This window comes from Mobula hypostoma, chromosome 14 (assembly GCF_963921235.1).
Source record: "Mobula hypostoma chromosome 14, sMobHyp1.1, whole genome shotgun sequence".
In the NCBI taxonomy this organism is placed as follows: Eukaryota; Metazoa; Chordata; class Chondrichthyes; order Myliobatiformes; family Myliobatidae; genus Mobula; species Mobula hypostoma.
This window is the reverse complement of record NC_086110.1, coordinates 1,675,533-1,736,480: the sequence shown is the minus strand read 5'-3', so window position 1 is coordinate 1,736,480 and position 60,948 is coordinate 1,675,533. Positions and strand designations below refer to the sequence as shown.

General features: G+C 45.1%; 1 long non-coding RNA gene across 1 annotated transcript; it reads right to left on the bottom strand.

Annotated features, from left to right (window-relative positions):
- Window positions 1-1,386: 1,386 nt before the first annotated feature.
- On the bottom strand, window positions 1,387-32,289 carry LOC134356420 (uncharacterized). The gene is made up of 3 exons (XR_010020349.1): window positions 32,167-32,289; window positions 13,277-13,361; window positions 1,387-6,473 (listed from the first exon to the last, which is right to left on the bottom strand). It is a non-coding gene; the product is annotated as an uncharacterized LOC134356420 (long non-coding RNA).
- Between the last annotated feature and the right edge of the window lie 28,659 nt (window positions 32,290-60,948).

The following is a 60,948-nucleotide window of genomic DNA, read 5'->3' as shown; positions in this document are numbered from 1 at the left end:
GTTACGTCTCCATCTAAATGTGCAATGTGCAAAGTGCAATTATAGTAATTTATAATAAATAGAACAGTCAATGTAATATAAAAATACACTCAAATCAGCGTGAGTTAATCAGTCTGATGGCCTGGTGGAAGAAGCTGTCCCGGAGCCTGTTGGTCCTGGCTTTTATGCTGCGGTACCGCTTCCTGGATGGTAGCAGCTGGAATAGATTGTGGTTGGGATGGCTTGGGTCCTCAATGATCCTACACACCTTGTGCAGCTGGATCCTGGATTTCCTGTCAGATTGCCAGCAGGTTGTAAGAGTGGGCTCCCTCACCTCCAACCCTCTGACTCTCACACACCTGTCTTTGTAAATGTCCTGAATCATGAGAAGTTCACAACTACAGATGCACTGGGCTGTCCACACCACTCTCTGCAGAGTCCTGCGATTAAGGGAGGTACAGTTCCCATACCAGGCAGTGATGCAGCCAGTCAGGATGCTCTCAATTGTGCCCCTGTAGAAAATTCTTAGGACCTGGGAGCCCATACCAAACTTCCTCAACTGTCTGAGGTGAAAGAGGCGTCGTTGTGCTATTTTCACCACACAGCTGATATGTACAGACCACGTGAGGTCCTCGGTGATGTGAATGCTGAGGAACTTGAAGCTGTTTACCCTCTCAACCCCAGATCCATTGATGTCTATAGGGGTTAGCCCATCTCCGTTCCTCCTGTAATCCACAACCAGCTCCTTCGTTTTTGCTACATTGAGGGAGAGGTTGTTTTCTTGACACCACTGTGTCAGAGAGATGACTTCTTCCCTGTAGGCCACCTCGATACTGTTTGAAATAAGGCTAATCAATGTAGTGTCGTCAGCAAATTTAATTAGCAGTTTCAAGCTGTGGTTGGTGATACAGTCATGGGTATACAGGGAGTAAAGGAGGGGACCTCATACACAACCCTGGCGGGCTCGTATTGAGAGTCAGAGGGTTGGAGGTGAGGGAGCCCACTCTTACAACCTGCTGGCAATCTGACAGGAAACCCAGGATCCAGCTGCACAAGGCAGGGTCAAGGCCAAGGTCTCTGAGCTTCTTGTCGAGCCTGGATGGAACTATGGTGTTAAACGCTGAACTGTAGTCCAAGAATAGCAATAATAGCAGATGCTATTAATGATTCGAATTGTTAGGTACGTCAATACATACCACAAACCTCAAAGTATTCATCAAAACTATCTATTCCTGCAGATTCCAGAACAAATATGTTCCCTTTTCATCAAACATTCTAGCTATGGTGATGTGGGTACTTTACCTGTGGTTCATCATTCTGACAAGGGATGTGAGTATACAATAGTCATATCCACCACATATAGTTTTAAACGGAGTCATTTATGTGAATATGTCACCATGATGTGAGAAATGACACATCTGACCCTATCCATATTATAGCCGTAGACATAACCATCTCTGTTGATGGCAAAGCTGTGTATTTACCATTCCAGTAGGGCACAGGTCCTCTTCTTGCAGTTAAAGGGGGAACACCTACAGTTATAGGTAACGCGTGTTGCGACTACATAACAACTCTGAAAACATAATTATTCAAGTATTCATTATTTATAGTATTCATATTAATATGTATTATCATAATCTACATTTCTGTTTGCTTAAAGGCAATCATCACCTGAATAACCCAAACTAGTACAAGTCTGCTTGATGAATGCAATCATGATGTAATGATATAAATGCTTTGAAGATGTATTCTCTGATATGATACAACTGAAGTGGTTTTTGATGACTCTATAATGTTGATACTTCGAAATTTTCTGCTTCTGAATTTTCAGATGTAATTATTCTGAATCTGTGATTTAGAATCGAAGGAGGGATTGTTGGAATTGGTTGCGTTTTATGCTTTTAATAAGATATTAGTTATTAATGCAAGACTAAAATTGTAGCTTTTTCTCCTTTCATATATTCACAATATGTAGTGCTGTCTCCACTTACAGATGGAAAACTGATATAGCAGTTACAGAAAGGTTTATCACCTTTTCGTTTTTCATTGGCTAAGTGAAAATTACACACTTGGCACATTATACTCCTGCTGTGACTGTGTATCTTGTAATTGATCCTTGATTTATCTTAGGGATTTGTATAGAAGTGCCGGGTCTGGAAAGATCGCCATATTATTCTTTGTCTATGCTTCTGACTCTTTCGTTCATATGATCATAAACAATCTTAAAGCAACAAGTTTTCACTCATTCCTGGACTCCGAACAGAACCGGATTCCACTTAAGTTACTGGAGAGGATTCTGAGGGTATCATCTTATGAAATTGATTGAGTTATCCACTGAAGTAGCAAAGAAGGTGAATGAAGGCTGGGAAGTAGGCATCAATATGGACTTGGGTACGGCTTTTGTTAAGAGTTTACATTGGTAGATTAGATCTGATCCAGAGACAGCTCGCAAATTACACGCACAATTGGTGTAACTGTAAGAAGCAGATGGTGGTAATGGAAATTTGTTTCTCAGACTGGAGCCCCAAGTTTTGTGCTGTACCACAGGACTCAGTGCTGGGCTCATTATTGATTGTAATCTATAAAAGCAATACGGGTGAGAATATAGAAAGAATGGTTAGTAAAGTTCCAGGTCACAAATAGGAGGTGTTGTATGAAAGAGAAGGCAGTTATCAGGATTTACAGAGGAGTCATGATCAGCTAGGTAAGTGAGTCAAGGAATTGCTCGGCACGTAATCCAGGTACATGCAAGATGTTGCGTTTTGGGAAGTCAAATTCAGATAGGAATTTCACAGTGAATGGCAGGGCTCTGGGGAACTGCTGTAGAAAGTGGAAGAGTGGCCTTGATTTCAGGTACATAATTCCCTGAAAGTGGAGGTGCAGGATTGTGACTAAGGTGCACTGGCCAGACAGGAAACTAAGTGCAGAATATGGGAGTTCATGTTGCAGATATACAAGCATGCAGAAAAGAGTGATTAAGGATTCGACCAATCGGGAAAGGTTGTGAAAATTAGGATTTCTTTTGTCTGAGCATAGGAGTCTGAGTGGCGATCTTATAGAAGTTATAAAATCATGAGGGGCACAGACAGAACGAAGGCACCTTGACTTCTTCCCAGGTTTGGGGAAAAGATGAGAGGAACTAAAGATGACACCAGAGGGCGACTTCTCCCAGCTCTTCAGTGAAACAGTTAAATTCTTCTCATTCTATTGTCTCTGTTTTTCTTTCCAGGGTGGCTAGGGTCTTCTTTAGATCTCTGATGTACACTGGCACCCAGATACTGCAGTTCTGCACAGCGGCACGTTCCCCTTCTTGGAGTTGGCTTTTTGACCGCGTTTTGGAATGTCCAGGTTCGACATGAAGTCGGGTCACTGAGCAGCCCGTTAGATGCAAACTCTCACCAGTGTTGCATACTGGGAGCCAGAACACTGAGGAGAACAAGAGTGGCCGTCGGACAGCTCTGCACTCAATGACCAATTTGCCAATTCTCGAGTCAGGGAACTTGAAATAAAAAAGCAACACTTCAGACTGACAGTAACATTGACATAGTGATTGTTGTCTCTGCTAGCGCTGTGAAAGGAGTGATATCTGTCTCTCTCTTGTTAGTGAGAGACAGAGAGAGCCTGTGGGATGTTGAAAATGTTGGAATAAAGAATTAGTTTTTGATGGACTGTAGACCATGGTCTCTCTTTGGGAGCTTTGCTATTGTTGGCATGTTGGGTGGTGGGAATGCTGACGTTTTATGCTAGAATAATTCAGGGGAGGGGGAGGGAGGAGGGTTGGTGCTGCTTGTACATGGGTCGGGAGGTGCTTTGGGGTTTTTTTCTGTCATTCATCCTTTGGTAGTTTTTTTTCTGTTTTGGGGATGTCTGTGGAGAGTAGTAATTTCAGGATGCATATTGTATACATTCTCTGATATTAAACGGGACTATTGAGCTACTATTAGCGACTTGAGGGAATGTTGGAAAGTGTATGGTTGTGCAGTTTGGCAGAAGAAATAAACGGGCAGACTATTATTTAAGTGGGGAGAGAATTCAAAGTTCTGAGATGCAACGGGACTTGGGAGTCCTCGTACAGAATACCCTTAAGGTTAACCTCCAGGTTGAGTCGGTAATGAAGAAGGCGAATGCAATGTTGGCATTCATTTCTAGAGGAATAGAGTATAGGAGCAGGGATGTGATGTTGAGGCTCTATAAGGTGCTGGTGAGACCTCACTTGGAGTACTGTGGGCAGTTTTGGTCTCCTTATTTAAGAAAGGATGTGCTGACGTTGGAGAGGGTACAGAGAAGATTCACTAGAATGATTCCGGGAATGAGAGGGTTAACATATGAGGAACGTTTGTCCACTCTTGGACTGTATTCCTTGGAGTTTAGAAGAATGAGGGGAGACCTCATAGAAACATTTCGAATGTTGAAAGGCATGGACAGAGTGGATGTGGCAAAGTTGTTTCCCATGATGGGGGAGTCTAGTACGAGAGGGCATGACTTAAGGATTGAAGGGTGCCCATTCAGAACAGAAATGCGGAGAAATTTTTTTAGTCAGAGGGTGGTGAATCTATGGAATTTGTTGCCACGGGCAGCAGTGGAGGCCAAGTCATTGGGTGTATTTAAGGCAGAGATTGATAGGTATCTGAGTAGCCAGGGCATCAAAGGTTATGGTGAGAAGGCGGGGGAGTGGGACTAAATGGGAGAATGGATCAGCTCATGATAAAATGGCGGAGCAGACTTGATGGGCCGAATGGCCGCCTTCTGCTCCTTTGTCTGATGGTCTTTAACGTTTTCATGCAGAGTGATCAGTATATGAAATGAGCTGCCAGAGGAAGTCAGTCACAAACAAGAGAAAATCTGCAGATACTGAAAATCCAAGCCATTCCTGTGCTATATGGCCATGACATGGTTGACCAAAGAGCTTGTTGATGTGCTGTGAGTTGGGAGGAACCAGGGGCAAGGGGGTAACTGAAAGATAACTCAAACCAAAGCGGAGCTTCTCTGTGTAGTGACAGTCTTCAGTCAGACATTGTTTAGTGGCAGCACCTCTAAGCTCTCAGGCAGAGGGTCACCCCTGCGGTATCGACACAGATCAGCGGGGACACTGCACGGTGGGAAGGGCAGTACCAAGGGAGCACCTTTCACAGTCAGGTTGACAGGAGGGGAGCGGACTATTTACCTGAAGAGTGGGGCAGTGTATGGGTTTTTGAGCTAAGGGGGATGTTGAATATGCCTTGCCTAGAGGATGTACTGATGGACCATCCAGGCAATAGAACTCTGACACCTTCCGTGAAGACATCTCAAGGCTGTGTCTTGCGCTCACATTGCTAACCTGAAACTGATTTACAGCATAGTGGTCAATATGATGCATTGGGGAAGGGGAGTAGTGATGGGTCGGTCTGATCCTGTTTCTGGCAGTGGTTGTCATTTGAACAGGGACAGAAGGCTGCTGAGCAGCAAAAGGAATACCGGAGTGTCTCAGAAGCCTTATCCCTTATCCAACCAGGGGTGCAGGAGTGACACAGGAGCTTTGTCCTGTCTGCCTTTCCAACCAGTGTGTGATGCTTGCAGCTTGTACAGTGCTGGAGAAAGTCTGTGGAGTGAAAAAGCAGTATAGGACAGGAGAGGGAAGTGAGGCAGGACCTCCGGGGGGGCGGGGGGGAGTTCTGTTTTCTACACTTGTGGCCAAGAATCTGAAAGACTTTATTACCAGGAGCAGCAGATCAGCAGATCTCCTGGAACAGCAGGATCCTGGAGTGAAAGGGAACAATTCAGGTTACTGAGGGGCAGCATTGAGAGATATGCTGAACAGCTTGCTGCCGTCTTAGGCCTTTGTGAAGTGATGGGACAGTGTGGTGGAAGCACAACATCGTCCCTGGGAGAGGAGCTGAAGGCCAGTGTAGCTTCAAGAATTGTGAGTGTCCGGCGGAGGTGAGCTGGGGGTTCTGCAGGACAGGCTACAGGATGGGGTAAACAGCATGATCCCTGGAGTAACCGGGAGATGGGGTTGCTCTGTGATGCAGAGGTTCTGCCTGCACTTTGCGAGACATGATTCTGTGAGGAACTTTTCCATGTACTGTAACATCAAGCCACGTGAGTCTCAGAGGTGAGCACAGAATAAGTTTATTATTCAGAGTGTGGGTTATGGATTTGGCCCACTGCCCGTACTCCTTCTGTGGGAGGAGGAACTCAGAAGTGTCGCAGGGAGCAGCCAGGAGGTAGATGAAAGGGGAAAAAGAGAGCAAACTACAATCCCAACGAGAGAGCCAGGGCTGGCAGCAAACTAATCCCACAATCAGAGGCAAGTGGAGTGAGGTAGCGGGTAGCTGATGTCGGCCCGGCAGCATTCTGTACTTGATGGATTGCCTCTGTTGCTGGTCTCTGAAAGGCTCCTCTCCGTCCTGCTGATCTAACCCTGCCGGAAGTGTTTTCTCAGCACGTCCAGCGCTTTCTGGATCCTCAGGTCGGGGGGGTTAATACAGACTTCCACACCCCCCTTCGTCTGGAATCTGAGCAGAGGACATAGAGGTTAACAGGTGGTGAGGTGACACATGCCTACAGTATCCACGACTGCTATTGATAACTCGCATTCCATAATCCACCCATTTCCTGGGGCATGGACCATAGTGCAGTACAGCACAGGAACAGGCTCTTTGGCCTACAATGTGCTGAACTGATTAAACCAGTATTTATACACCTAACTAAAATAGTCTCTTCTGTCAATGCAATGGCCATATCTCTCCATTATCTGCACATTCTCGTGCCCAACTAAGAGCCTCTTTAACTCCTCTGTCATATCTCTCACCACCACCACTCCAGGCATCCACAACTCTGTTTGATAATTTAAAAAAACTTGTCCTGCACATCTACTTTGAACTTATCCCATCTCACCTTAAGCACTTACCCTCTGGATTTAAAGACTTCAACCCTGGGTAAAAGATACTGGCTACTCTCTCTGTGCCTCTCATAATCTTATAAATCTTTGTCAGGTCTTCCTTCAGATCCACTTTAGTGAATACAAGCCAAAGTTGTCCGACTTCTTCTGTATGTATAGCACATACTCTTTAATCCAGGCAGTGTCCTGTTAAACATCTTCTGCACCCTCTCCAAATCCTCCAGATCTTTGCTGTAATGGGATGACCAGAAATGATTGCAAATCTCTAGATGTGACCTAACCAGTGTTTTATAAAGCTGCAATACAATATCAGATAACAATTCTTGACAATGGTTCTGATCTGATTCTGATAATGCCCTATGCCTTCGTCACCACCATATCAACCTGTGTAGTCACACTCAGGGAGCTCTGGGCTTGGACCACAAAGACCCCTCTGTATCTCTATGCTGTTAAGTGTCTTGCCTATAGGCTGTTATCCCTTTACATTTGACTAGATTAAACACTCTCCGCATTTTTTCTGCCCATATCTGGAACTGATTAATATCTTGCTGTATCCTTTTGCAATCATTCTGATCTGAATCATGTCACCAACCTTTGTGTCGTCTGCCATTTTACAAACTTCAACCCATCCATGTTTTCATCTAGGTTATTTATATCTACAGGAATGTAGAGATATAGATATATCAATTATATATGAGGGACATTATAAAAATGTCTAACTAAAATCTTCATAGAGAACAGTAGCCATAGCCTAATTTGGGACAGCCAACATGGCTTTGTGTGGGTCAGGTCAGGTCTTACAAACTTGGCTGAGATGATACATGTGATCAACAAATGCACCTACATTGATTACGGAAGTGATCATGTGGAGCCACAGAAGATGGGCAATGAGTATTTTCCCTTTCGTTTTACCATGGAGAAAGACATGTAAACATTCAGATGTTGAGATAGTTAATGGGGATTCTTGAGACAGTTCATGGGGAGTCCTTGAGACAGTTCATGGGGGAGTCCTTGAGACAGTTCATGGGGAGTCCTTGAGACAGTTCATGGGGAGTCCTTGAGACAGTTCATGGGAGTCTTTGAGACAGTTCATGAGGAGTCCTTGAGACTGTTCATGAGGAGTCCTTGAGACAGTTCATGGGGAGTCCTTGATACAGATCATGGGAGTCTTTGAGACAGTTCATGAGGAGTCCTTGAGACAGTTCATGGGGAGTCCTTGAGACAGTTCACGGGGAGTCTTTGAGACAGTTCATGGGGAGTCCTTGAGACAGTTCATGGGGAGTCCTTGAGACAGTTATTGGGGAGTCCTTGAGACAGTTCATGGGGAGTCTTTGAGACAGTTCATGGGGAGTCCTTGAGACAGTTCATGGGGAGTCTTTGAGACAGTTCTTGGGGAGTCCTTGAGACAGTTCATGGGGAGTCTTTGAGACAGTTCTTGGGGAGTCCTTGAGACAGTTCATGGGGAGTCTTTGAGACAGTTCATGGGGAGTCCTTGAGACAGTTCATGGGGAGTCTTTGAGACAGTTCATGGGGAGTCCTTGAGACAGTTCATGGGGAGTCTTTGAGACAGTTCTTGGGGAGTCCTTGAGACAGTTCATGGGGAGTCCTTGAGACAGTTCATGGGGAGTCTTTGAGACAGTTCATGGGGAGTCCTTGAGACAGTTCATGGGGAGTCTTTGAGACAGTTCTTGGGGAGTCCTTGAGACAGTTCATGGGGAGTCTTTGAGACAGTTCTTGGGGAGTCCTTGAGACAGTTCATGGGGAGTCTTTGAGACAGTTCATGGGGAGTCCTTGAGACAGTTCATGGGGAGTCTTTGAGACAGTTCATGGGGAGTCCTTGAGACAGTTCATGGGGAGTCCTTGAGACAGTTCATGGGGAGTCTTTGAGACAGTTCTTGGGGAGTCCTTGAGACAGTTCATGGGGAGTCCTTGAGACAGTTCATGGGGAGTCTTTGAGACAGTTCTTGGGGAGTCCTTGAGACAGTTCTTGGGGAGTCCTTGAGACAATTCATGGGGAGTCATTGGGTATAATCCAAATTATAGTGGAGGAGGTAACTGTATCTCCATGGCCTGATCAGGTATATCCAAGAGTCACACGCACACACACAAGCACATGAAAACACAAAACACACACAAGCACAAACGCACAAGTGCACACAAGCACACACACGCACACACAAACACACAGGCATGCACGCACGCAAACACAAATCCATACAAGAACACACAAACACAAACGCATGCCCACACACACACACACACACACACACACACACACAAAACTCAGCAACCTGGGTAGCATAAATGGAGAGGAATAAGAGAGTCGACGTTTCGGGCCAAGACCCTTCATCAGGACTGGAAAGGAATGGGGCAGAATCCAGAATAAGAACGTGGAGGAGAGGAAGGAGCACAGGTAACAAGCTGGGAGGTAGTAGGTGGAAGAGGCAAATGGCTGAAGAAGAAGGAATGTAATAGAGGATAGTGAACCATCGGAGATAGGAAAGAAAGATGGGAACTAGTGAGAGTTGGTAGGCAGGTGAGAAGAAGAGAAGAGGCAATTGGAAAAAGGAGTGGAAAAGGACAGAAGCAGGGAAGAGGGAGAAATTATTAAAAGTCAGAAAGATTGATGTCATGCAACACAGATACAGCATGAGCTATTGCACCTCTATCCTGAGTTTGGCCTCGTCATGGCGGTAGAGCAGACTATGGACAGATATGTCAGAATTAGATTTGGAAGCTGAACAGAAAGGGTAGCCACCTTTGTGGTGAACGAAGTGAGGGTGCTTGACAAAGCGGTCCCCCAATCTTACTAATGTAGAGCAGCCTGCACCAGATACAATGGATGATGCTGACAGATTTGCAGATGAAGTACTGCTTCACCTGGAAGAACATTTTGAGGACCTGAATGGTGGTGATAGAGGAATTACAGGTGCAGTGGCATTTGTGCTTGGAGAGAGATCAGTGGTGAGGGATGATTGGGTTAGGGAGTCATGCAGAGTAATCCTGACGGAAAGTCGGGGTTGGTGTTGGGGTTAAGAAAGGCAGGATGTGCTCTGTGGTAGGTTCGTGCTGGAGATGGTGCAAGTTACAAAGAATGATGTGCTTGATATGGAGTATATATCTATGAGCACCTTGGAAAACTAGAGAAGAAGTTATAGGAGCCACAACTGAGATATATAATCATTGTTAGTACTGGGTGAAGTGCCAGGAGACTGGAGGGCGACTAATATTGTGCCTTTATTTAAGAAGTGATGCAAAGAAGACCCTGGGAACTATAAACCAGTAAGCCTAACATCTGTAGAAAGGTAAGAGACTGCAGGTAGTGGAATCTGGAGCAATACACAAATGACCCACCAAAGGAACTTAGAAAGAGAAAAGAAATGGTTAATGTTTTGGGTTAAAACCCTGCATCAGGACTGGCAGTGAGAGGCAAGATGACCAGTGTAGAGAGTAGAAGTGGAGAGGCAAGAAAGGGCTTGAGATGATTGATGGACTGCGGAGGGGTGTAAGCTAATAAACAGGTAGTGGAGAGGAGCAGCAGTTCGAGTGGCAGGTGGTGGAGGAAATGTGAGAGCGGAAAAGGAGAAATGAACAACAGATCGAGCGAGGTGCGAGGAAGGGTACGTGAAGATGGGAGACAACTGCTTGAGGGGCATGAGCAGGGACAACAGTGCTTGATCCAAATAAACGAAGGAGATGAGGATGGAAACCACTGGAGGAGAAGGCAAGTTGAGAGATTGGAGCAGCTGGGATCAGGGAGGGGTTCAGGTTGAGGGATCTGCGTCTGAAGTAGAGGGATGGAAAAGGGGGAAGGGTGGGAAGGCAGCAAGAATGGATCATAGAAACATAGAAACATAGAAAATAGGTGCAGGAGTAGGCCATTCGGCCCTTCGAGCCTGCACCGCCATTTATTATGATCATGGCTGATCATCCAACACAGAACCCAGCCTTCCCTCCATACCCCCTGACCCCTGTAGCCACAAGGGCCATATCTAACTTCCTTTTAAACATAGCTAATGAACTGGCCTCAACAGTTTGCTGTGGCAGAGAATTCCACAGATTCACCACTCTCTGTGTGAAGAAGTTTTTCCTAATCTCGGTCCTAAAAGGCTTCCCCTCTATCCTCAAACTGTGACCCCTCATTCTGGACTTCCCCAACATCGGGAACAATCTTCCCGCATCTAGCCTGTCCAATCCCTTTAGGATCTTATACGTTTCAATCAGATCCCCCCTCAATCTTCTAAATTCCAACGAGTACAAGCCCAGTTCATCCAGTCTTTCTTCATATGAAAGACCTGCCATCCCAGGAATCAATCTGGTGAACCTTCTTTGTACTCCCTCTATGGCAAAGATGTCTTTCCTCAGATTAGGGGACCAAAACTGCACACAATACTCCAGGATCATCGGATTGAAAGGAGAGGGGTGAGGAAGGGAGAAAGAAGGGGTAGGAGTTACCCTCTAATGCTAACACAAGAGGAGTTAACATACTCTGGAGACTTGGAGCAAAACACAAAATGCTGGAAGAATTCAGCAGGTCGGGCAGCATCAACAATCAGCAATACTGGCTGAGAGCCTGACTCAGGACTGAGAATGCTGGGTATATGGAATGAGCTGCTAGGGGAAATGGTGAGGCAGATACATTAACAACTTTCAAAAGGTACTTGGCTAGATATGTGGATTGGAAATTTTAGAGGGATATGGGCCAAATGCACAATAATTAGCTTAGATGAGTACCCTGGTATAGAGCCTGTTTCTGTTCTTTACGACTGTCTGACTCTGTGCCCTGTATCAATATGTAAACCTCCCATGTTAAAATTGTCCGAAGATGAGCTGGATACAGGCAGCAGATTTATTCCCTGTTGGTCATTGTTGAAGCACTTACATTTTCAAAGTTATCTCTTTGTTTCCTGCTCCCTTACAATTCCTGGTACATTTTGATAGGTTCAATATTTATATAATATCTTGGATTTAAATTCTCCAGCTCTCAAAAGTGTGATTTGAACTCGTCTCTCTGGATTCAGGAACAGCTTCTTCCCCTCTGCCATCTAATTCCTAAATGGGCATTGAACCTTTGGACGCTACCTCACTTCTTTTAATATACAGTACTTCTGTTTTTGCACATTTAAAAAAATATATTCAATATATCTAATTGATTGACTCATTTATTTATTATTATTTTTTTTCTCTCTCTCTCTGCTAGATTATGTGTTGCATTGAACTGCTGCTGCTAAGTTAACAAATTTCGCGTCACATGCTGGTGATAATAAACCTGATTCTGATTCTGATTCTAATTCTGGACCAGCTCTATGCCTGTACCTGTTGTTTGGAGACCAACTGAAGAATGGACTACAGTTCTGACAGGAAGCTGTGAGGAAAATAAAATACCCAGAAAAAGAAATCCCCTGTCATCCATATCTCTTTGATGAAACTTCAGCTGCCTAAACTGTTACCCTGTGACTCTTTCCATTATTACTGCCCAACCTGCTGCGTTGCCAATATCCTCTCTTCAAATTTTCACTGTCAGCAGTTTACTGCTTTTGAACAAGTGAGACAAATCGACTGTTGACACTTTGGTTGCAAGTTGAAGTCCTGGTGCAGCTGTAGTGAGTATTTGCACAGCACAGAAACAGGCTCTTTAGCTTGACATGTCCATTCCAAGTTACTATATATTCCCATCTAAGCTCGTTCATTTGGCCCACATCCTCCTAAACCTTTCCTATTCAAGGAACTGTCCAAATTCTTCTGGCAGTTCAATCCACATACTGACCACTATCTGGGTGAAAAAAATTACCCGTCATAGTCGAATGTAATCTTTCCCCTCTCAGATTTAACCTGTGCCCTCTAGTTTTGGAATCCCCAACCTTGGGAAAAAGATTGTGTGTATTCACTCTATCTATGTCCCTCAAAAATTTCAACCAACCAACCAACCCCTCAGCTTCTTATGCACCAATGAAAAATATTCTCAACCTCTCTCCATATCTCAGTCCCTCAAGCCCCAGGAACATCCTCATGAATACCTTCTGTAATCTTTCCAGCTTCATGACATCTTTCCTATCATAGGGTGACCAAAATTGAACACACTATTCCAAAGGCAGCCTCACCAACATCTCTTGTAACTGTAACATAACATCCCAGCTTCTATACTTACTACTTTGACTTATGAATACTAGTGTGCCAAAAGCCTTCTTCACCACCCTGTTTACATGTGACACTACTTCCAGATAACTATGTCTTTGTATTCCCAGGTTCTTCTGTTCGCCAGCATTCCCCAGGACTCCATTATTCATTGTAGCATTCCTCATTCGTCTTCTCAAAATGCAACACCTCACACTTACCACGTACTTGAAAGTAAGCACACCATCTGATTTACTGAGCCCGGTTATAAAGATTACCAGAGATCCATTGTTGTTAACTTACAGTGTACTGGGGGGCCTGCACTCCAGTTCCGGTTCTGGCAGAAGAGTGAGTCTTTCTTGCGGCAAGGATGGAATAATTGGAATCACTGTAGATAAAAGTAAAGGCCATTGGTCATATATCTGTAGTCTTAAGCACTAATGCCAGCTCTCAACTGGCTACAGGCTTTCAGTCTGCCTCATACCAGCTTCAACACAGTCAGTGAATACATTGGCCAGTATTGGTTCTGCTAGAGATCTGCCCCTTTGGGCTGACCCCAGGGGAAAGGGCTAGAAATACTCCACAGCACAGGCAGTATCTGGGCAGAAAGCACAGGCAGGCTTTAGGGTGGCTGATCCATCACTTCTTGATGCCAGTGAGGCTGGTATCCATGATGAAGCTACCTGAGCTTTTTCCGATCCTCTACAGCGGCCATTTTATATCAGACCACGATGCAATCAGTTAGAATGCTCTCTATAGTACCTCTGTATTCCCTAGAAACAGATAAGAGTATCACAGGGGTCTCCTTACCATCCACCAGGGACATTTATCAGGAGCGCTGTGTATGCAGGGCCCTTAGTATTATCAATGATCCCACCCATCCATCCAGTGTCCTCTTTGACTTTCTACCATCAGGCAGGAGACGACAATGCATGAAAATAAGAAGAGTCAGGCTGAGAAATAGTTTCTTCAACCAGGCCACTAGGCTTCTGACCTCTCTGCAGCATCATATTCGAAGTGTCACTGGTTAATCTGTTTTCTGTTCTGTACCTTACAATATTTCATATTAATGCCCTTTAGTTTGTTACTTATGTCTGATTCATCTGTAGATTTTATCCTTATCTTCATAAGTTATCGTGTGTTTGGGTGTTATGTGTACTACTATGCTTTCCACCCTGATTTGGAGAAACTCTGTCTTGTTTCTATGTACGCTATATGGTTATATACATTATATATATGTGTATGTAGTTAAATGACAATAAACTTCTTTTAACTTGACTGTGGAAGTTTATGAGTGACTTTGATAACACACTAACTCTCCTCAGAATCCTCATGAAATATTCCTTCTTTGTAACTGCATCAATACGTTTGATCTTCAGTGATGTTGACTCACAGGAACTTGAAACTGCTCACCCCTTCCACTGCTAATCCCTCAATGAGGACTAGTGTGTGTTCCCTTGACTTCCCCTTCCTGAAGTCCATGATCAATTCCTGGCTCTTACTGACAATGAGTGTGAGATTATTTCTGCAACATCAGTCCACCATCTAATCACTGAAAGGGGGACTGGTTGTGTGTCTGTACAAGGAAGCAGTGAAGTTCCCCTTCTCGACAGGGTTTGTGTCTGAGCTTTGTTTCATGACGGTCCACCTGCTGCTTGCTACCTGATCTGTTTTGTGTTATTGCTGCTGTCAAATGGTTGTGTATGCACGAAACACTTAGTGAAAATGCATCAACCATAGTTCACTGAGATCAAATCAGATTAGTACCACCAGTATATGTCATGAAGTTTGTTGTTATGCAGCAGCAGTGCACTGAAATACACAATGAAAAACTAAACATATTGTGTCCTAGCTGTCTAGATACGCAAACCTGGGCAGTACGATATGGAGAGCAAGCTGTTGCCCATGTAGCAAGCTCCCCCTCTGCACGCACCCAAAGGAACGACAGGGACAGAGACCGGTACAGTTTGGTACCAGCAGCACCGCAGCTGTTGCCAGTCAGCATTGAACTCAATGTAGGACTGTTTTAGGGACTCCAGCTCTGGGTTTTTCCCTCTGGGTTTACTCCCGAAGCCTCCCCCATGACTGGGTATAGTCACAAGGCAGCGGAGGTTTGAGATCAGACTTTTCTTTCTCCTAGCTGAGCTGCCAACCACAGCTGATGTGACCCATCTGCCCAAAGTGACTGGTTTTAAGGTGGCAGTAGCCCGCCTTTGTCCCTTTTCCTAGCAGTAGAGACAGATCTGCCAAGTTTAGTAGCTAAGCCAAACATGAAGGCCAGGAGGGGGACTTGGTTGTCAGAGGCTATTTGAGGTGCACACCATTGGGAGCATTTAATAGGTAGTGGGACCTTGTCCCTTTTACCACCACTGGCTATAACAACATTAAGGAACTATATATATATATTTGTACAACTTATATATATATAATTAAATAATTTGTGATAAAAGGGATAAAGAATGTAGAAGCTATTTCTGAATGGTTGAGTGGGTGCCTTCAGGTTCCTGTACCTCCTCCCTGATGTCAGCAATGAGAAGAGGGCATGCCCTGGGTGACGGGGTCGTTAATGATGGAGGCCGTCTTTTTTTGCAGCATCTCCCCTTGAAGATGCCTAGATGCTGGGGAGGCTAATGTCCATGGTGGAGCTGGCTGAGTTCACCAGATTCTGCAGTTACTTCGATCCTCTGCAGTGCCCACTCCCCATACCAGACGATGGTGCAGCCCATTGGAATGCTTTCCACAATACATCTGTCGAACTCTACACTCAGAGCACTGCAGAACGGTCCTGCGCAGCCTCATTGCTCATATCCCATGGAATTTCCTTCTCCCTCTGCGTGGAATTCCTCTTTTCCACACCCACTCCGTTATTTGACATCGACAACGTTAACAGCATTCTAAAGACCATAAGATGTAGGAGCAGAATCAACATGAATGGGTCTGCAGTTGAGAGGGTGAATCATTTCAGGTTCTGCAGTAAACACTTCACCGGTGATCTCGCCTGGACTGTACACACCGGCTTTGTGGCTAGAAAAGCACAACAGCATCTCTTCCACCTCAGGCAACTGAATAAGTTCAGCGTGGGCCCACAAATCCTCAAAACTCTACAGGGACACCACTGAGAGTATCCTGACTGGCTGTATCACCGCCTGGTACAGGAACTGCACCAACCTTGATTGCTGGTCACTGCAGAGAGTAGTACGGACAGCCCAGCACATCTGTGGATGTGAACTTCCCTCCATTGAGGACATTTATAGCAGCAGGTGCAGAAAGAAGGCCTGGAAGATCATCGGGGACACCAGTCACCCCAACAATAAACTGCTTCAGCTGCTTCTGTCTGATGAAGGTTACCGCAGTATTAAAGCCAGGACCGACAGGCTACGGGACAGCTTCTTTCTACAAGCAATTAGACTTTTAAAGTCACACGTCTGTATATTGTAGTGGAAAGATTTTTACTCCCCATGTTGTAGGATGGATGTAAGATATAAATAAATTCTAAGTTCTAAATTAGACCATTAGGCCCACAGAGTTTGCTCCACAATTTCATCATGGCTGATCCAATTTTCCTCTCAGCCCCAAACTCCCACCTTCTTCCCATATGTCTTCATGCCCTGATCAATCAAAAATTTATCAGCCTCTGCCTTATGCCTGTGATAAAGAATTCCACAGAGTCACCACCCTCTGCCTGAAGGAAGTCCTCCTCATCTAGTTTGTAAAAGGAGGCCCTGTCCTCTGGTCTCACTCTCCCTTCACCGGAAACATTCTCTCCATATCCACTATCATGGCGGAACAGACTCAATGGGCCGAATGGTCGGCTTCTGCTCCTTTGTCTTATGGTCTTATGGTCTATCGAGGCCTTTCATCATCCAATAGGTTCCAATGAGGTCACCCCTCACTCTTCTGAGTTCCAGTCAACACAAGCTCAGAGCTATCAAACGCTCTTCATATGACAAGCCATTTAAACCAGGAATCATTTTCATGCACCTCCTCTGAACCCTCTCCAGTTTCAGTGCATCCTTTCTAAGATAAGAGTCCCAAAACTACTCACAGTGGGGCCTCACCACTGTCTTATAAAGTTTCAACATTACATCCTTGCTTTTATATTTCAGTCCTCTTGAAATGAATGCTAACATTGCATTTGCCTTTCACACCACAGACTCAACCTGCAAATTAACCTTTAGGGAATCCTGCACAAGGACTCCCAAACCCCTTCGCACCTCAGTTCTTGGTATTTTTTCTCCATTTGTAAAATAGTCAACTCTTTCATTTCTCCTCCACTCCATGACCATACACTTTCTGACACTGTATTCCATCTTCCATTTCTTTGCTCATTCTCCTCATCTCTCTGTCCCTCTGTAACCTCTACTTCCTCAGAACTACCTGCCCCACCCTCCCACAGCTATCTTCATATTGTCTGCAAACTTTGCAACAGAGCAATCAATTCCATCATCCAAATCATTGACATATAAGAAGAATAAGACCCAACATTGATCTAGCCACTAGCACTGACAGCCAACCAGAAAAAGGTCCTTTTATTCCCTCTCTTTGCCTCCTGCCAACCAACTACTGCTTTATCCATGCTAGAATGTTGTGCTGACCTTGGAGAGGGTACAGAGAGGATTCACTAGAATGATTCCGGGAATGAGAGGGTTAACATATGAGGAACGTTTGTCCACTCTTGGACTGTATTCCTCGGAGTTTAGAAGAATGAGGGGAGACCTCATAGAAACATTTCGAATGTTGAAAGGCATGGACAGAGTAGATGTGGCAAAGTTGTTTCCCATGATGGGGGAGTCTAGTATGAGAGGGCATGACTTAAGGATTGAAGGGCACCCATTCAGAACAGAAATGCGGAGAAATTTTTTTAGCCAGAGGGTGGTGAATCTATGGAATTTGTTGACACAGGTGGCAGTGGAGGCCAAGTCATTGGGTGTATTTAAGGCAGAGATTGATAGGTATCTGAGTAGCCAGGGCATCAAAGGTTATGGTGAGAAGGCAGGGGAGTGGGACTAAATGGGAGAATGGATCAGCTCATGATAAAATGGCAGAGCAGACTCGATGGGCTGAATGGCCGACCTCTGCTCCTTTGTCTGATGGTCTCATGGTCTAGAATATTCTCTGTAATAGCATGGGCTTGTAGCTCGTTAGGCAGCCTCGTGTGTGGCGCCTTGTCTAAGACCTTCCAAACACCAAACGATTCTTCTTTGTCTATTCTGCTTGCTCCAACAGCTTTGTCCAGCAAGATATTCCTATAAGGAAACCATGCTGACTACAGCCTATTTTTTCATGTGCCTCCAAGTACCCTGAGACCTCATCCTTAATAATTGACTCCAAAATCTTCCCAACCACGGAGGTTAGACTAACTGGCCTACAGACTCCTTTCTTCTGCCTCTCTCCCTTCTTGAAGAGTGGAGTGACATTTGCAATTTTCCACCCTTCCAGAACAATTCCAGACCTACTGATTCTTGACAGATAATTACTAATGACACCACAGTCACTTCAGCCACTTTTCAGAACCCTGGGGTGTACACCATCTTGTGCAGGTGACTTATCTACCTTCAAGCCTTTCAGTTTCCCGAGAACCTTCTCTCCAGTAATGGTAACCTCACACACTTCATGACCACAGACACAGAGAAGACTGATGCAAAATACTTTTTCAGTTTGGCCGCCATTTCCTTCTCCCCCATTACTACCTCTCTGCATCATTTTCCAATGGTTTAATATCCAACCTTGCCTCTCTTTTACACTTTATGTATCTGCAGAAACTTTTGCATCTTCTTTAATATTATAGAAACATAGAAACATAGAAAATAGGTGCAGGAGTAGGCCATTCGGCCCTTCGAGCCTGCACCGCCATTTATTATGATCATGGCTGATCATCCAACTCAGAACCCCGCCCCAGCCTTCCCTCCATACCCCCTGACCCCCGTAGCCACAGGGGCCATATCTAACTCCCTCTTAAATATAGCCAATGAACTGGCCTCAACTGTTTCCTGTGGCAGAGAATTCCACAGATTCACCACTCTCTGTGTGAAGAAGTTTTTCCTAATCTCGGTCCTAAAAGGCTTCCCCTCTATCCTCAAACTGTGGCCCCTCGTTTTGGACTTCCCCAACATCGGGAACAATCTTCCTGCATCTAGCCTGTCCAAACCCTTTAGGATCTTATACGTTTCAATCAGATCCCCCCTCAATCTTCTAAATTCCGAGTACAAGCCCAGTTCATCCAGTCTTTCTTCATATGAAAGTCCTGCCATCCCAGGAATCAATCTGGTGAACCTTCTTTGTACTCCCTCTATGGCAAAGATGTCTTTCCTCAGATTAGGGGACCAAAACTGCACACAATACTCCAGGTGCGGTCTCACCAAGGCCTTGTACAACTGCAGTAGTACCTCCCTGCTCCTGTACTCGAATCCGCTCGCTATAAATGCCAGCATACCATTCGCCTTTTTCACCGCCTGCTGTACCTGCATGCCCACTTTCAATGACTGGTGTATAATGACACCCAGGTCTCGTTGCACCGCCCCTTTTCCTAATCGGCCACCATTCAGATAATAATCTGTTTTCCTATTTTTGCCACCAAAGTGGATAACTTCACATTTATCCACATTAAACTGCATCTGCCATGAATTTGCACACTCACCCAACCTATCCAAGTCACCCTGCATCCTCTTAGCATCCTCCTCACAGCTAACACTGCCACCCAGCTTCGTGTCATCCGCAAACTTGGAGATGCTGCATTTAATTCCCTCATCCAAGTCATTAATATATATTGTAAACAACTAGGGTCCCAGCACTGAGCCTTGCGGTACCCCACTAGTGACTGCCTGCCATTCTGAAAAGGTCCCGTTTATTCCCACTCTTTGCTTCCTGTCTGCTAACCAATTCTCCACCCACACCAATACCTTACCCCCAATACCGTGTGCTTTAAGTTTGCACACTAATCTCCTGTGTGGGACCTTGTCAAAAGCCTTTTGAAAATCCAAATATACCACATCCACTGGTTCTCCCCTATCCACTCTACTAGTTACATCCTCAAAAAATTCTATGAGATTCGTCAGACATGATTTTCCTTTCACAAATCCATGCTGACTTTGTCCGATCATTTCACCGCTTTCCAAATGTGCTGTTATCAGATCTTTGATAACTGACTCCAGCAGTTTCCCCACCACCGACGTTAGGCTAACCGGTCTATAATTCCCCGGTTTCTCCCTCCTTCCTTTTTTAAAAAGTGGGGTTACATTAGCCACCCTCCAATCCTCAGGAACTAGTCCAGAATCTAACGAGTTTTGAAAAATTATCACTAATGCATCCACTATTTCTTGGGCTACTTCCTTAAGCAGTCTAGGATGCAGACCATCTGGCCCTGGGGATTTATCTGCCTTCAATCCCTTCAATTTACCTAACACCACTTCCCTACTAACATGTATTTCGCTCAGTTCCTCCATCTCACTGGACCCTCTGTCCCCTACTATTTCTGAAAGATTATTTATGTCCTCCTTAGTGAAGACAGAACCAAAGTAATTATTCAATTGGTGTGCCATGTCCTTGCTCCCCATAATCAATTCACCTGTTTCTGTCTGCAGGGGACCTACATTTGTCTTTACCAGTCTTTTCCTTTTTACATATCTATAAAAGCTTTTACAGTCCATTTTTATGTTCCCTGCCAGTTTTCTCTCATAATCTTTTTTCCCCTTCCTAATTAAGCCCTTTGTCCTCCTCTGCTGAACTCTGAATTTCTCCCAGTCCTCAGGTGAGCCACTTTCTCTGGCTAATTTGTATGCTTCTTCTTTGGAATTGATACTATCCCTAATTTCCCTTGTCAGCCACGGGTGCACTACCTTCCTTGATTTATTCTTTTGCCAAACTGGGATGAACAATTGTTGTAGTTCATCCATGCAACCTTAAAATGCTTGCCATTGCATATCCACCGTCAACCCTTTAAGAGTCATTTGCCAGTCTATCTTAGTTAATTCACGTCTCATACCTTCAAAATTACCCCTCTTTAAGTTCAGAACCTTTGTTTCTGAATTAACTATGTCACTCTCCATCTTAATGAAGAATTCCACCATATTATGGTCACTCTTACCCAAGGGGCCTCTCACGACAAGATCGCTAATTAACCCTTCCTCATTGCTCAAAACCCAGTCCAGAATAGCCTGCTCTCTAGTTGGTTCCTTGAGATGTTGGTTCAAAAAACCATCCCGCATACATTCCAAGAAATCCTCTTCCTCAGCACCTTTACCAATTTGGTTCACCCAATCTACATGTAGATTGAAGTCACCCATTATAACTGCTGTTCCTTTATTGCACACATTTCTAATTTCCTGTTTAATACCATCTCCGACCTCACTACTACTGTTAGGTGGCCTGTACACAACTCCCACCAGCGTCTTCTGCCCCTTAGTGTTACGCAGCTCTACCCACATCGATTCCACATCTTCCCGGCTTATGTCCTTCCTTTCTATTGGCTAGCTTTCTTTTGTATTCTATCTTTACCTTCTTAATGACTTTTTAGTTTTCTTCTGTTGGCTTTTAAAAGCTTCCCAATCCTCTAACTTCCCTCCAATTTTTGCTCCATTATGTGCCCTCTCTTTGGCTTTTATGTTGGTTTTGACTTCTCTTGTTAGCCATGGTTGTGTCATTTTGCCTTTAGGTTACTTTTTCTTGTTTGGGATGTATATATCCTGTGCTTTCTGAATTGATTCCAGAAATTCTGGCCATTGCTGCTCTGTTGTCAGTCCTGCCAGTGTTCATTCCAATAAATTCTGGCCAGCTCCTCTCTCATGACTCTGTAATTGCCTTTACTCCGCTGTAAATCTGATACATCTGACCAGCTTCTCCCTCTCAAATTTCATGATGAATTTGATCATATTATGATCATTTTCCCCTAAGAGGTCTTTTATCTTAAACTCTCTAATTAATTCAAGTTCATTGCACTATATCCAGTGCAGAATAGCTAATCCCCTATTGGGCTCAACCATGAGCTGCTCTAAAAAGCCATCTCAAAGGCACTCTGGAAATTCCCCCTCTTGGAATACAGCACCATCTTGATTTTCCCAATCTACCTGCATATTGAAATACCCCATAACTATTGTAACCTTGCCCTTTTAGCATGTGTTTTCTATCTTTTGTTGTAATTTGTAGGCATCATTCTTACTACTGTTTGGGGTTCTGTGTAGAACTCCCGTCAGGATCTTTTCACTCTTGCAGTTCCTTAGCTCTATCCGCAATGATTAACTCCTTATGACCCTATGTCACCGCCTATTAATAATTTGATTTCTTTTTTTACCAACAGAGTAACACTGCCCCCTCTGCCTTCCTGCCTGTCCTTTCGATACAATGTGTATCCCTGGACATGAAGCTTGCAGCGATAACCTTCATTCAGCCGTGTTTCTATGATGCCTACAACATCATACACGCCAATCTGTAAGTGCGCTACAGGTTCATCTACCTTATTCTACGTACTGTGCGCATTCAAATATAACACCTTCAGTCCTATATACAACCTTTTCAATTTTGTCCACCTTTTACATCCCCACTCATCCTACTGAATGTAATTTTGCCTTATCTACAGCCTCCCCTCACTACACGTTGCCTGTTTGTAAACTAGCTACCTCACCTTCACCAATATCATCTGCCTTTCCTACAATACTTCTTGCATTGAAATATATAGGCAACCCAGGACTAGTTGCACTATGCTCAACCTTTTGATTCCTAATTTTGTCTGAGGTCTTACCAACATCGGCCTCCACAACCTCAGAGTCAGAATCAGAATCAGATTTATCATCACCGACATGTGTTGTGAACTTTGTTAACTTAGCAGCAGCAGTTCAATGCAATACATAATATAGAAGAAAAATAAATAAATAAGTTCAATTACAGTACACGTATCTTGAATAGAATAAAAATCATGCAAAAACAGAAATCTATTTCTGTATAAATATAAATAATATATACCCCTCTACTAACTGTTCTGGGAGTCTGGTTCCCATCCCCCTGCAGCTCTATTTTAAACCCACTGGGCAGCATCAACACACCTTCCTGCTAGTATATTAGTCACCTTCCGTTCAGGTGCAAGCTGCCCTGTCTGTACAGGTCCCACCTTACCCAGAAGAGAGCCCAATGATCCAAAAATCTTATGCCCTCCCTTCTACACCAACTCCTTAGCCATGTATCATCCTCCTAGTTCTGGCCTCTCTAGCACATGACACAGATAGCAATCCTGAGATCAGTCCTGGAGATCCTGCCCTTTAACTTACCACCTTACTCCCTGAACTCCCCGCGCAGAACCTCATCACTCATCCTACCCATGTCATTGATACCTACCCATAGACCCCAACTCCCGGCTGTTCACCCTCCCACTGAGGACTCAATCCGAGGTGTCCCAGACACTGGCACCTGGGAGGCAACAGACAAACCAGGAATCTCGTTCTCGCCCACAAAACCTCCTGTCTGTTCCCCAAACTAACGAATCCCCTATCACCACAGCGTGCTTCTCCCCTCCTTCCCTTCTGAGTCACAGAGACAGACTCCGTGCCAGAGACCCGACCACTGTGACTTTCCTCTGTTCTTCGCCTGAGCCCAACCACCAAGCACTCTGCACCTCCCTGCCCATGAATGGGAGGGCTGGCCTGGGCAGCAAATCAGTTCTCTGCTCTTGTGATTCATGATTCAATGGAAATGTTTGAAAAGGGATGATGGAAACTCTTGTGTGTCCAGTTGTGCTCTAAACATTGTGTTTTTCATTTCAAAGTAAAGCAGGGTCAAAGCGGAGCAGCCACTGTGTGAGTGGGAACTGGAGGCTTTGGCAGGAAGGCACAGTCAAGTAGCAGGTAAGGCTGTTGTAGTGTTTGAATCAAAAGTCACGACATTACAGCTAATTAAATATAAAGTTTGGGTGAAGCAGGATTAGGTGATGTGCATGACAAGGCATTTGACAAGGTTCCACACGGTAGGCTTATTCAGAAAGTTAGAAGGCATGGGATACAGGGAGGTTTGGCCAGGTGGATTCAGAATTGGCTTGCCTGCAGAAGGCAGAGGGTGGTGGTGGAGGGAGTACATTCAGATTGGAGGGTTATGACTAGTGGTGTCCCACAAGGATCTGTTCTGGGACCTCTACCTTTCGTGATTTTTATGAATGACCTGGATGTAGGAGTAGAAGGGTGGGTTGGCAAGTTTGCAGACGACACAAAGGTTGGTGGTGTTGTAGATAGTGTAGAAGATTGTCAAAGGTTGCAGAGAGACATTGATAGGATGCAGAAGTGGGCTGAGAAGTGACAAATGGAGTTCAACCCGGAGAAGTGTGAGGTGGTACACTTTGGAAGGACAAACTCCAAGGCAGAGTACAAAGTAAATGGCAGGATACTTGGTAGTGTGGAGGAGCAGAGGGATCTGGGGGTACATGTCCACAGATCCCTGAAAGTTGCCTCACAGGTAGATAGGGTAGTTAAGAAAGCTTATGGGTGTTAGCTTTCTTAAGTCAAGGGATAGAGTTTAAGAGTCGCGATGTAATGATGCAGCTCTATAAAACTCTGGTTAGGCCACACTTGGAGTATTGTGTCCAGTTCTGGTTGCCTCACTATAGGAAGGATGTGGAAGCATTGGAAAGGGTACAGAGGAGATTTACCAGGATGCTGCCTGGTTTAGAGAGTATGCATTATGATCAGAGATTAAGGGAGCTAGGGCTTTACTCTTTGGAGAGAAGGAGGATGAGAGGAGACATGATAGAGGTGTACAAGATATTAAGAGGAATAGATAGAGTGGATAGCCAGCGCCTCTTCCCCAGGGCACCACTGCTCAGTACAAGAGGACATGGCTTTAAGGTAAGGGTGGGAAGTTCAAGGGGGATATTAGAGGAAGATTTTTTACTCAGAGAGTGGTTCATGCATGGAATGCACTGCCTGAGTCAGTGGTGGAGGCAGATACACTAGAGAAGTTTAAGAGACTACTAGACAGTTATATGGAGGAATTTAAGGTGGGGGATTATATGGGAGGCAGGGTTTGAGGGTCGGCACCCACAATGTTGGCAGATCAGGGAAGGGGAGAGTTCCCTGGATGCTTTGTTTCAGGAGGTAGTCACACCCATTAGATTAGCTGCCTCAAATTCGGTCTGTGGTCAGGGACAAGAGGGTGTGACTGTGGGTGAGGTGGGTAGTGGGATCCAAGAGACAGGGATGGAGGAGCCTCAGCCCCTGAGCTTGTCCAGCAGGTCTGAGATTCTTGCTCCTCTGTGGATGAGAGTGGGGGCTGTAGGAAGGATGACCAACCTAACTGTGGCACTGTGGTTCAGGGAGCCATTCAAGAGGGGGGAGAGAAAAGAAATGTAGTGGTAATTGTAGATAGTGTAGTCAGGGGAATAGACAAAGGTCTCTGTTGTGAGGATGGAGCATCCTGAAGGCTGTGTTGACTGCCTGGTGCCTGGGTTTGGGATATCTTATCCGACCTGCAGAGGAATTTGCAGTGGGAGGAGAAAGATCCAGTTGTCGTAGTCCATGTGGTTACCAATGCTGTGGGTAGAAGGTGGAAGGAGGTTCTGCTGAGGGAATTTGAGCAGTTAAGGACAAAATTAAAAAGCAGAAGTAAAAAAGTGGTAATCTCTGGAGTACCACTGACCCACGTGTAAATTGGTCATAGGGTTAAGAAGACGAGAGAGTTAAACGTGTGGCTTAAGTTGGTGTGGGAGAAGTAGCTTTGGGAAATTGGCACCAGTACTGGGGAAGGAGGGAGCTGTACCAATGGGACAGGCTCCACCTGAACTGTGTTGGGACCTGGATCCTAGCGAAATCACGTAACGAAGGCTGTAGATAAGGATTCAAACTAAATAGTAGGGGGTGGGTTGGGGAAGTTTGGATGAAGTAAAAGAGAAAAGTGCAGATAAAGATAAAGAAAAAGCAAAAGGTAAAAAAGAGAAAAGGAAGAGTGGAGTAAAGAAATGTCAAATGCAAAAGAGAAAGAGATGAGAAGATTTTAAAAACACAAGAGTGCAAGGACACTTTATCTGAATGCTCATAGTATTTGAAATAAGGTCAGTGAACTTGTGGCATAAATCAGTACAAAGGGGTATGATTTAGTGGCTATTACAGAAACGTGGTTACAGGGTAGAGAGAATTGGATATTAACTATTCAATGGTATCAGGTAATACAGAAGGATAGGCAGGAAGGTAAGGGAGGTGGGGTAATGCTCCTAATTAAAGATGAGATCAGAGCAATAGTGAGAGATGATATCAGATCTAAGGAGCAGAATTTTAAATCCATCTGTGTAGAGATTAGGAATAGTAAAGGGAAAAAAATCTCTGGTGGGAGTTGTCTATCGGTCACTGAGTAATAACATTACAGTGACACAGGCAATAAACAGTGAAATATCTGAGGCATGTAAGAATGGAGCAGAAGTTATCATGGGGGCTTTAACTTGCACATAGATTGGGTGAATCAAGTTGGCCGAGGCAGTCTTGAGGAGGACTTCATAGAATGCATCCATGATGGCTTTCTTGAACAGCATGTTACTGAACATACAAGTGAATGTGCAATGTTAGATGTGACTAAACACATTGATGAAGGAAGAGCAGTAGATGTAATGTATATGGATTTCAGCAAGGTATTTGATAAGGTACCCCATGCAAGGCTTATTGAGAAAGTAAGGAGGCATGGGATCCAAGAGGACATTGCTTTGTGGATCCAGAACTGGCTTGCCCACAGAAGGCAAAGAGTGGTTGTAGACGGGTCATATTCTGCATGGAGGTCAGGGACCAGTGATCTGCCTCAGGGATCTGTTCTGGGACCCCCACTCTTCGTGATTTTTATAAATGTCCTGGATGAGGAAGTGGAGGGATGTGTTAGTAAATTTGCTGATGACACAAAGGTTGGGGGTGTTGTGGATAGTGTGGAGAGCTGTCAGAGGTTACAGTGTGACATTGATAGGATACAAAACTGGGCTGAGAAGTGGCAGATGGAATTCAACCTGGATAAGTGTGAAGTGGTTCATTTTGGTAGGTCAAATATGATGGCAGAATATAGTATTAATGGTAAGACTCTTGACAGTGTGGAGGATCAGAGGGATCTTGGGGTCCGAGTCCATAGGACGCTCAAAGCAGCTGCGCAGGTTGACTCTGTGGTTAAGAAGGCATACGGTGCATTGGCCTTCATCAATCGTGGAACTGAATTTAGAAGCTGAGAGGCAATGTTGCAGCTATATAGGACCCTGGTCAGACCCCACTTGGAGTACTGTGCTCAGTTCTGGTCGCCTCACTGCAGGAAGGATGTGGAAACTATAGAAAGGGTGCAGAGGAGATTTACCAGGATGTTGCCTGGATTGGGCTGCATGCCTTATGAGAATAGGTTGAGTGAACTCGGCCTTTTCTCCTTGGAGCGACGGAGGATGAGAGGTGACCTGATAGAGGTGTATAAGATGATGAGAAGCATTGATCATGTGGATAGTTAGAGGCTTTTTCCCAGGGCTGAAATGGTTGCCACAAGAGGGCACAGGTTTAAGGTGCTGGGGAGTAGGTACAGAAGAGATGTCAGGGGTAAGTTTTTTACTCAGAGAGTGGTGAGTGTGTGGAATGGGCTGCTGGTAACGGTGGTGGAGGTGGATACGATAGGGCTTTTAAGAGACTTTTGGATAGGTACATGGAGCTTACTAAAATAGAGGACTATGTGTAACCCTAGTAATTTCTAAGGTAGGGACATGTTCGGCACAACTTTGTGGGCTGAAGGGCCTGTATTGTGCTGTAGGTTTTCTATGTTTCTATGTTTCTATCACTTTCTGCCTCTCTCAGACTCCCACCTCCTCTCTCTCTCTGTCTCTCCCTGCCTCTCTCTCTCTTCCCCTGCCTCTTTGCCTTTCTCTCTCCTCCTTCCCTCCCCCTCTTCACCATCCCTCTCCCTCTCCCTCTCCTCCAGCCTCCCTCCTTTTCTCACATTTTCCATCTGCCTCTCTGTTGCCCACCATCTTGTCCTCCCTCTCTCGCTGTCTCTATCTGCCCCGCTCTCTCCGGCCTGTCTCTCTCTGCCTCTCGCTGAATCTCTCTACCACTCTCTCCACATCTCCCTGCCCCTCGCTCTCTCTACCCCTTCTCTCTCTGACCCTCTCTGTGCCCCTCTCTCTTCCTCTCTCACACTCCCGACCTCTCCTTTCTGCCTCTGTTTCCATCCCGCTCTCTCCAGCCTCTTTCTCTGAATCTTCACCTCATTATTCCTGCCCCCCCTCTCTCTCTCTCTCTCTCTCTCTCTCTGTGTTAACCCCCTTCCCTCTGCCACCCTCTGTTTCTCTCTGCACCCACTCTCTTCAGTATATCTGTCATTCTCTCTCCCTCTCTATCTGTCCCAGTCCCCGGTTGCCCTCTACATCTCTCTCAGTCTGTTTCTTTGCCTGCCTCCTCTCCTTGCCTCTCTTTCTGCTTCACTCTGATGCACTGTCTTTTCCTTTCTTCCCCCCTCTACCTCACTCAGCCCTTCCCTCTGTCTCACTCTGTACCTCTCTCTCTCTCTCTCTCTGCTCCCTCACGCTGCCTGTCTCTTCCTCTCTGTTTCCCACTCTCTCTCTAACTCTATCCTCCTGTGTCTCTTTCTCTGCTTCTTGCCCTCCGCAATGCTCTGCCTGCCTCTCTCTGCCTCCGTTTGCCCCTCTATCTCTGCCTCACCCCCGTTTGTCATTATCTCTAACTGCCGCTCTCTCCCTCCCTCCCGCGCTCCCTCCCTCCCTCTCACTGCATTACTTTCTGCATCACTCTGCCTCTTTCTCACTCTCTCACTCTCTGCCTCTTTATCTCCTCCGCCTGCCTCTTCCTATCTTTCTTTGCCTGTTTCTCTCTCACTTTGCCTCTCTTTCTTTATTTCCCTCATTCTGTCTATCCCTCTCCAGCACTTTGTCTTTCTCAGACTCTCTCCATCTGAAACTCTCTCTCTGTTTATCAGTCCCTGCCACACTCTCTCTATCCACTGATCTGCCTCTCTTTAACACTGCCACTCTCTCACTGCCTCTCTCTCTCTCTCTCTCTCTCTCTGCCTTTCTCCTTCCACCCTGCCCTCTCCATCCCTCTCTGCCCGCCTCGTTCTCTCTATTCCTGTCAATCTCTGCCTCAGTCTCGCTGGCTCCTTGTCTGTCTCTCTCAGACTCCCTCCCTCCCTCTCCCTCTGCCTCTCAACCCTGCGCCCTCTTTCTGCCCCTCTTTCCTGCTTCTCTCTCACTCTGTCTGTTTCTTTGCTGCCTGTCCCCCTCTCTACTCTCTTTCTCTGCCTCTCCCTTTCTGTCTCTCGTTGTCTCTCTCTCTCTTACAGCATCACTTTCTGCCTCTCTCAGGCCTCCTCTGACACTTTCCCTCTGCCCCTCTCTCTCAGGCCCTCAACCTGCCCCTCCTCTCTCTCACTAACTGCTGTGTTAGTGCATCTCACTCTCTGCCTCTTTCTCCTTCCACCCCACTCTCTTTCCCTCTCTATCTGCCTCTTTATATCTCTTCTTGTCAACGTCTGCCTCAGTCTCAGTTTCTATCTCACGCTTCCTCTTTCTGCCCTCGTCCTGGCTCTCTCACACTCCCTGCCTCCCCCTCCTTCCTCTGCCTGTCCCTCTACCCCTTTGCCTGCTCTCTCTGTCTTTCTCCCTCTTCCTCTCACACACTTGCTCCCCCGACCTCTCTCTCTCCTCTCCTCTAATCCCCTCTCTCCTCTCCTCCCCTACCCCCTCCCTTCCCTCTCTCCCTCCCTTCCCTCTCATTCCCTCCCTCTCCCTCCCTATCACTCTCTCGGCTTCTTTCTGCCTGGCTTTCCATTCGCGCTTTTTACTGTCCCTCTTTCTCCATCTCACCTCTTTCACTCTCTGCCTGCCTCTTTCCATCTCTTCCTATCAGTCTCTGTCTCAATGTCACTGTCTCCTTCCTATTCCCTCCCTCTCCCTCTCTCTCAATCTGTATCTTCCTCTCTATCTCCCAGCTGTTCTGTCTATCTCTCTGCTGCCGGTCCATCTCTGCCCATCTCTCGCCCTGCCTTTCCCTTTCTGCCTGTCTTGTTCTCTCTCTCACTGCATCACTCTCTTTCTCTCTCGGACTCTCTCCAACACTTTCCCTCTGTTCCTTTCTCCCCGTGTCTCCCTCCTTGCCCCTCTACCTCTGCTCTCTCTCTCTACCCCCTTTCTCTCTGTATCTATCTCACTGCCTTTCTCACCACCCCTCTCTCTGCTGATCTCTTCCTCTCACTAACTCCTGTTTCACTACATCTCTCTCTCTTCTCATTTTCTCCCATGTTTTATCTGCCTCCAACTCCCACTTTCTTTTTCTGCCCCTCTCTCTCTCTCTCTTTCTCTACCTCTTTCACTCTCTTGTGCCTGTCTCTCTAATGCTCTCTATATGTGTGTGTCGGCATCTCCCTGCCGCTCGTTCTCTGCCCTCCTCTCTCCTCCTTTCTCATACTCTCTCCCTGTCTGTCTCACTGCCTTTCTCTCTCTCTGCATCTCTTTCAGCCTCCCTCAGACTCTCTCCTCTCTGTCTGTCTCTCTCTGCTTCCTTATCACTCTCTCTGTCACTTTCTGTCTGGCTCTTTCTCACTGCCTCTCTATCTGCCCCTCTTTCTATGCCTCTTGGCCCCTCTCTCAGCCTTTTTCTCCCTCTCTCTACCTCTGTCTCACATCTGCCTCTCTCTGCATCTTTTTACATCTCTCTCTCTGCCTCTCTGCCATTTTATCTCTTCCACTTGCCTCTTCTATCTTTCTCTACCTGTTCCTCCCTCGCTATGCCTCTCTCTTTCTTCCTGTCTCTCAGAATCACAATCAGAATCAGAATCAGGTTTATTATCCCCGGCACGTGACGTGAAACTTGTTAACTTAGCAGCAGCAGTTCAATGCAATGTAAAATCTAACAGAGTGAGAGAACAAAAATAATAAACAGAATAAAACATAATAATAAATACACAAATAAATCATTTATGTATAGTGAATAGATTTTTTTAAATATGCAAAAACAGAAATACTGTATTTTAAAAAAGTGAGGTAGTGTCCAAGGGTTCAATATCCATTTGGGAATCAGATGGCAGAGGGGAAGAAGCTGTTCCTGAATCGCTGAGTGTGTGCTGTCAGGCTTCCGTCCCTCCTACCTGATTGTAACAGTGAGAAAAGGGCATGACCTGGGTGCTGGAGGTCCTTAATAATGGACGCTGCCTTTCTGAGACACCGCTCCCTAAAGATGTCCTGTGTACTTTGTAGGCTAGTACCCAAGATGGAGCTGACTAGATTTACAACCTTCTGCAGCTTCTTTCGGTCTTGTGCAGTAGCCCCTCCGTACCAGACAGTGATGCAGCCTGTCAGAATGCTCCCTCTGTTTTTCTCTCTTCAGCATTTTCTGACTTTCTCAGACTCTATCTAAAACTTTCTCTCAGTTTCTCACTCCCTGTCACCCTCTCTCTGCCTTTCACTCTCACTCTCCCCTTATTTCCCTCTCTCATTGCATTGCTTTCTGCTTCTCTCAGACTCTAACTCTCCGTCTGCATCTCTCCTCCATCTATCAGTCTGTCTCACTCACTCACTCCCTGTCTTTCTGCCTCTTCTCTCTTCCTGTCAGTCTGTGTCTGTCTCACTCACTGCCTGTCTGTCTGCCTCTGTATCTCCCTTTCTCACTGCATCCCTCTCTGCCTCTCTCAGATTCTCAACACATTCTCCTTCCCTCTCTCTCCCTCTCCCTCCGCCCCTCTCTCTTTCCCTGCTTTTTATCCTCTCCCTATATCTCTCTCCCCTCCACTCTGTCACCCCCACTCTCTCCCCTCTCCCTCTCTTTCTCCATCCACCTCACCCTCGCTCTCCCTTTTGATCTGCCTCTTTCCTACTATCAATCTCACCCTCTGCCTCTCATACCCTCTCCATCTCTCACTCTCTCTGACTCTCTGCAACTTCTTTCTCTGCCCCTCTCTGTGCCCTTCTCACTCTCCCTCTCTCTGTCTTTCTGTCTCCCCGTCTGCCTCTTTTTATCTGTCTCTGTCTCTCTCCCTTTCTATCTGTCTCTCTGTCTCTCTCTCCATCTTTCTGCCTCTCTCAGACGCTCTTCTCCCCCTCCACCTCCCTCTCCCCCTTTCCCTCTCTCTCCCCCCCGCCTCATATTGCTCCAACACTGATAGAGAGCCACAGCCTGCCACTGTGACTGGTAGTCACCAGTGTGATTTTAGACGTCGTTTTGAAATCGGGGTGGACTGTTGGAACGGGTGACGAGGGTGCCCCTTACCTGCAGCATCGGCTGGCCAGAGTTTGGCCAGTTGCAGAAGCAGAACTCCAAGGGCAAAGCGTCCCATCGTAGCCGGCTCCGACTCACACTCAGGAGGGAAGCAGAAAGTCGCAGAAATGGGGCAACATCCCAGTATTTATATTCATGTAGTGAGAGGCTTGGCAAAGAGGAGGGCTGACATGACATTTCCTTTCTGCCCAAGACTGGAATCTGAGTGTGATCCTGCTGTGTAATTCATTTGGAAACTTGCAGTCCTAGATATAATGGAATTACTGCATTCCTGTTCAAGACCCGCTGAGCTGAATGACTGGATTCCCATTGTCAGTGATTCAGCATCCCCAGGGATCCAGGATGGAATGTGAGTCTGCGTTGCTCTTGCTTTGAGTTCAGGAGGCTTCCCACATGCTCAGTGTTGCTGTGGAGATGGACCTAGTGTTAGTAAGCAAGCCCGTCACTGGGCTTGACAGCCACAATTGGCAGTGAGACAGTTCCCAGCGTGGCACCCCTCTGGGTCACAGAGTGATCAGTACTGTCTTTGGGACGTGCTGAGGAACACAAAGACATTATGAAAGTGTTCCCTTTCCTCCCTGTGGTGCCTAGTGACTGAGGTTAATGAGCACAGTCTGTATGTGAGGAGTTTCTGCCTCTCTACAGGTCAGAGGCATCAGAATTTTGAGGACCTGGGGTCACAGTCTGAAGATATGGGTTCAGCCACTTCAGTGGGAGGTGAGGAAATATTTTGACTCACAAAGTGTAGATACCCTGTAGAATTATCTGCAACAGAAAGCAATTGGATCTTTATGTGTTTATCTTGTGAGAGTAATGGAGGAACACGAAGCAGGAAGAGGGTCCTGGGATGATCAGCTGTGACCACACTTCGGCATAGCAGGAATGGATGGGCGGAGTGCCTCCCTCCACACTACTTCCCATGTTTCTGTACAGCTGACTGTACTGCTAAACTCCAGGTCATCAGCATCACTGACTTTAAGCCTTAAACATTACAGAGGGAACTGCCCGGATAATTTGATTGCCACTGCTGCACCCATTTGATCAGCAACTTCCGACACTGATTGTTGCAGAGACACCTTTGGCCAGCCTTGCTGTTTGTACGTTACATGTGAGAAATCTATTATTATCGGGAACTGGAAACCCAGAACACTGGGAATAATCAGATGTCCAGCAGGATCTGTGGAGACAGAGCCACAATTCTAATTCAGGTTGATAACCCTGCAGCAGAACTGGGAAAGTGAGGAACCCCGGAGGTTTCAAGCTGCAGAGATCAATGAGGTGTGAAGAAAAGAACGTCCCCATCACAGCCCTTCCTGCTCCCAGTACATTCTGTCTTCAACATCTCCTGTTTCTGATCAGCCACTGAGTATTCAAAAACCTTCCCATTTTCAATCATCTGCAGAATTCTTGATTTTTGCTTTCCAACCCCATTGAGACTGGTTGCGATGATTTCTTCCATTAACTAGAAAAATTCAGGGCACCAAAGATAGGTTGTGGAGTCCATGCTGACATTTCACATTCACCCGGGAATCCCACTTCCATTCTGGGCTGTTGAAAGGCAGCAGAAGTATTGAATTTCTATCAGTCTCTACTATCCCGGTGTTTCCCGTCTAGACCCCTCACTGCAGCTTTAACCCATTCCTCACTGGCTTTGGTGCAAATCTCCCATTCATCTTGTTGGTGAATTTGAGACAGAATAACCATGTGAGATTACTGTGGTTACCAACCATTCACTATTACACAGTTGGGAGCAACGCCTTGAAAGATTAGCATTATGGTAGGAATTGTGCTTCAGGGAGCTTCCTTGTACGTAGATTTTAAGCCTGCTGTGTCTTTAAACATCATAGTATTCTAGCAACACACATCAAAGTTGCTGGTGGATGCAGCAGGCCAGGCAGCATCTCTAGGAAGAGGTACAGTCGATGTTTCGGGCTGAGACCCTTCGTCAGGACTAACTGAAGGAAGAGCTAGTAAGAGATTTGAAAGTTGGAGGGGGAGGGGGAGATCCAAAGTGATAGGAGAAGACAGGAGGGGGAGGGATGGAGCCAAGAGCTGGACAGGTGATTGGCAAAAGGGATATGAGAGGATCATGGGACAGGAGGCCCAGGGAGAAAGAAAAGGAGGGGGACCCAGAGGATGGGCAAGGGGTATAGTCAGAGGGACAGAGGGAGAAAAAGGAGAGTGAGAGAAAGACTGTGTGTATAAAAATAAATAAGGGATGGGGTACGAGGGGGAGGTGGAGCATTAGCGGAAGTTAGAGAAGTCAATGTTCATGCCCTCAGGTTGGAGGCTACCCAGACGGAATATAAGGTGTTGTTCCTCCAACCTGAGTGTGGCTTCATCTTTACAGTAGAGGAGGCCGTGGATAGACATATCAGAATGGGAATGGGATGTGGAATTAAAATGTGTGGCCACTGGGAGATCCTGCTTTCTCTGGCGGACAGAGTGTAGATGTTCAGCAAAGCGGTCTCCCAGTCTGCGTCGGGTCTCACCAATATATAAAAGGCCACATCGGGAGCACCGGACGCAGTATATCACCCCAGCCGACTCACAGGTGAAGTGTCGCCTCACCTGGAAGGACTGTTTGGGGCCCTGAATGGTGGTAAGGGAGGAAGTGTAAGGGCACGTGTAGCACTTGTTCTGCTTACAAGGATAAGTGCCAGGAGGGAGATCGGTGGGGTGGGATGGGGGGGACGAATGGACAAGGGAGTCGCGTACAGAGCGATCCCTGTGGAAAGCAGAGAGAGGTGGGGAGGGAAAGATGTGCTTAATGGTGGGATCCTGTTGGAGGTGGCGGAAGTTACGGAGAATTATTTATTGGACCTGGAGGCTGGTGGGGTGGTAGGTGAGGACCAGGGGAACCCTATTCCTAGTGGGGTGGCGGGAGGATGGGCTGAGAGCAGATGTGCGTGAAATGGGAGAGATGCAGAGTTGATGGTGGGGGAAGGGAAGCCCCTTTCTTTAAAAAAAGGAGGACATCTCCCTCGTCCTGGAATGAAAAGCCTCATCCTGAGAGCAGATGCAGCGGAGAGGGAGGAATTGCGAGAAGGGGATGGCATTTTTGCAAGAGACAGGGTGAGAAGAGGAATAGTCCAGATAGCTGTGAGAGTCCATAGGCTTATAGCAGACATCAGTAGATAAGCTGTCTCCAGAGATAAAGACAGAAAGATCTAGAAAGGGGAGGGAGGTGTTGGAAATGAACCAGGTAAACTTGAGGGCAGGGTGAAAGTTGGAGGCAAAGTTAATAAAGTCAACGAGTTCTGCATGCGTGCAGGAAGCAGCGCCAATGCAGTTGTCGATGTAGCAAAGGAAAAGTGGGGGACAGATACCAGAATAGGCACGGAACATAGATTGTTCCACAAACCCAACAAAAAGGCAGGCATAGCTAGGACGTATACGGGTGCCCATAGCTACACCTTTAGTTTGGAGGAAGTGGGAGGAGCCAAAGGAGAAATTATTAAGAGTAAGGACTAATTCCACTAGACGGAGCAGAGTGGTGGTAGAGGGGAACTGATTAGGTCTGGAATCCAAAAAGAAGCGTAGAGCTTTGAGACCTTCCTGATGGGGATGGAAGTATATAGGGACTGGACATCCATGGTGAAAATAAAGCGGTGGGGGCCAGGGAACTTAAAATCATCGAAAAGTTTAAGAGCGTGAGAAGTGTCACGAACATAGGTCGGAAGGGATTGAACAAAGGGGGATAAAACCGTGTCGAGGTATGCAGAAACGAGTTCGGTGGGGCAGGAGCAAGCTCAGACAATAGGTCGGCCAGGACAGGCAGGTTTGTGGATCTTGGGTAGGAGGTAGAAACAGGAAGTGCGGGGTGTGGGAACTATAAGGTTGGTGGCAGTGGATGGGAGATCCCCTGAGCAGATAAAGTTGGTGATGGTGTGGGAGACAATGGCTTGGTGCTCCTTAGTGGGGTCACGATCGAGGGGTAAATAAGAGGAGGTATACGCGAGTTGTCGCTGTGCCTCGGCAAGGTAGAGGTCAGTACGCCAGACTACAACAGCACCCCCCTTATCGGCGGGTTTAATAATAAGGTTAGGATTAGTGCGGAGGGAATGGAGAGCAGAGCGTTCCGAAGGAGTGAGGTTGGAATGGGAACAAGATGCGGTGAAGTCGAGACGGTTGATGTCCCGTCGGCAGTTGGCAATAAAGAGATCCAGAGTAGGCAGAAGACCAGAGTGGGGTGTCCACGAAGAAGAGGAGGGTTGAAGACGGGAGAAGAGGTCATTGGTGGGGGTGGAAGAGTCCTTGCCGAAGAAGTAGGCTCGGAGACGGAGACGGCGGAAGAAGAGTTCCGCATCATGGCGAACACGGAACTCGCTAAGGTGTGGGCAAAGGGGGACAAACGTGAGGCCCTTACTGAGAACAGAGCGTTCTGCCTCCGACAGGCCTGGAGTTCAAGTCTGGAGTCGCAGTTGGTGGTTACGCAGTTGCTTTGAAGGTGTCCATGGTTGTTGCTGGAGTTCGGGTTTGGAGTATGCCCTGAGGTGTTGGAGCCGGCGAGATCAATGGCAGGAGCCGCAATCTGAAGTTCATGCCTGCCAGTGTCAGGGCTAGCAGGCCCTGGGGTCTGCAGGTGTAAGATCTTGCGATCTTTGCCTAACATGACAAAGTCAGAAAAATGGCGATTGCAGGCATGGAACCGACGGAGGATGAAATAGTATTCTAGTATTGTGGCTATGGTTAGAGTAGAAGGAAGAACACTATTCACATTGTTAAATATTGCTAAACATCTCACCCTTCTGCAGCCCATGGAACTGCTCTGCCTCATTTTACAAATTCAGATTATTAGGAGTAGGGTTAGAGTGTAATTATGTGGGCAGTTGGAAAATTGTCCTTCTAGTGTTTCTTGATCTTGTTACAGAAGATTCTGTGTCACTTAATCCTGCCACTTTGATCTGGCCCTTTCATTAACCTGGTCCAACACCACTTTGGCTTAATGTACCAGGTGTGCACTGGGACACATCATCAGGAATGATGATGTCTTCGAGTGTTTCAGGTCTTTGAGCATTAGAAACCCTGACCCAGGTGTCTCAGCCATTGTTGATCAGACCTGACTTATGTTTTCCCACGCAAACACGAGGAATTCTGCAGATGCTGGAATTTCAAGCAACACACATCAAAGTTGCTGGTGAACGCAGCAGGCCAGGCAGCATCTCTAGGAAGAGGTACAGTCGACGTTTTGGGCCGAGACCCTTCGTCAGGACTAACTGAAGGAAGAGTTAGTAAGGGATTTGAAAGTGAGGGGGGAGGGGGAGATCTGAAATGATAGGAGAAGACAGGAGGGGGAGGGATGGAGCCAAGAGCTGGACAGGTGATAGGCAAAGGGGATATGAGAGGATCATGGGACAGGAGGTCCGGCGAGAAAGACAAGGGGGGGGACCCAAAGGATGGGTAAGGGGTATAGTCAGAGGGACAGAGGGAGAAAAAGGAGAGAGAGAGAGAGAGAGAAAGAATGTGTATATAAATAAATAACGGATGGGGTACGAGGGGGAGGTGGGGCATTAGCGGAAGTTAGAGAAGTCAATGTTCGTGCCATCAGGTTGGAGGCTACCCAGACGGAATATAAGGTGTTGTTCCTCCAACCTGAGTGTGGCTTCATGTTTTCCCACGGACCAATATAATGAAAAGTATGTCATTTCGAGAGTTAGGGTATTTCACAGTTACAAATGTCATCCCTACAGAAGTTATCTTTTCTCTAGTATACGTTCTTAGACACAGGCAGACTTGGGTTTAGTATATTTGAAAAGCTATTCAAACTCATTCTGTGGAATGAGTGAAACAGCTGAGCCAGTAACCAATTCCATTTTAATGAAGTTGCTCTTCACTTCTTGTATAAGCCATATTGCTTGTCTCCAGTTAGTTTTCAAATTATAAATCTCAAGGCTACGAGTTCTGTGTTACTCTCATCATTATCAGATTTTTCATCAACAGCACGCAGATTAGTGCAGTTTCTAATACTGAAACTTGAATTGTTATCTTTTTCTCTTCCTTGTGCAGTCCATTTATTTTTGTCTGTTCCACATACTCTTTCCAAGTTTCACCCGTAAATCTGTATTGAGCAATGTTTGCCATTCCTCGGCCCACTTCACTAGCTGTTCAAAGTCTCCCTGTAATTTCAGTCATTTTCACGCTCGATGATGCCTCCTATAGAACATAGAATAGTACAGCACAGTACAGGCCCTTCGGCCCACAATGTTGTGCCGACCCTCAAACCCTGCCTCCCATATAAGCCCCCACCTTAGATTCCTCCATATACCTGTCTAGTAGTCTCTTAAACTTCACTAGTGTATCTGCCTCCACCACTGACTCAGGCAGTGCATTCCACGCACCAACCACGCTCTGAGTAAAAAACCTTCCTCTAATATCCCCCTTGAACTTCCCACCCCTTACCTTAAAGCCATGTCCTCTTGTATTGAGCAGTGGTGCCCTGGGGAAGAGGCGCTGGCTGTCCACTCTATCTATTCCTCTTATTATCTTGTACACCTCTATCATGTCTCCTCTCATCCTCCTTCTCTCCAAAGAGTTAAGCCCTAGCTCCCTTAATCTCTGATCATAATCCATACTCTCTAAACCAGGCAGCATCCAGGTAAATCTGCTCTGTACCCTTTCCAATGCTTCCACATCCTTCCTATAGTGAGGTGACCAGAACTGGACACAGTACTCCAAGTGTGGCCTAACCAGAGTTTTATAGAGCTGCATCATTACATCGCAACTCTTAAACTCTATCCCTCGACTTATGAAAGCTAACACCCCATAAGTTTTCTTAACTACCCTATCCACCTGTGAGGCAACTTTCAGGAATCTGTGGACATGTACCCCCAGATCCCTCTGCTCCTCCACACTACCAAGTATCCTGCCATTTACTTTGTACTCTGCCTTAGAGTTTGTCCTTCTAAAGTGTACCACCTCACACTTCTCCGGGTTGAACTCCATCTGCTACTTCTCAGCCCACTTCTGCATCCTATCGATGTCTCTCTGCAATCTTTGACAATTCTCTACACTATCTACAACATCCCCAACCTTTGTGTCGTCTGCAAACTTGCCAACCCACCCTTCTACCCCCATATCCAGGTCGTTAATAAAAATCACGAAAAGTAGAGGTCCCAGAACAGATCCTTGTGGGACACCACTAGTCACAATCCTCCAGTCTGAATGTACTCCCTCCACCACCACCCTCTGCCTTCTGCAGGCAAGCTAATTCTGAATTTTAGTATCTGCAGAATGCCTTGCATCTCCTCATCCAAATCTTTTATATAAGTAACAAGCAGTTTAAAGCTCCTAGAACCATTGCTGCAAATAACTATTCACAGATCAATCTCAATCCAAGAAACAGATTTCTGTGATCACCATGAGCTTTGGCCTGGTAGGCTGGTTGTGAATTCCATTAACTCGTGAGTTAGCTTTGGGCCCCTTATCTATGAAGTATTTGCTGGCATTGGAAAAGGTCCAGAGGAGGTTTACAAAAATTATTCCTGGAGTGAACATGTTAATGAGGAGCATTTGATGGCTCTGGGCCTGTACTTGCTGGAGTTTAGGAGAATGAAACGTATTGAATATTGAAAATCCAGATAGACTAGTCATGGAGAGGATGCTGAGGAGGAGGATGGTGCCTAACGGTGATTCCTTGGCTTGCATCTTCAGAAACAGCTCCACTTCCATCTTTAAGATCTCTGGTTTTCCCTTTCAGGGTTATTTTGAAGTCTCTGAACTGGAGTTACAGGGGGATGGGACCCGGAGCGATAGAGCAGTGGAAGAAGTGCATGGAGTAAAGCCAGATCTAACATATAGAGAGACTTTCAGGAAAGAGAAGCAGAATAAACAGTGTAAAGACAGTAAGGTAGAAGGGCTGAAATGTGTGTACCTCAATGCAAGAAGCATCAGGAACAAAGGTGATGAACTGAGAGCTTGGATACATACATGGAATTATGATGTAGTGGCCATTACAGAGACTTGGCTGGCACCACGGCAGGAATGGATTCTCAATATTCCTGGATTTCAGTGCTTTAAAAGGGATAGAGAGGGCGGAAAAAGGGGAGGAGGGGTGGCATTACTGGTCAGGGATACTATTACAGCTACAGAAAGGGTGGGTAATGTAGCAGGATCCTCCTTTGAGTCAATATAGGTGGAAGTCAGGAACAGGAAGGGAGCAGTTACTCTACTGGGTGTATTATATAGGCCCCCTGGTAGCAGCAGAGATACAGAGGAGCAGATTGGGAGGCAGATTTTGGAAAGGTGCAAAAATAACAGGGTTGTTATCATGGGTGACTTTAACTTCCCTAATATTGATTGGCACCTGATTAGTTCCAAGGGTTTAGATAGGGCTGAATTTGTTAAGTGTGTCCAGGATGGATTCCTGTCACAGTGTGTTGACAGGCCGACCAAGGGGAATGCCATACTAGATCTAGTACTAGGTAATGAACCGGGTCAGGTCACAGATCTCTCAGTGGGTAAGCATCTGGGGGACAGTGACCACCGCTCCCTGGCCTTTAGCATTATCATGGAAAAAGATAGAATCAGAGAGGATGGGAAAACTTTTAACTGGGGAAGGGCAAATTATTAGGCTATAAGGCTGGAACTTGTGGTTGTGAATTGGGATGATGTTTTTGCAGGGAAATGTACTATGGACATGTAGTTGATGTTTAGAGATCTCTTGCAGGATGTTGGGGATAAATTTGTCCCGGTGAGGAAGATAAAGAATGGTAGGGTGAAGGAACCATGGGTGACAAGTGAGGTGGAAAATCTAGTCAGGTGGAAGAAGGCAGCATACATGAGGTTTAGGAAGCAAGGATCAGCTGGGTCTATTGAGGAATATAGGGAAGCAAGAAAGGAGCTTAAGAAGGGGCTGAGAAGAGCAAGAAGGGGGCATGAGAAGGCCTTGGTGAGTAGGGTAAAGGAAAACCCCAAGGCATTCTTCAATTATGTGAAGATAAAAAGGATGACAGGAGTGAATATAGGACCAATTAGAGATAAAGGTGGGAAGATGTGCCTGGAGGCTGTGGAAGTGAGCGAGGTCCTCAATGAATACTTCTCTTCGGTATTCACCAATGAGAGGGAACTTGATGATGGTGAGGACAATATGAGTGAGGTTGATGTTCTGGAGCATGTTGATATTAAGGGAGAGGAGGTGTTGGAGTTGTTAAAATACATTCGGATGGATAAGTCCCCGGGGCCTGACGGAATATTCCCCAGGCTGCTCCACGAGATGAGGGAAGAGATTGCTGAGCCTCTGGCTGGGATCTTTATGTCCTCGTTGTCCACGGGAATGGTACCGGAGGATTGGAGGGAGGCGAATGTTGTCCCCTTGTTCAAAAAAGGTAGTAGGGATAGTCCGGGTAATTATAGACCAGTGAGCCTTACGTCTGTGGTGGGAAAGCTGCTGGAAAAGATTCTTAGAGGTAGGATCTGTGGGCATTTAGAGAATCATGGTCTGATCGGGGACAGTCAGCATGGCTTTGTGAAGGGCAGATCGTGTCCAACAAGCCTGATAGAGTTCTTTGAGGAGGTGACCAGGCATATAGATGAGGGTAGTGCAGTGGATGTGATCTACATGGATTTTAGTAAGGCATTCGACAAGGTTCCACATTGTAGGCTTATTCAGAAAGTCAGAAGGCATGGGATCCAGGGAAGTTGAGCCAGGTGGATTCAGAATTGGCTTGCCTGCAGAAGGCAGAGGGTGGTGGTGGAGGGAGTACATTCAGATTGGAGGATTGTGACTAGTGGTGTCCCTACCTCTACTTTTCGTGATTTTTTTAACGACCTGGATGTGGGGGTAGAAGGGTGGGTTGGCAAGTTTGCAGACGACACAAAGGTTGGGGATGTTGTAGATAGTGTAGATTGTCGAAGATTGCAGAGAGACATCGATAGGATGTAGAATTGGGCTGAGAAGTGGCAGATGGAGTTCAACCTGGAGAAGTATGAGGTAGTACACTTTGGAAGGACAAACTCCAAGGCAGAGTACAAATTAAATGGCAGGATACTTGGTAGTGTGGAGGAGCAGAGGGATCTGGGGGTACATGTCCACAGATCCCTGAAAGTTGCCTCACAGGTAGATAGGGTAGTTAAGAAAGCTTATGGGGTGTTAGCTTTCATAAGTCGAGGGATAGAGTTTAAGAGTCGCGATGTAATGATGCAGCTCTATAAAACTCTGGTTAGGCCACACTTGGAGTACTGTGTTCAGTTCTGGTCACCTCACCATAGGAAGAATGTGGAAGCATTGGAAAGGGTACAGAGTAGATTTACCAGGATGCTGCCTGGTTTAGAGAGTATGCATTATGATCAGAGATTAAGGGAGCTAGGGCTTTACTCTTTGGAGAGAAGGAGGATGAGAGGAGACATGATAGAGCTGTACAAGAAAATAAGAGGAATAGATAGAGTGGATAGCCAGCGCCTCTCCCCCAGGGCACCACTGCTCAATACAAGAGGACATGACTTTAAGGTAAGGGGTGGGAAGTTCAAGGGGGATATTAGAGGAAGGTTTTTTACTCAGAGAGTGGTTGGTGCGTGGAATGCACTGCCTGAGTCAGTGGTGGAGGCAGATACACTAGTGAAGTTTAAGAGACTACTAGACAGGTATATGGAGGGATTTAAGGTGGGGGCTTATATGGGAGGCAGAGTTTGAGGGTCGGCACAACACTGTGGGCCGAAGGGCCTGTACTGTGCCGTACTATTCTATGTTCTATGTACATGCTGACTCGGTTCTTTGCGGGAATGGGACCTGCTCTTGGAGTCTCACGACTGGCAGATATTCGATATGGCCTAGAAGACTGGTGTGGCTTTGGGGTTCTGGGATTTTGTGGCTCTGGAGGTGGGCAGACTCGAGGTCGGTGACTCCGCCTGGTGGGTCGTGGGAGATAGAAGATAGAGGGCAGCACGCTGGCTGCTGGCTCTGTGCCCAGAGACCCGAGTTCTTTGGGATCAGAGCTCACAAGACTTTTAACATCATAAATCAGCGAGTTGTTTGTTACGTCTCCCCTCTCACTGTGAAACAGGGACACCTCTTTTTCCCTTATTAGTGAGAGAGACAGAGAGAGAGAGAGACTCTGGTATGTCGAATTACTGGGTGAATGAGTCTTTGGGTACTGCAACTCTGTGTCTTTATTGATGTTTTGCTACATACTTGAATGCTCGCTCGGGAGGGAGGGGGCCGATATTTTTTGCTAGTGGGGGAGGAGGGGTCATTGATTTGCTGCTTCTTATGTGTGTTGGGGGAAGCTGGGGAGGGGATTTGAGTTTCTAACATTTAACTGTCATTCATTCCTTGGGGTGCTCCTCTGTTTTCGTGGATGGTTGTGCAGAAGAAGAATTTCAGGATATGTATTGTATCCATTTCTTTGACATTAAATGTACCTTTGAAACCTTTGAAATCTTATACTGGAGGAGTCTGGGAGCAGAGAGCATAGCCTCATAATTGAAGGGTGATGACGAGGAAGTGATTTAGCCAGAATGTGGTGAATCTGTCAAATCCATTGCTCCGGAAGACTGTGGAAGCCGAGTCATTGGTGTATTAAAAATACAGGTTGGTAGGTCCTTTGTTAGTAAGGATGTCCAAGGTTATGGGGAAGGAGAGTTTGAGAGAGATGATAAATCAGCCATGAGCAAATGACACATAAGACTTGACTCCTCCCCACCTCAGCTTAATTCTATTGCTAAGTATTGTGGCCTTATAGCGCCCTTTGACCCTGTGCGGCAACGTGAATGAATATGATTGATTGAAATCTCTGTATTTTATTTTGTTATGAAAACACTTTGATTTGCCTCATCTGTAATACAGCCTACAGTTCCTTGTCAAAGACACAATTTAAACAAGTGGTCAGGACTCTTTACTGCACACTCGCTGATTCAGCTTCACAAATCCCATTTTGCCACCCCCTCAGACACCCAGTAACTACTTCCCATTCTCTATCATGGAAAGCCCATGTCATTTATGTTCTTGGGGCATTCCATAACAAATCTAACATTCTCATTAATGTTTACAGCGTTTCTTTCAGAGAAAAAAATGCTTCTGTTTTTTAAAAATTACTCACTTGTGATCTTCTTGGAAGTATAGTTACAACTTAATGCAGCACTGCTGCAAGTTTGGAAATCTGATGTGGAAAATATTGCAGCTACTTCCTCTGAGAGTTAATGCCATCCATCATTCAGCACATGTTTACAGCTACTGAGTGATTTTTTTCATTTGGGAATAGTAAACACAAATGACCAAGTATTGAACGAACAGTTCCACCTCGGCAAACTCAAGCTACTCAGCAAGGACTCAATAAGGAACCGACCAGAAGGTTCTTGGCTTTCCAAGAGTCTGGACTGTAACAGAACAAAGAACAGTGCAGAAAAGAAACAGGATATTCAGCCCAAGATGCCTGTATCAAACGCCATGTCAAATTAAACTCTGGTATTATGGCAAACATGAGGAATTCTGCAGATGCTGGAAATTCGAGCAACACACATGGAAGTTGCTTAGGAAGAGGTACAGTCGACGTTTCAGGCCGAGACCCTTCGTCAGGACTAACTGAAAGAAGAGTAAGAGATTTGAAAGTGGGAGGGGGAGGGGGAGATCCAAAATGATAGGAGAAGACAGGAGAGGGAGCGATGGAGCCAAGAGCTGGACAGGTGATTGGCAAAAGGGATACGAGAGGATCATGGGACAGGAGGACCAGGGAGAAAGAAAAAGGGGAGGGGTATTCTGGCATCTTCTCATTTCCTTTCCAGTCTTGAAGAAGGGTCTTGGCCCGAAACCTCGACTGTTAATTTGTTTCATAGATGCTGCCTGACTTGCTGAGTTCCTCCAGTATTTTGTGTGCACCTGCATCCACCATTATACCCAGAAACCTTTTCCATACAAGTACCACTGTCCTTGTACTCAAATCTTGACACAGAGACGGCTGACATCTAGATGACAAGTTGCCTTTTTTCTTTGCCAGAGTCTGTGTCCAAGAGTAAAAAGATCATAGTCAGTTTCAGATGGACTTGGGAAGTCCATATCTGGAATATTATGGGCTGCTCAGGTCTCCTCAGCAAAGGAAGGATATCCTCACGACAGAGAGATTGGAGACTGTGTGCTCACAAGGTTGTCCTGACAGAAAGACTACAGAGACTACCTTTCCTCTCTCCAGGGTAGAAGAGTGAGTGTGGATCTACCCAAGGCGTGCATCGCTCCTTTGCTCATACAGGGATGATGTTTGCTTTGCCTGAGGTGTTTAAAAGCAGGGCTCATGGTCTCAGAATTGATGCTTGTTATTCAGGAACTGGATCTTATTGCACAGCTTTCTCTTCCCATCGGAATGGGTGTTGTGGGGTTTTGTGAAGGAAATAAAGGTACTGAGGAACTCGAGCCAAGTGAGTTACACTGTGCTTCTTGCAATCTAACCCCAGAACTGCCATTCTACCAATTCCATTGTTTCCTATTTTAGGGAACATCAGAATTGTTGGAATTGTCCACCCTAGGACAGGACAAGGTGAAGGCAGCATTCTGCCTTGTTGCTCTTTTGACTGCCCATGGGACCTTCTGTTTAATCATGCTGCCACCACCTCCAGTAAAAGAGCTTCCTGACAATGAACCCTGGTCATCAGGTTGGGACCGCTCACAGTTCTGTGTTGATATTGAACGGCTCCCAACAGAATGTTTCCCTTCACCGTTTGGAAGGAGGGTAGGGCAGGGATCACTGAACTGTGTCTAAAGAGGTTTGAGATTAACAGATGGGGAATGGGAATGAGAATGAGAGAAGGTGCCGAGGATATGAAGAGAAGGATGCATGAAGCATGGGGTCATGTGGAGGAATTGTCACTTGCTGTGCTTTGCCCATGTAGATAAGGCAGTGTATTGCCTTGGGTTGGAGAGAGCTGGGATACCCATCTGTGTGTAACTGCATTTGTTTCTCCACATGACAACCACAACTATAACACTGGAATGCTGTGAGACATTTAGGACCACTTTTATTCCCCACCAGAGGCTTAAGAGCTACAAGGAAGCTCCCTGGTGTGCAACCGCTGCCATCATGTACATTACTCCGCAGTGAATTTAAACCAACGATTGATAACCCTCCAGTAATTACACCGTTTGTTCTGCTCCAGATTCTCCAAAAGGAGGAACATGGAGATTTGCATCAAAGCCAGTGAGGAATGGGTTGAAGCTGCAGGGAATTATCTGGACAGGAAAGAAAACAATGATGGAGGAGACTAAACAGAAGATCCACGTTTCAATAGCCCGTCGACAGCCGAGTGTGGGAGTGGGTTCCATTCCCCCCAGCCGCTGAGTGCTGGCTTTCTTTGTGAAGTGCACAAACTGCAAGACTAGCAACTGACTTGAGATGATTACAGACAAATCTACTTTCATGGCAGAGAGGAGGACCCAGTTCAAACCGACTACAAACATACGAGGATGAAAATGAAGATGAGGAAGCAAACAGCGGGGCACAGATGTATGGATGCTAGAGGAACTCAGCAGGCCAGGAAGCGTCTGGGGAAAAGAGGGAACAGTCGTTATTTTGGGTTGAGACCCTTCGTCAGGCTGAAAAAGAAAAGGAAAAGTCAGGGTAAGAAGGCGGGGGAGTAGAGGATGAACTACAAGGTAGGGTAGGTGATAGGTGAAATCGGGAGAGGGAGATGGCTGGAGAAGGGGGAATCTGATAGGAGAGGACTGAAGGCCATGGAGAAGGGGAGGAGCACCAGAGGGAGGTAAAGAAATAAGGTGAGACAGGGAAACGGGAATAGGGAATGCTGAAGGGGGGGGGCAATTACCAGAAGTTCAAGAAATTGATGTTCACGCCATCGGGTTGGAGGCTATCCAGACCGTATGGGAATGGGAAATAGAACTGAAATGGGTAGCCAACGCGAGATCCTGCTTTTGGCCCCCCAATATATGTTGGGTCTCACCAATGAACAGGAGGCCACACAGGGAGCACTGGATACAGTAGATGACCCCAACAGACTCACATGTGAAGTGTCGCCTCACCTGGAAGGACTGCTTGGGGCCCTGAATGGTAGTGAGGGAGGAAGTGTAGGGGCAGGTGTAGCACTTGTTCTGCTCGAAAGGACAAGTATCAGAAGGGAGATCACTGGGGAGGGAAAAATGGGCAAGACAGTCCCATAGGGAGTGATCTCTGTGGAGAACGGGGAGTGGGGGGGGGGAGATGTGTTTGGTGGTGGGATCCCGTTGGAGATGGCAGAAGTTACAAACAATTATATGCTGAATGCAGAGGCTGGTGGGGTGGTAGGTGAGGACAAAAGTAACCCTATCCCTGGTAGGGTGGCAAGTGGATGGGATGAGTGTAGACGTGCGCAAAATGGAAGAGATGTGGGTGAGGGCAGCATTAATGATGGAGGAAGACATCTCATTAGCTCTGGAATGAAAAGCCTCATCCTGAGAGCAGATGCAGCAGAGACGGAGAAGTTGAAAGAAGGGGATGGCAGCTTTTGCAAGTAACAAGGTGGGAAGAGGTGGAGTCCAGAGAGCTGTGAGAATCAGTGGGATTATAAAAGCTACCAGCTATCTCCAGAAATAGAGACCAAGAGATTGAGGAAGGGGATTTTCTCTTGTTAGCAATCATATTGATTCACTGTTGACTTCACCTAGGAAGTTCACCTGTTCAGACCAGGTAAAATCTCTACAGCTGAGCACTGGGGTGAGCTCTGCTCACAGACCGAGTTCACTCGTTCCCCGGAATATCTGATTGAATATCTGAGTTCACTCGTTTCCCGGAATATCTGATTGTTTGTACTGATCATCACTGGGGTGAGCTGTGTTCACAGACCGAGTTCAGGAGAAGGAGAGCTGAGTGGAAGTGATGATGTTCAGAGTTACAGCTGTGCCAGGTTAATCAGCACCAAGGTCAGATTCGTGCAACGTGCAGTGTGTTGAACATCACACCATGTTCACTCGTTCCCCAGAATATCTGATTGTTTGTACTTCTTGTACTGATCCTATTTTATTTGTAGATTTTCTGGGAGTTTGAAAATGTTGTGGGCTGTGTTATATTTGACCTTTGATCAGTGTCAACCTATATAGGTGAGTACAGGCTGAGCTCAGAGAATTGGTGGGAGGAGGGGGTGGGACAATTATCGTATTTGCTTTCACAAGAGGAATCTCCACTGATAAAGGAGCAGCAGGAAGGGATGAAAGCTGTTTGGCAGTTTTAATACCCTCTTGCCCTTGGTCACAGTGCACCGAGACCCTCCACCCCGGTCATTGATGGAGGCTAGAAATATTTGAGGCCCCATTACTGATCCCTGGGGCTCCCTTTCTTTTTATTGATTGTCAATCACAACATCCAAGTTTACTGCTCATTTTTTGTTCCTTCCTCAGCACTCATTCCCTGTCCCAATCCATAGCCTCTTGTAAAGATACAATTCCCCAAGATCATATATTTAACACTGTTTCCCAACATTTGCCCCAGCCAGTGTGTCATTTCTTTTTTTCTGTAATTTATTTTTCTTTTCTTTTTCAATCTTTTTATTAGTTTCATAAAGATATAAACATGACATGGTAGTACTACAAAGTTATTGGGAATACATTGTTATAATTAACATGAGTGATTATAAAGCCAAATAATACTTAAATGATAAAACTCCCAATCATATAGGATACCATAGGATACCAATGAATAATATAAAACAAAGAAAAATATCTAAACAAAAATCATGAAAAAGGAAAAAATTAATAACCCCCCCCAAAAAAAACTAATCTAGACAGAATTAATCAACCAAACTAAAAAAAAAAGACCTGGGCTGTTTTAACATCCTAAAAAATGGGAGAAAAGAAAACCTTAGTGTCGACGACCGTTCCTCTCAACCAACAGTACAGAGAAGTAAAGTAAGTTTGGAAATGGTCAAATTACATCATATGAAAATGCTGAATAAATGGCCCCAAGTTTTTTCGAATTTAGTGGAAGGGTCATAAACAACACTTGTAATTTTTTCCAAATTTATACACAACATAGTTTGTGAAACCACTGAAATATGGTAGGAGGGTTAATCTCTTTCCAATTCAGCAAAATGGATCTTCTGGCCATTAAAGTAAGAAATGCGCTCATCCAACAAGCTGAAGAGGTTAAATGATTTGAGTCTATCATTGGTAACCCCAAAATAGTAGTAATTGGGTGAGGTTGTAAGTCTATATTCAAAACTGTTGAAATAATATCAAAAATATCTTTCCAATTTTTTTTTCAATAAATTATATTTATTAGATAGTTGATCAAAGGACATAAAACAATTATCCAAAAATAAATCATGAAATCATACTATACCTTTGATTTTCCAATCTAAGTAAGCTTGATCCATAATGGAAGGTTGAAAAAAGAAATTAGATATAATAGGACTTGCTAAAATAAATTGGTTCAACCCAAAAAATTTTCGAAATTGAAACCATATACATAAAGTGTGCTTAACTATTGGATTATTCATTTGTTTATACAGTTTGGAATGAATGAAAGGAAGTGAAGTTTCTAACACCGAACCCAAAGAAAACCCTTGTAATGAATTACATTCAAGATTTACCCAATGTGGACTTGAAATTGCATCCAAGTCTCATAACCAAAATTTTAAGTATCGAATATTAATTGCTAATAATAAAATCTGAAATTCGAGAGTGCTAACCTCCCACCCCCACCCCCGGCCCTTTTTAGATTTCTGTAAATACCTTTTACCTAGCCTAGGATTTTTGTTCTGCCATATATATGAAGAAATTTTTGAGTCAACAGTATCAAAAAAAGATTTTGGAATAAAAATTGGAACCGATTGAAATACATATAGAAATTTAGGCAAAATAATCATCTTAATAGCATTGATCCGACCAATCAAAGACAAAGATATTGGTGACCATTTAGTAATCAAAAGTTTAATCTGATCAATTAAAGGTAAAAAATTAGCTTCAAATAAATCTTTATACTTTTTCGTGATTATAATCCCTAAATATATAAAGGAGTCAGTAACCAACTTAAATGGTAAACATCCATAAATAGGAACCTGCTTATTTAGGGGAAATAATTCACTCTTATTAAGGTTTAATTTGTAACCAGAAAAATTACTAAATTGAGCCAATAAAGCTAAAATAACAAGAATTGATTTCTCCAGATCAGAGATATATAATAACAAATCATCTGCATATAGTGATAATTTATGTATTTCATTTCCGCAAGTAATACCAAAAATGTTGGCCGAGTCACAGATAGCAATTGCTAAAGGTTCAAGGGTGATATTAAATAATAAAGGACTAGGAGGGCATCCTTGCCTAGTACCATGAAACAGATGAAAAAAAGGGAGATCTTTGATTATTAGTACAAATCGAAGCTACCGGGGTATGATATAACAATTTGATCCAGGATATAAATGTCGGACTAAAATTAAATTTCTCAAACACGCTAAATAAATAAAAACGCAAACAACAGGAATTCTGCAGATGCTGGAAATTCAAGTAACATACATCAAAGTTGCTGGTGAACGCAGCAGGCCAAGCAGCATCTATAGGAAGAGGCGCAGTCGCCGTTTCAGGCCGAGACCCTTCATCCTGACGAAGGGTCTCGGCCTGAAACGTCGACTGCGCCTCTTCCTATAGATGCTGCTTGGCCTGCTGCGTTCACCAGCAACTTTGATGTATGTTGCTTGAATTTCCAGCATCTGCAGAATTCCTGTTGTTTTGGGTATAAACAATATTCATTAGCCTCCTAATACTAGAAGTTGAATAACGGTTTTTAATAAATCCAGTTTGGTCCACAGATATAATTTGAGGTAATACGTTCTCTGACCTAGTTGCTAAAATTTTTGAAAAAAATTTTGAATCTACATTCAAAAGAGATATCGGTCTATATGATGCACAATCAGTAGGATCTTTATTCTTTTTAAGAATTAAGGAAATAGAAGCTTCATAAAGCAAATGTGGTAATTTACCTAAACTGATTGCTTCTTTGAATATTCTAGACAACCAAGGAGAGAGAATAGAGGAAAAAGATTTTAAAAATTCCACTGTAAACCCATCCGGACCAGGTGCTTTACCAGAATTCATTGATGAGATTACAGCTGTTATTTCTTCCTCTGTAATAGGAGTTTTTAATGTTAAACAGCCTTCGGGTGATAATTTCAGAAAATTCAATTTTCTTAAAAAATCATGCATGATGTTAAAATCATGAGGAAAGTCAGAATGGTATAAAGAGGTATAAAATTCTGGAAAGGTTTTGTTTATCTCGTCATGATCAACTGTCAAAGTATCATCATATTTACGAATCTTAGTTATTTGACGTTTAACCGAAGCAAATTTCAATTGATTAGCCAATAATTTACCCGATTTATCACTATGGATATAAAACTCACTTCTAGTTCTCATTAATTGATTTTCGATCTAAGGATGTTAAAAGTAAACTATGTTCCATTTGAAGTTCAACTCTCTGTTTATAAAGCTCCTTGCTAGGAGCAATAGTGTATTTTTTTAAATCAATTTCTTTAATTTTATCAACCAACAAGAGTAAGTTTTTTCAAACCAACCGAATAGGAAATAATCTGACCGCGGATATGAGCTTTAAAAGCATCCCATACTGTTCCGTTGGAAACTTCTTCCATATGTTACATGCTCAAGGAGATCTGTTTTTTTTGTGAGAATGCTGTAATGGTCTTTTGGAGGTCACCTGATGTGATTTTCCCGCTGATGTGAGGTCACGTGATGACATGTGCCCCGTGACCCCGTGACTGGTCGACTCAGGTGACGCAGTTGGTTTTTGAGTTTGTAGATTTCCAGGTAGAACGTGTTGTGCCTCTGATTCTGTTCCGCGTTTGTTTTTGTGACGCAGTTTCATTTTTAAAACAGAATGTGCGTTCTCTTACAAGATATTGTATTTGAGCTGGGAATTTGTGGCTGGAAGTGCCAATTTACTCAATTCCGACAGTTTTGAAGGGAGAGTGAAGAATTCATCGAAGTGAAGGATCGAGAGAAGTCGGCATCGTTTGGCAGTTTAATAAAGAATCGAACTTATTGAGTCTTCGTTGAAGAGAACCTGCATTGAGATAACTCTTGTAAAAGCCCAATGAGTTCATGCACAAAGGCTCTCTCTCTGAAAGGAATTTAAGGTCAGTCGATTTAAACTGTTTATTTTTGACATCGGGAATCCTGTGGACAGAACCGGCAGTAAAGGTGCGTCGGTGAAGAAATCGTTCTCCAGAGAAGTCTCTCCCAATTGAATGTGTAAAACTGTTGGACTTTTGAAGTTATCGCTTTAAGACCTGTATCTGACTGTATCGCTTTAAGAACTGTTTTTGTATTTAACTCTTTAAGAATCTGAGCCGAGTGGAGTTGATGAATGGCTGTGTACCTGTTTAACCTCCGGTTAAAATTTTCCTTTGTGTTTTTTTCCCTTATCGCATATATGTGTTTAATAAATGTTTGGTTGTTTTCGTAAAACCTGTCTCGATTAATATTGTTACATAACTGGCAACAATAAATATTAATCGAGACTGGTAGCAGGTTGTTATGAGCCAACATTACCTGTATGGGGATGGAAAGTATCCTCTCCTCAATGTTCTTCCATTGAGCATCATATGATGGGTTGCACCAGCATATCACGGCTCTCAACTGTGCTGCAAAATAATAATCTCTAAGAGAAGGTAGGCCCCATCCCCCCTTTTCCTTGTCTAACTGCAAATTTTTGAGATGAACCCTAGACATTTTACCTTGCCATATATATCTTGATAACATCTTGTTCCATTCATTGAATTGATTTTGGTTTATCTCTATTGGTAGGGTCTGAAAGAGATATAGTAGTCTGGGCAGTAGATTCATTTTAATGGATTCAATCCTTGAATTGAGACCAAGAAAAGGAATTAGGTTCCATCTTTTTATATTTTCCTTAATTTTTTATATATAGGCTGATAAGACTCTTCTTCCTCAGAAAGCTGAAACGGGCCAAACTCCCACAAAAGCTGTTGCTTAACTTCTACAGAAGCACAACTGAAACCATCCTGACCGACAGTGCCACAGTGTGGTATCTCAGCTGCACAGCCGCTGAGCGACAAGACCTGCATCGCGTGTTGAAGGCGGCCCAGCGAATTGTCAGGATGGAGCTCCCAGGGCTGGACACCATCTACTCCAGCAGACTCAGGAGGAAAGCAATCAGCATAGCCAGAGACACCACACACCCCGGCCACTCCCTGTTTGACCCACTGCCGTCCAGCAAAAGGTTCAGGACACTAAAAGCCATAACAAATAGACTGAGGAACAGCTTCTAACCCAGAGCTGTGGCCTCCATCACACCAACTCCAACAGAACAAGGTCATTGGGTGACAGTCAGAGGGGGGAAAGAGAAGGTGAGCAGACAGGTAGTGCAGAGCACCCCTGTAGCCATTCCCCTGAATAATAAGTTTACCATCCTGGATACTGTTGGCAGGGACGACCAACCAGGTGTGAGCCACGGTGACAGGGCCTCCGGCACTGAATCTGACCCTGTGGTGCAGAAGGGTGGGAGGGCGAAGAGGAGAGCTGTCGTCATTGGAGACTCTATAGTCAGGGGAGCAGACAGGAGATTTTGTGGATGTGAGAAGGACACCCGCATGGTTTGTTGTCTCCCGGGTGCCAGGGTCCGGGATGTCTCTGACCGGGTGCACGACATCCTGGTACCAGAGGGAAAGCAGCCAGAAGTCGTGATACATGTTGGGACCAACAACATAGGCAGGAAGAGGGATGAGGTCCTGAAGTGTGAGTTTCGGGAATTAGGCAGAAGGCTGAAGAACAGGACCTCAAGGGTGACGTTCTCAGGATTGCTGCCAGTGCTACGTGACAGTGATGGTAAGAATTGGAGGAGATGGCAGTTGAATGCGTGGCTGAGGAGTTGGTGCAGGGAGCAGGGTTTTAGATTTTTGGATCATTGGGATCTCTTCTGGGGAAGGTGGGACCTGTACAGATTGGATGGGTTGCACCTGAACTCGAGGGGGAGCAATATCCTTGCAGGTAGGTTTGCTAGCATGGTTCGGGAAGGTTTAAACTAATTTGCAAGGGGGATGGGACCCGGAGTGATAGAGCAGTGAAAGAAGTGCATGGAGTAAAACCAGATCTACATATAGAGGGGCTTTGAGGAAAGAGAAGCAGAGTAAATGGTGTAAAGACAGTAAGGTAGAAGGGCTGAAATGTGTGTACCTCAATGCAAGAGGCATCAGGAACAAAGGTGATGAACTGAAGCTTGGATACATACATGGAATTATGATGTAGTGGCCATTACAGAGACTTGGCTGGCACCAGGGCAGAAATGGATTCTCAATATTCCTGGATTTCAGTGCTTTAAAAGGGATAGAGAGGGGGGAAAAGGGGAGGAGGGGTGGCATTACTGGTCAGGGATACTATTACAGCTACAGAAAGGGTGGGTAATGTAGCAGGATCCTCTTTTGAGTCAGTATGGGTGGAAGTCAGGAACAGGAAGGGAGCAGTTACTCTACTGGGTGTATTATATAGGCCCCCTGGTAGCAGCAGAGATACAGAGGAGCAGATTGGGAGGCAGATTTTGGAAAGGTGCAAAAATAACAGGGTTGTTATCATGGGTGACTTTAACTTCCCTAATATTGATTGGCACCTGATTAGTTCCAAGGATTTAGATGGGGCAGAGTTTGTTAAGTGTGTCCAGGATGGATTCCTGTCACAGTATGTGGACAGGCCGACTAGGGGGAATGCCATACTAGATCTAGTACTAGGTAATGAACCGGGTCAGGTCACAGATCTCTCAGTGGGTGAACATCTGGGGGACAGTGACCACCGCTCCCTGGCCTTTAGCATTATCATGGAAAAGGATAGAATCAGAGAGGATGGGAAAACTTTTAACTGGGAAAGGGAAAATTATGAGGCTATAAGGCTGGAACTTGTGGTTGTGAATTGGGATGATGTTTTTGCAGGGAAATGTACTATGGACATGTGGTCGATGTTTAGAGATCTCTTGCGGGATGTTAGGGATAAATTTGTCCCAGTGAGGAAGATAAAGAATGGTAGGGTGCAGGAACCATGGGTGACAAGTGAGGTGGAAAATCTAGTCAGGTGGAAGAAGGCAGCATACATGAGGTTTAGGAAGCAAGGATCAGATAGGTCTATTGAGGAATATAGAGAAGCAAGAAAGGAGCTTAAGAAGAGGGCTGAGAAGAGCAAGAAGGGGGCATGAGAAGGCCTTGGCGAGTAGGGTAAAGGAAAACCCCAAGGCATTCTTCAATTATGTGAAGAACAAAAGGATGACAGGAGTTAAGGTAGGAGCGATTAGAGATAAAGGTGGGAAGATGTGCCTGGAGGCTGTGGAAGTGAGCGAGGTACTCATTGAATACTTCTCCTGGGTATTCACCAATGAGGGGGAACTTGATGATGGTGAGGACAATATGAGTGAGGTTGATGTACTGGAGCATGTTGATATTAAGGGAGAGGAGGTGTTAGAGTTGTTAAAATATATTAGGACGGATAAGTCCCCGGGGCCTGACGGAATATTCCCCAGGCTGCTCCATGAGCCGAGGGAAGAGATTGTTGAGCCTCTGGCTAGGATCTTTATGTCCTCGCTGTCCACGGGGATGGTACCGGAGGATAGGAGGGAGGCGAATGTTGTCCCCTTGTTCAAAAAAGATAGTAGGGATAGTCCAGGCAATTATAGACCAGTGAGCCTATGTCTGTGGTGGGAAAGTTGTTGGAAAAAATTCTTAGAGATAGGATCTATGGGCATATAGAGAATCATGGTCTGATCAGGGACAGTCAGCATGGCTTTGTGAAGGGCAGATCGTATCTAACAAGCCTGATAGAGTTCATTGAGGAGGTGACCAGGCATATAGATGAGGGTAGTGCAGTGGATGTGATTTATATGGATTTTAGTAAGGCATTTGACAAGGTTCCACACAGTAGGCTTATTCAGAAAGTCAGAAGGCATGGGATCCAGGGAAGTTTGGCCAGGTGGATTCAGAATTGGCTTGCCTGCAGAAGGCAGAGGGTGGTGGTGGAGGGAGTACATTCAGATTGGAGGATTGTGACTAGTGGTGTCCCACAAAGATCTGTTTTGGGACCTCTACTTTTCATGATTTTTTTAACGACCTGGATGTGGGGGTAGAAGGGTGGTTTGGCAAGTTTGCAGACGACACAAAGGTTGGGGATGTTGTAGATAGTGTAGAGGATTGTCGAAGATTGCAGAGAGACATCGATAGGGTGTAGAATTGGGCTGAGAAGTGGCAGATGGAGTTCAACATGGAGAAGTATGAGGTAGTACACTTTGGAAGGACAAACTCCAAGGCAGAGTACAAATTAAATGGCAGGATACTTGGTAGTGTGGAGGAGCAGAGGGATCTGGGGGTACATGTCCACAGATCCCTGAAAGTTGCCTGACAGGTAGATAGGGTAGTTAAGAAAGCTTATGGGGTATTAGCTTTCATATGTCGATGGATAGAGTTTAAGAGTCGCAATGTAATGATGCAGCTCTATAAAACTCTGGTTAGGCCACACTTGGAGTACTGTGTCCAGTTCTGGTCACCTCACTATAGGAAGAATGTGGAAGCATTGGAAAGGGTACAGAGGAGATTTACCAGGATGCTGCCTGGTTTAGAGAGTATGCATTATGATCAGAGATTAAGGGAGCTAGGGCTTTACTCTTTGGAGAGAAGGAGGATGAGAGGAGACATGATAGAGGTGTACAAGATAATAAGAGGAATAGATAGAGTGGATAGCCAGCGCCTCTTCCCCAGGGCACCACTGCTCAATACAAGAGGACATGGCTTTAAGGTAAGGGGTGGGAAGTTCACGGGGGATATTAGAGGAGGTTTTTTACTCAGCGAGTGGTTGGTTCGTGGAATGCACTGCCTGAGTCAGTGGTGGAGGCAGATACACTAATGAAGTTTAAGAGACTACTAGACAGGAATATGGAGGAATTTAAGGTGGGGGGGGGTTATATGGGAGGCAGGGTTTGAGGGTCGGCACAACATTGTGGGCCGAAGGGCCTGTACTGTGCTGCACTATTCTATGTTCTATGTTCTAAACTGTGAGCACACACACACACACACACACACACACACACACACACACACACACACAGGGACTCATATACTGGCACTAACGGCACTTTGTGCATTACTGTGATACTCTGGTGCTGCTGCAAGTTATTTTCTGCTACTTGTCTATTTAATACTGTTTTTCTATTACTGTCTTGTTTTTATCTATCGCTTTATTTAATTGCCTGACAGGAAGCCAAACAGAGTTTCATTGTACCTATGTATAATGACAATAAAGTTCATTCAATTCAATTCAATAATTGCACTCTGAGAATTTTGCCAAATATTTTGGAATAATGATGCCGAAATATTTGATGGACTCTGTTTGCTATGCCCAAGGATATCTACTTTCAATTTCTCTTAGTGGGCTATAGTGATATGAAAGTAGTTGGGTTTTATCTATGTTGATCTTGTCTCCTGATAATTGGCCAAATTGTTCAAAGGATTGCATCAATTTAGGTAAAGAGTATGTTGGTTGCTCTATATAGATCAAAATGTCAACCGCATAACAGGCCAATTTATGCTCTGTCCCTTTAATAGTAAATCCCCTGATACCTTCACTTTGTCTGATGTATTGAGCTAATGGTTCCAGATACAATGGGAAGAGTAGCGGTGACCATGCACAACCCTGTCTCGTGTCCCTTTCAAGGGTAAAACTATGAGATAAATATCCATTGATTTTTATCCCGGCAGTGTAATTGTCGTATAGTGCCTGTATAGTTTTAATAATTGTGTCACGTAGACCAAATCTATGTAAGACTCTGTAAAGAAAATTCCAATTAACTGAATCAAATGTCTTTTCAGCATCCACACTTATGACTATTGCTTCAATTTCCTTTTTTTTATATGATCCATAATGTGAAGAGTCCTTCATATATTGTCTTGTGTTTGGCGTTGTATAAAACCTGTCTGATGATTATGTATCAGTGTGGGTAGAAACTCTTCTAATCGTTTGGCCATGATGGAGGTAAATATTCTATAATTCACATTAAGAACGGATACTGGTCTAAATGACCCACATTCCATTTTATCCTTGTCTTCTTTCGGTATAGCTGAGATTATCGCCTCCTTCCAGCTGGGTGAAAGGAGAGTGCAGAGTTTGTATGTTCCCGTCAGGATTAAAGGCAAATTGAATAGGAATAAGGAACCTTGGTTCTCAAGGGATATTGCAACTCTGATAAAAAAGAAGAGGGAGTTGTATGAAATGTATAGGAAGCAGGGGGTAAATCAGGTGCTTGAGGAGTATAAGAAGTGCAAGAAAATACTTAAGAAAGAAATCAGGAGGGCTAAAAGAAGACACGAGGTTGCCTTGGCAGTTAAAGTGAAGGATAATCCAAAGAGCTTTTACAAGTATATTAAGAGCAAAAGGATTGTAAGGGATAAAATTGGTCCTCTTGAAGATCAGAGTGGTTGGCTTTGTGCGGAACCAAAGGAAATGGGGGAGATCTTAAATAGGTTTTTTGCGTCTGTATTTACTAAAGAAGCTGGCATGAAATCTATGGAATTGAGGGGATCAAGTAGTGAGATCATGGAAACTGTACAGATTGAAAAGGAGGAGGTGCTTGCTGTCTTGAGGAAAATTAAAGTGGATAAATCCCCGGGACCTGACAGGGTGTTCCCTCGGACCTTGAAGGAGACTAGTGTTGAAATTGCGTGGGCCCTGGCAGAAATATTTAAAATATCGCTGTCTACGGGTGAAGTGCCGGAGGATTGGAGAGTGGCTCATGTTGTTCCGTTGTTTAAAAAAGGATTGAAAAGTAATCTGGGAAATTATAGGCTGGTGAGGGAGGGAGTACTAAGAGGCAGAATCTACAAGCAGTTGGATAGACAGGGGCTTATTCGGGAGAGTCAACATGGCTTTGTGCGTGGTAGGTCATGTTTGACCAATCTGTCGGAGTTTTTCGAGGAGAGTTTTCCAGGAAAGTGGATGAAGGGAAGGCAGTGGATATTGTCTACATGGACTTCAGTAAGGCCTTTGACAAGGTCCCGTATGGGAGGTTAGTTAGGAAAATTCAGTCGCTAGGTATACATGGAGAGGTGGTAAATTGGATTAGACATTGGCTCGATGGAAGAAGCCAGAGAGTGGTGGTAGAGAATTGCTTCTCTGAGTGGAGGCCTGTGACTAATGGTGTGCCACAGGGATCAGTGCTGGGTCCATTGTTATTTGTCATCTATATCAATGATCTGGATGATAATGTGGTAAATTGGATCAGCAAGTTTGCTGATGATACAAAGATTGGAGGTGTACTCGACAGTGAGGACGGTTTTCAGAGCCTGCAGAGGGACTTGGACCATCTGGAAAAATGGGCTGAAAAATGGCAGATGGAGTTTAATACTAACAAGTGTGAGGTATTGCACGTTGGAAGGACAAACCAAGGTAGAACATACAGGGTTAATGGTAAGGCACTGAAGAGTGCAGTGGAACAGAGGGATCTGGGAATACAGATACAAAATTCCCTAAAAGTGTCGTCACAGGTAGATAGGGTCGTAAAGAGAGCTTTTGGTACATTGGCCTTCATTAATCGAAGTATTGAGTATAAGAGCTGGAATGTTATGATGAGGTTGTATAAGGCATTGGTGAGGCCGAATCTGGAGTATTGTGTTCAGTTTTGGTCACCAAATTACAGGAAGGATATAAATAAGGTTGAAAGAGTGCAGAGAAGGTTTACAAGGATGTTGCCAGGACTTGAGAAACTCAGTTACAGAGAAAAGTTGAATAGGTTAGGACTTTATTCCCTGGAGCGTAGAAGAATGAGGGGAGATTTGATAGAGGTATATAAAATTATGATGGTTATAGATAGAGTGAATGCAAGCAGGCTTTTTCCACTGAGGCAAGGGGAGAAAAAAACCAGAGGACATGGGTTTAGGGTGAGGGGGGAAAAGTTTAAAGGGAACATTAGAGGGGGCTTCTTCACACAGAGAGTGGTGGGAGTATGGAATGAGCTGCCAGATGAGGTGGTAAATGCGGGTTCTTTTTTAACATTTAAGAATAAATTGGACAGATACATGGATGGGAGGTGTATGGAGGGATATGGTCCGTGTGCAGGTCAGTGGGACTAGGCAGAAAATGGTTCGGCACAGCCAAGAAGGGCCAAAAGGCCTGTTTCTGTGCTGTAGTTTCTATGGTTCTATGGTTCTATGGGTGGCATTTGCACCTTTCTTAGGGTCCAGTTCAGTGTGGGGAGTAAAATAGGAATTAACTCACTTCTAAACTCTTTATACCACTCTGCCGTATATCCAAATGATCCTGGTGACTTGCTTAATTTAAGCTTACAAATTGCTGCTTTTAGTTCATCTTCAGTTATGTCAGCAGTCATCGTTCTATTTTGTTCCTTGCTTAAAGTGGGTAACGGTATAAAGAATTCAGGAAAGTGTCAATTTGGGTAATGCTTCCCCCTGGAACTTTGGTACATAGAGCTTTGTAAAACATTTCAAAAGCTTCTTGAATTTCACTTCGCTTATTTTTTTTTATCACTTTTAGAAACATAGAAACATAGAAAATAGGTGCAAGAGTAGGCCATTCGGCCCTTCGAGCCTGCACCGCCATTTATTATGATCATGGCTGATCCTCCAACTCAGAAACCCGCCCCAGCCTTCCCTCCATACCCCCTGACCCCCGTAGCCACAAGGGCCATATCTAACTCCCTCTTAAATATAGCCAATGAACTGGCCTCAACTGTTTCCTGTGGCAGAGAATTCCACAGATTCACCACTCTCTGTGTGAAGAAGTTTTTCCTAATCTCGGTCCTAAAAGGCTTCCCCTCTATCCTCAAACTGTGGCCCCTCGTTCTGGACTTC